Genomic DNA, 71,356 nt, shown 5'->3' with positions numbered 1-71,356 from the left:
AGTAGAAATTATTAAGCTCAAGGATGGGTTGGATAGCCGAATCATGGGATTGAAATGTTGGGAAATTGGCTATTGAAACTTCCTTTCCTCGTCTCGGAGATGATTCCTTCTCTATCTCTAGGATTTTTTTATGAAGACTAGTGTAAGAAGGATGTCCATGAATGAAGACATACCTTCCTTTACTAACAGATAAAGAATGAAAAACTCTACCAAAGGTTATATGATTAAGACCAATGTGAAAATATCGAGGAAAAACATGGTCTTGTAGGGCTAGGTTTAAACCAGAATTCATAGAAAGATTAACAAATTCCCTAGGTGTAGCTAAAAGTTCATTATCTTCTTGATTAAAAGATAGGACCTCAGCTATAGAAAAGGGTTGGTTTTGACCTATTGCAATCAACTCCGGACACAAATCATAATTAGGGGCAAAGAAAGGACTTGTTGACTCCCATGGTCTATGGCTGGTCTCTGAAGGTGCAAAAAATTCAATAATAGGTGTGAAATTTGAGTTATCCATAAAGATGGAAAAAATAAAAAGATAAAAGAATAAAAGTATAAAAGTATAATACAAGATAATAGCAAGACTCAAAGTTATCTCAGCAAACCGTCTTTCTCCCCGGCAACGGCGCCAGAAATGCTTGTTGATATTTGGTAACGCAATGAGGAAATGATCCGCAAGCGCACGGATATTAGTGAGCATTTCACCCGGGAGGTTATCCAGAGTATCGTATTTATATTTTTACCACTGGGAGAAAGGGTGCATCTGACTAACCAAATCTATTGCTACTACCCTTTAGGCTACAAAGAATGTTTCTCGATGTGAGTGATGTATAGAGAAGACTGCAACCGTAGTCTCGTTCTAACCTTGGTAAGGATGATCTACTGTTCTATTGGGGAAGCTTATGGAATCTAGACACCACAAAGGATGTTCGACCCGCACCTATAAACCCTACCCGTCCTGCTAACAAGATGTGGGCTGCAAAGGTAACTCGGAAATGTCACGTTCCTCGCTACTAGCACGGTCCAGCTAGTCAGGGGATATCTATGACTACCCTAGCCCAAACACCGCGTTTACGCTAGCAATGATTACTCTAAACTCAATCGAAAGAGATTAAAGTAAACTCATAAACCAAAGAACAATAAAACAAGAACTTACTAGAATTAGAAGTCGAATTACTGAAGAATCCTAGGAGCAAGCTTTGGGTTAGGAGAACTTGATCCCGCAGGTACAACCTCAGAGTAGATACCGACAGGCCGGGCTTCCTCCGATCTACACCTCCACTCTATCTCTCTCAATCTAGTAGAAACTAGAAGATCTAATTCTACTCACATTGGATGCTAAGCCTAAAAGAAATTTTATTTAGAGGAGAGGTATTCCTTCGAGGGCTCCTCTCAACTCTATGATGAACTCGTGTCCACAGGGGCTTGGTCCTTTAGGTCGGTGGAGCTTGGTCCCTGAAAAGAGTTATGATTGGAGTCCAGGTCAGGGCGGGCGCCCAAGGGGGGAGGGCGGGCGCCCTGCCCTTGGGCCCGTTCGGCCTCCCGTTCGTTCCCGTGGCTTCTGGAGTCTTCTAGATGATAGAAAATTACGCGGCACGTTAATATCTCTATGTAAACCCGACGTGTGGGCCTTTCTTCCGTATTTCCTGATAACCCCCTGTAGAAATAGACAAACACCAAAACTCGTGGAATTCTGTCAGATAAAACCCTAAGTGTGGCTGTTGGTTGCATTTGGATCCTTTTCTTTATTTATTTGATGATTATATTTGGTACTTAAGGACCATCAACAGCGCCCAACGGGTGGAAAGGCAAACCGCCGCGACCCTTCCTTCCCCTGTGAGATAAGGTACGCACCTGTCACGTTAAAAACCTTGAGAGATCGCAGGCTGGCCCGCCGAACGGGTTCGACAGTCGATCTCGAGTACCAGAGTCAGGGATGCCCAGCGAGTGGTCGAAAAACGAGGCCTACCTTGAGAACTCACTGGGGATGTCCAAGGCGAGGACAGGACGGTCGAGAGGAATCCCCACGAAGGGAGGCAGCGAGCCGCTGGACTCTATCGAATGAGACCGGTAACCCCGACCACGTTGACCCCGCTTTATGAGAATGCCTCCGGGCTACAGCTGACCCCCTCGAACGGGGCACAGGTTCTCACTTGGATTACCCGATAAGAGCTCGACCTGGGGTAGGTGACTCTCGCTCCACCAGGAGTACGTCACAACCCCGACGCGAAACTAACCGATCGAAGCCTCAAGCCACTCTTTCATTAGAAAAGGCAACATAACCCTCAAAGGAGTCAAAGACTCCTCCAAGGGCTCGGGGGCTACCCCCGTGGGGGTCGCTCGCGTGACCCCACGAAAACTCGACTGATGAAAGAACCTCTACTCGAGCGCAAGCGCTAAAATAGAGGCTCGGGGGCTACTGTCAAGGGTATCAATAATGGGGGGCCCCAATCGAGGCACATAACGAGAAGACCCACATGTGAATCGAGGCCCCTGACTCGACGCCCCCCGTTCTCACGCGTGACTGCCAAAATACGATGTCAACCATACCCTCAAACACGGAAACAGGGTCATACGAATCGACCAAGACTCAACTGGACGGCGACCGTCAAATACGGAACTGGCTCGTACGAATCAACATGCCTCGAGTCTAAGGACGCCGCCCGCCGCCTGACGCGGGTACGGAAACCAGGGCATTTAATGCGCCTGCCGCGTTCTCACCTAACCCGACACTCACGGGAAGCGTGATAGGGAGCAAGCACCCTTCCAATCGCCCCTTTTGGCAGCCTTGTCCACCGGATGAGCCAGAGTATGGCAGAGCGCAGCGAGATGGTCGGCACGTCTTGTCACGACCCCCCTCGAGACGCCCAAACTCAACGCTCCTATCAGTAGGGCTTTGCGCGGCATCGGACCCTCGAGCGAACGAGTTCCTTCCCAAAGAAGGGTCAGGCGGTGAAAGACAGCGGCTCAACCACTCTGACGCGACAGTGGCCACAACGTACAGGCGTGCCCACGGTTAAGCCAATCCAAGATGGCGCGCAGGAGCTGGATTCAGAGGCACGTGTAATCATCACTCAAGTACTGTGAAACAAGACGGCTCGAGACCACGCCGGTACGGAAGCCTCGAGTAGGTCAGCGCGCCACGCCCCTATCGACCCCTACTCTATCACCTACGCCATGTAACCTAGGTCTCCCCTTGGAACTATAAAAGGGGAGACGCAGGAAATGATAGGGGACATGAGACAAACGTAGAAGAACAACCACACCCCATCTCCATCCATCCACACAAATACTGACTTGTATTCGCCCCTGTACAAGCACTTAGGTGCAAGATAATAGAAACATCTCCCCCCGCTGGACGTAGGGCCTTCTCTTGCCCGAACCAGGATAAGTCTTTGTGTCTTTCTTGCATCACCATCTGGGAAAGGGAACACGCACACAAATTTCACTCGTTGGTGTGACCCCCCGTGGGTAGAACACTGACACCTACCAGCGTCCAAGATGCTGCATGATGGCCGCAAGCCCCCGAGTGGATCTTCCAAAGGAGATCCATGCCCTCTTTGTGGGTGATGCACCACATGAGGATGCCTGAGGGGTTGTGTTTGTACATCTCCTTGTTGATAAGGATAAAAGTCTTGGCGCGGCGAGCCAGTCGCTATGCCTCGGTGGGGTCCGAGGGGAGTGTCCCGTCGATAAGATGCTGAAGATACTGGAAGCACCAGTCCAGCTGATCGTCGGGCATAGGCTCCTCCTGCTCGACATCCATGGCCTTAGGCTCGGGAGCCATAGAGGCTTTGGATCTAGAGACAGGGTCAGCCAGATCATGGCCCATACCCTTGTATTCTTTGTAGTCGATTGAGGGCTTGTGGAGGTCACTGACAAAGACGTCCGAGGGGACCATGGCCCGCTCACATGCCATCTTTGCGAGTGCATCAGCGGCTTCATTATACTTTCTCAGCACATGGTTGAGTTCAAGGCCATCGAAGTTCTCTTCTAGGCGTCGAACCGCCTCCCAGTATGCCTCCATCTTGGGGTCGTGACAATTTGACTCTTTCATGACCTAGTTAATGACGAGTCTTGAGTGCCTTAGACATCAAGTTTTTTTATTCCTAGCTCAACCGTGATGTGGAGGCCGTTGACGAGGGCTTCGTATTCCGCCACATTGTTTGAGGCCAAGAAGTGAAGTCGGGTGGCGTATCGCATCCTTACTCCGAGGGGTGAGATAAATACGAGGCTTGCGCCGGCCCTGGTCTTCATCATAGACCCATCAAAGTATAAGGTCCAGCACTCTGACTGGATCTGGGGTGGAGGAAGCTAGGTTCCCGTCCACTCAGCCACAAAATCGGCCAGGATCTGAGATTTTATGGCCTTCCAAGGCTCGTAGGTGATACCATCACCCATGAGTTTCACAGCCCATTTCACGATTCTGCCATTGGCTTCCCAGATTTGGATCACCTCTCCCAAGGGGAAGATGAGACCATGGAGACTGGGTGAGACTCGAAGTAATGGCGGAGCTTGCGTCGGTCCAGGACTACTACATAGAGTAACTTTTGGATTTGTGGGTATCGGGTCTTAGTGTCGGAGAGTATCTCGCTAACAAAGTATACCGGCCTCTAGACCGACAGGGCATGCCCTTCCTCCTTCCTCTCGACCACGATAGCTGCGCTGGCCACCTGGTCGGTGGCTACGACATAAAGAAGCAACGGTTCCCCTGCGGCGGGGGGTACTAGGATGGGGGGGTTGGTGAGCAATACCTTGAGCTTGTCAAGCGCCTCCTGGGCCTCGGTGGTCCAGGAGAAGTGCTTGGATTTTTTGAGGAGCCTATATAGAGGCAGCCCTTTCTCTCCAAGGTGAGAGATGAATCGGCTGAGGGACGCAAGGCATCCCATAACCCTCTGCCCCTCGATCCCTCGCTTAGAGACAATGAATCCGAGGAGCATGCCTCGGGGAACTTTGAAAATGCATTTCTCCGGGTTCAGTTTGATTCCTTTGACTCTAAGGCATTGGAAAGTTTTGTCTAGGTCAGCTACATGGCCGCTAACTTTCCTAGATTTGACCATGATGTCATCTATGTATGGCTCTATGGTTCTGCCTATGAGGTCTCCAAAAACCTGGAGTATACACTGCTAGTATGTAGCCCCCGTGTTTTAAGGCCGAGCGGAATGGTTACGTAGCAAAACATCCCAAAGAGGGTTATGAAAGAGCTTTCTAACTGGTCGGATTCTTTCATCTTAATTTTGTGATAACCAGAGTATGCATCAAGAAAAGATAAGGTTTAACATCCCATAGTAGAGTCAACTATTTGATCGATACAAGGTAATGGAAAAGGGTTCTTAGGACATGATTTATTCAAACTGATATAATCTACACACATCCTCCATTACCCATTTTTCTTCTTGACTAGTATAGGGTTGGCTAACCACTCAAGGTGAAATACCTCCTTGATGAACCCAGCCGCCAACAGCTTCTGGATCTCCTCCTTGATGGCTCGGCGCTTCTCCTCATCGAATCGGTGCTGGCGTTGCTTCACAGACTTGGAGCCGGCTCGGATGTCCAAGGAGTGCTTGGTAACTTTCCTCGGTATGCCAGGCATGTCCGAGGGACTCCACGCAAACACGTCAGTGTTTGCACGGAGAAAGTCGACGAGAACCACTTCCTATTTGGGGTCGAGGCTGGAACTGATCCTCAATACCTTGCCCTTTGAGGCCTCGGGGTTGAGGAAGATGAGCTTGGTCTCCTCTGCCGGCTCAAAGCTCCCGACATGGCGCTTGGGGTCGGCACCTCCTAACCGAGATTGTCGAGGTTGGCGATCAGGGACACCATCTCGACTATGCCCTAGCCTGCTCAATGCACTCGATGTCGCACTGGTAGGCATGCTGGCTCGTCGTGCTGACGGTGATGACGCCGTTGGGTCCCGACATCTTGAGCTTGAGGTAGGTGTAGTTGGGGACGGCCATGAACTTGGCGTAACATGGCGTTCCTAGGATTACGTGGTAGGTTCTAGGGAACCCGACCACATCGAAAGTGAGGACCTCCCATCTGAAGTTGTCGGGGTCCCGAAGCAAAAGGGCAGATCGATCTACCCATGGGGGTAGGCTCGATGCCTAGGTACCACTCCTAGAATGGTAAAGCATCGGCCCTCAGCTGAGATTTGCTGATCCCCATAAGGCTGAGGGTCTCACCGTAGAGGATGTTGAGGCCGCTGCCTCTGTCCATCAGTACCTTGGTGAGGCGTGTCTCGACGATGATGGGGTCGATGATAAGCGGATAGCTCCTGAGATTCAGGATTCGATCTGGGTGGTCGCTGTGATCGAAGGTGATGGCGTTCTCCAACCACTTGAGGTAGGCCGGCGCAGCCGTGTTAACCGCGTAGACTTCCTAGAGCTTGCGCTTCCTCTAGCTCATGGTGAGTCGGGCCGCACACCCTCCAAAGATCAAGAAACAATTCTTGACCTTGGGGAAACCGTCCCCTTTGTCATCGTCGTCCTTGTCCTTTGGTGGCTCCTCCGCATTCTCCTTGGGAGGAGCGTCGGAGTAGAAACGACCTAGGACAGTGCACTCCTCTAGGGTGTGCTTGGTGGGACCCCTATGATAGGGGCATGGCTTCTTCAACATCTCATCAAAGAGACCAGGTCCGGCAGGAGGTTGCTTAGCGTTCTTGCAACCTGCCGCAGAGACGAGGTTATCATCATGCCGGCCCTGCTTCCCTTTGTGACCGGCCCAGAGAAGTCGGCACCAGCCCATGCACCCTCATATGAGGTAACCTCCTTAGGATAGGAGGATGTTGGTGGGGTGGCGATGAGGTCAAGGGTAGACCTCAGATGGTGGCCCGAGAGATCCGCATACACACTTAATGAAGTGCTTGCGGAGGAGGCGTATGTCGCGACCGTGTTCTTAAGCCCGTAAGGGAGCGTGAAAGGCATAGTCGCGGGCCTTTCCACCATCACCTCAGGCTCTGAGGGCGATGAGGGAAGGAGCTGTGAAGTCGAAGCCCCCGGGTCCTCCTTTTGAGGAGGCAGCGGAGGCGGTGCCCTGCCCATCGGCTGAGGTGGGACAGGGGGTCGTGCTGTCCCCCTGCCAGGCCAAGGGGCAGAGCTTGCAACTCTGTGAGGCTTTCCCCTGGCTCATCGTGGGCCAGAAGCATGGGCAATTTGATGAGAGACATGCGGGGGGAGGGCCTGGATGTCTTGGCCCTAGAAACGGGGTCAGGGATCCTAGACCTCTGTCGCCCACGCCGGGCTCCCCCGCATGATGTCCCAAACGTCTCCCGTTCACTGGCAGGGGCGGGAGAGGCTTAGGACGCGGCTCAGTGTCATCACGAGGCGGGAGGAGGACCATGTCGTAGCCGGAGCCGAGAGACATGAACTCCAAACTCCCAAACCTCATGATGGTGCCGAGGTGAAGCGGGCGAAAATCGTCCGCCATTTGGGTTTTCCTAGAGGAAAAGGTGTCACACGCAGAAGGCCCCTACATGGCGCGCCAACTGTTGGTGTCTGGACTCGGGGTCTAGGCACTAATGAGTAATGAGTCTGCGTGCCCCTGAACCTAGATGGTGACGCAAGAAGGACACAAAAGATTTATACTAGTTCAAGCTAAAGATGCCCTACATCCAGTGAGGGGGTAGGGACCTGTATTATCTTGCACCTGAGAGTGCGTGTAGTAGGGGTGTACAAGCTAGCTGCGAGAGAGGGAAGTAGTCCTAGGTCTCGGCTTGGTGGGTGTTTGTGTCAGTGTGTTGTTGGCTAAGTTGAACCTGAGTTGGGGATTGTCTGGCCGCGTCTCTCTATGGGGTGCCCTGCCTCCCCTTTTATAGCCACAAAGGGAGGCAAGGTTTTACATGTGTAAATATTGCTTTTTACTCTTGATGTGCTGAAGAATTATGGCGTCGGGGCTGTTGACATTGGTCACCACGTCCTTGTGGTAGTGGCAGCGGTGTGGTCATCCCTGTTGGTCATGTTACCGAGCCCTATTTGGATCGTGACGATCTCCTCCGAGGCCCCATGCTCCGTCCTTCTCCTGAGAACAGTAATTGCCTGAGTATGGTAGCAGTGGGGTGAGTTAACATTTCCCATTCCTTCTCCTGTCGCGCCGTACCCACAGTGACATGGGTAAGGTGTTACAAGAGTTGTAAGAATAGCGGGCGTCATCTCCTACCACGGTATGGGAGGAAGTATGGCCCGTGTCGCGTCAACGGTATGGTCATCGTGCGTGGGAAGCTTGGCACCGAGGCTGGGGCTCGGGCGTGGTGTCGATTGCGCTCGAGGCCAGGGCTCGAGTGAGTCGCTACTGGCGCTCGAGGCTGGGGCTCCGGTGAGTCATTGATTGCGCTCGAGGCCGGGGCTCGGGCGAGTCATTGATTTCGCTCAAGGCGGGGCTCAGGCGAGTCGTTACTGGCGCTCGAGGTCGGGGCTCGGGCGAGTCGTGTGTTTGATGTATTGATCTGAGAATCCCTGTTGGTGTGAGGGAAGGTAGGTCTTCTTTTGCCACTTTTTCCCCTTAGTCCGGGTATCCTGTTTTATGGTACCCGACAATTGGATAAGTGGCTTGCAACCCATATAGAGCTAGAGCAAAATTGCTTTACGTCATTTGTTATACTAATCTTTTGCTCTAGTATTTTGTAGAGATTTTAAATAGGTTATTCACCCCCTTCTAACCATGTTAGGACCTTTTATATCCCTTTAGAGTATATAAGGAGGTCTAGAGGTCCCCTAGTAGACTTGTCATTATTGACACCTCAATCAATACAATACATCGGAACACAGGACGTAGGTATTACGCCTAGACGACGGTCAAACCTGTATAAATCTTGTGTCTCGGTGTTTGTGTTACCATCTAGTTTGTGTCTCGCGCACCTCCACCGATTAATCTACTACTATGGGCATATCCCTCGGTAGACGGACGATCAACTTTCATCGATAATCATCAAAAATTGATAAACACTGCTCAGCTTGTAATATGATTGAAAATGATTCGCACTTATTTTCCCACTACAACTTTGCAAGGGCGATTTGGTTCTCTGCTTCACCACCACTTATAACTTCTCAACTTCCACATGAACAGGATGAAGTCTAGGGCATTTTGTCAATAATTATTGATAGAAACACATCTAATAAGGAATTTCAAAGAATTATGACAACTCTATGGTACATTTAGAACACGAGGAATGATGCTCGTTTCAACAATAAAAGATGGTCTATTCTAGAAAACAACGACATTGGAACACAAATTGGAGGATATGTCAAGACCTAAACCATCTTATGCAGGAGCACAAGACATGACAAGAGATCTAACGGTTAGCACATGTCCTCCTTAAGGACAAACATATATTCCAACACCTCCTTTTTTCACGTCATCATTCCAACACTCCTACAAGGTGCCTGATGTTACACGGACGAAACAATTGCTCTAGATCAGCCAAGCCAACTGATGAGAAAAACTGAAATCAAAGTTTTCATCTTGGAACCTAGGAGAAAACTAATGATTCAGATCAAAGCGACAACAATGACTAACTCAGTCATTATGGTTGAGGCAGAAGCCATTTCTCTTGCAAGAACCATATTATCAAAGTTGCAAATTGAAGATATCTTCTTCCCGACGAATAACCAATAGATGATTCATTTCTATAATGGACCATATCACTCTGACCCCCCAATAGGATATCAAACCGGATGAAATCCCCCCATAGGACATCAAACCACACACACAAAAGTTACTAAATGAAGTGTCAATGAATTGGAAGGTGGCAAAAATAGAAAGAAGACTCAATATTGCAGGTCATCCTCTACCCACTCAGTCTTTCAAATCAACTACTGTTAGCTCCAATCAAATAGACATTGCATGTTCAAATATTGATCATGTACCTAGCTGTCGTACTAGAAAGGCACTACCTCGTGTAATTTGAGAACCTTGTACTCCTCTTATAGCCTCGTGTTGCTAATAATTTCTCATGCCTTTTATCGAAAAAAATTAGCCAGCCCTCACCAAACAAAGTGACAAAAAAACAAAAAATCACCTAAATCGCCGTTCGTATCAAACAAGCCGTCATTTTATCAACTAGTCACCGGCGTCCACGATTGGCACATAAGTGGAGACTACCAACCGCGGGTTCTATCATCGCATCAATGGCCAACAGTGCAGCGTGTCTCTCGCCGCACCGTGCCCCATTGTGCCGTCTTCACCTCATAACCACGAAAAAAAGAAAAAAAACTCACAGGTCATCTCGCTCAACGGCCAGAGAGTCGAGAACTGGAGATAGATAAAAAAGAAAAGAAAAGAGAAGTAGTAGTAGTAATAATAATAATAATAATAATAATAATAATAATAATAATAATAATAATAATAATAATAATAATAATAATAATAATAATAATAATAATAATAATAATAATAAATTCCAAAATCCAAACCTTTCTCCTACCAAAATCGCAGTCCATTGAAGCCTACCGGCGTCCCTGTCGAATGTCTCCTAGAGCCGACCTCCACCGCGCTCTCGTCGAGTCGATGAGGTGATTGCCTCACAAGGGGTAAGCCGCCCGCCAAATTTACGGTTTCGATTTGCGAGCTAATTTTGGTCTTGGAGAACGATTTCCCTATTTTGATTGATGATTTGGATTGTTCTTTCTAGATATCCGATTCGGTGGTGGCGTGCTGTGGTGCGGTTTTGTTGCGGAAGATAGGTGTGATTTTCCTTCTGGCGGGCGGCAGCTCCGGAGGTGAAGATGATCCGTCTTCAGACGTACGCGGCGTTCAGCCTGCTGGCGACGGCGTCGGCGGTGTACTACGCCTTCAGCAGCCGGGAGCAGTTCTACCCGGCCATGGTCTACCTCTCCACCTCCAAGATCTGCTTCGTTCTGCTCCTCAACACGGGCCTCGTCGCCATGTGCGTCGCCTGGCAGCTCGTCAAGCGCCTCTTCCTGGGCTCGCTCCGGGAGGCCGAGGTCGAGCGCCTCAACGAGCAGGCCTGGCGGGAGGTCGTTGAGATCCTCTTCGCAGTCACCATCTTCCGGCAGGATTTCTCGGTCTCTTTCCTCGCCATGGTCGCCGCGCTGCTCCTTATTAAGGCACTGCACTGGCTGGCCCAGAAGAGGGTCGAGTACATCGAGACAACACCTTCAGTGCCCTTGCTCTCACACATCAGAATCGTCTCCTTCATGGCGTTTCTCCTCATTGTCGACTGCCTCTTCCTGTCAAACTCGCTCAGGTCACTCATACAGAAGTGGGAGGCATCGGTTGCCATCTTCTTCTCCTTCGAGTAAGCTCGATTTTTAAGTTTACACAGCACTGAATTGTCTTTTTGGTTGCATTGTGCTGCCGCAAATGCTTGAAATGTATTTGTGCTGTTTCTGTCTTCACCTTGTCACTACTACGTATATCAATGTGACACACTACAACAATTTTTTCCTCTTTCACAACATTAGAGTAGGGTAGAGTAGGGGTAGGGATTAATTAATATGATCAAACACTGTGAAATGACAATTCCCAAGATAATGGACAAATATTTGCAAATAGGAGATGCACATGTTAGGTATATGAGGATCTTTTATAGTTGCGTTGTATGAACCCTACCACAAAGGTCTTTATAAATGCATCCTCTTTACATTTGTTTACTGTCCTTTGCACTAGCCTTACCCTGAACCCTATGAACAATATCAGATTCACACTTATTGGTTTTGTTTATTCAATATATCTTAGTTTTACTAGGTGATACCCGTGCATTGCTGTGTGAATTTGTAAGAAGAAACATGATTTTTTTATGTTTGCTAGAATAGGTTATTACACTATAGTTAGCAGATACAATGTACAACAGAATACTGAATACAGTAAGAATAAACTAGGTTTCTGAAAATTATTGAAGGGCCGAAACAAAACAAAATAGCCATTAGCTGAGAAGGCAAAGGAAGCACTGAAAAGCAATGATAACACAAGAGATACGTGTTATCTACAGGAGTACCGTTAGAAATGTTCATCCATGTAAACCATAAAATCTCTATGGATAAAAAAATGCTATCCATTTCCTTTGCAATGGCATGGTCCATCTGTACTTCTATCAAACATGGTAAAGAAATGTATAAATTTCTTTCAAACTGACCCTTCAGTAACCAACATGCATCTCTTATTCAGCCTAGCAAGTCCATCCAGTTAGGTGGGGTTAGAAGAACAAATACAATTATGTTCAAAAAAGAAGAACAAATACAATGCGTAGTGGTGAGAAAAACGGTTAAACTGGTCATTACAAAGAAACAAATTGGTCGCACAACAATGCAAAGCAGCCGATTTTAGAAAAATTGATGAAAAAGTAATAGTGTCATTGCATAGAGGGAGGGAGAGTGAGAGGGATAGCCTCTCGTAGTCTGGTCTGGTGGAATGTGTCTTCTCTTTCTTTTTGGCCATTAAATAGTAGCCAGGATTGAGAACTGAAGAGGGTAGATATAAATTAGTTAGCAGAACTCATCAAGTTACTAAGAAGAATATCGGTGATTGTCGAGGGTATCAGAGAGGGGTACCCTAACCGATACACATAATGATTACCCGTACGCAGGTCGAGGCCCTCAACTCGACGCTCCAATCAGTCCCACGCACAGTCACCAACGACCGCAGCCTCGAAGACGGAAAGGGCGTCGAGCGAATCAATCAGGGCTCGAGCGCCAGCCAACGTCGAATACGGAAACAGGCTCGAGCGAACCAAGAGGCGTCGAGCGCAAGGACGCCGCCCGCCGCCTGACGCGCGCACGGGAGCCAGAGCGTTTAATGCGCCTGTCGCGTTCTCACCTAACACGCCAGTCACGGGAAGCGTGATAGGGAACAGACATCCGTCCCGTCATCCTTTTTGCCGCCTTCCCCACCGGACGACCCAGAGCGTGCCAGGACCCGGAAAGCAGGTATGGGACGTCTAATCAGGGCCCCCTCGACACACCCAAGGTCAACGTTTTGGACAACAAGGCGTTGCACGGCGTTTGACCCTCGACCAGACATGTTCCCTTCTGGGGGAAGGGTTGGGCGTCGACTGACAACACCGTAACCACTCCGCCGGATCTGCCGCTATACCGTACAGGCGTACAACCGGAGAACCAGCCCAAGACGGCGCGCAGAGCGGGACACAGGGGCACGCGTAATCATCATCAAGCTACCAAGGCGGGACGGCTCGAGACTACGCCGATACGGAGGCCTCGAGTAGGTCCGCGCGCCATACCCCTATCGACCCCTACTCTGATACCTACACTTGTACCCTGGTCTTCTCCTTGGAACTATAAAAGGGGAAGCTCGGGAGCGAACACGAGACATCATCTACGCAACACTACACTCATACGCAGTAGAACTTCCATACTCCATACCACGCTTGTATTCACCCCTGTACAAGCACTTAGGTGCAAAATAATACAAACTCTCTCCCTTTCGCTGGACGTAGGGCCTTCTCTTGCCCGAACCAGGATAAATCCTTGTGTCTTTTTGCATCACCATCTGGGAAAGGGAAACACGCATACAAATTCACTTGTTGGTGTGACCTCCCGTGGGGAAAACACCGACAGTTGGCGCGCCAGGTAGGGGTCCTGCGTGTTTTTTCACCGATTTCCCATTCTTTTCCAGATGGCCACTCCTTCACCGATTCCGCGCTCCACGGTGATTTGGTTTGGGAGTCTTGAGTTTATGTCTACTGGCTCCGGCTATGACATGATCTTACTCTCGATCAAAGGACCAGGAGGAGCCCGCATTGCGCCAACACGGTTGAGGGCCCCAAGACGCCCTCGCCACCATGCCTCTCCATCCGAGAAGAGGCGCGGACAACGCCACCATCGCCCATCCGCCTCGTCACGACCGACAGTTCGTGCCAGGCGGGAGACGGCACAGGAGCCGACAGCCCCGTGCGCCGAATCCGTGGGCACGACGGCCCAACGCCACGAGGATCGTACGACGACAGGAGGTGACACGCCCCGCGCACTCTCCCCCACCACTAGGCTACTTCCACATGGGCTATTCGCCTCGAGAAGAGCCTTGCCGGTTCGGTTTGGACAACGCTGCAGCGTCGCTCGCCAGGGCGATCTGTCCAAACGCCCAGACGTACGTGGAAAGACCAATGGTCCTCCCACGCGGCCCTGGAGCACAGCGACCAACGTCTGAGCTACCAGACTTCTCCCAGGTACGAGGCCTCCGCCGCTTAGGACCTGGGCGGTACACGATTACCTCCCTCCGACAGCGGCTGCTGGAGGAAGGACGCGGATGTTTCTACGCCGCCGAACCGGACTCCGGCTCGGAATCCGACAGCCACGACCCTACTAGGGAGTGTTTCCATATCGACGGAGCAGTGGAAACCACCGACGAGACACAAGACGCCGTTGCAGGCGGGCGAGCCCCTGCAGCGAGGGAAGACCCCAGGACGCCTGGGAAGGACGGTCAGGTCGACCCCCCTCCACAAGAAGACAGAGCCGCGCAAATTGCGCAGCTGCGAGAACTCAAGGCCAAGCTTGACGAGGATCGTGAGCGCCTTGTCTTGCTCGAGCAGATCCTGGAGCAGGATTTGCCTTACCCGCCTGGCGGAAGTGTCCGCAGAAGGGCTCGAGAGGTGCACCAACAAATTGTCGGAGACGCAGAACCTGAGCAGCCTGTCAGCCGTTTCCCTCGAGCAGGCCAGAACGTTGTGGCGGCAACAATGCTGCTGCGGAACATGCCAGAGCCATCGAACTCCCAAGCTCGACGCATCCGGGACGAGGTGCAAACTCTGCTCCAGGTGGCGGCAGTTCAGCAAGCCGAAAGCTCAGCTTCTCGACGAAGAGGGGCTGCCACTGAAAAGCGCGATGAGCCAGCCCAAAACGAACAAGAGGTATCGGTCCATCAGCAGCCACCCCCCCGAGGGAAAAAGACCACGCTCGTTCTCCCCGTCGACAATCAGCGTCGACACGACGTACGACGTGACATTGAAGAGAATCGACGCCACGTGACATTGAAGAGAATCGACGCCGTCGGTACGGGGACGCGGAAGAGCGCGGTTACAGCGCACACCGCGGTGGGAGGTACGACAGTGATGAGGATCGGATGGCCCCAGAGCCCCCGGGTCCATGGGTATTCAGCAGAGCAATCCGCAGCACGCCGCTGCCCAGTCCGTTCAGACCCCCGACCAGCATCGCAAAATACAACGGAGAGACAAAACCAGAGCTGTGGTTGGCAGACTTCAGGTTGGCTTGTCAATTGGGAGGCGCTCGAGGCGACGATCGAGCCATCATTAGACAACTGCCGCTTTTCCTCTCTGACACCGCTCGTAGATGGCTCGAAGAGCTCCCAGCCGATCAGATCCATGACTGGGTCGACTTGGTCAGGGTTTTCCAGGGTAACTTCAAAGGGACCTACATACGGCCTGGGAACTCCTGGGACCTCAGCAAGTGCAAGCAGAAGTCAGGAGAAACTCTTCGGGAGTACGCTCGACGCTTCTCAAAACAACGCACCGAGCTGCCGCATATCCCTGACCACGACGTCATCCTGGCATTCGTCTCTGGTACCACCAGTCGAGACTTGGTACGGAATTAGGACGGAATCGACCTCAGACAGTCGACGAGCTGATGGACGTGGTGGCCAACTACGCGGCAGGGAAAGAAGCAGTCGGCGCTTTCTTCAGCGGTGAAGGAAGGAAGGGCAAGCTGCCCGCCGACGACGACGAGGGCCCCAGTCGAGGGTCCAAGAAGAACAACAAGAAGAAGAAGACGCGACCGTTCCAACGGGAGGACCTCGACGACGATCTCGTTGCTGCCATGGAACGCAAAAAGCCTCGAGGCCCCCCAGATGGGGGCATCTTCGATAAGATGCTAGAAGAGCCATGCCCTTACCATAAGGGGGGAGCCAACCACAAGCTCAAGGACTGTCGTATGCTGAGAAAGCATTTCGACGGTCTGTGGATCAGGAAGGACGCGCGCGATGACCCAAAGAAAGAGAAGGGCGGGGAAAAGGAGGACGACAAGGACGACGGTGGTTTCCATGCCGTCCACGACTGCTACATGATCTACGGTGGGCCCTCGACGCAATTGACCGCAAGGCAACGCAAGAGGGAACGGCGTGAGGTCTTCGCGGCGAGGATGGCGGTGCCCCGGTACCTCAGCTGGTCGAGCACCCCCATCACCTTTGATCGAGAGGACCACCCCGACAAAGTAGTTGCCCCTGGCGTCTACCCGCTCGTCGTCGACTCTATCATCATCAACACCCGGCTCTCAAAGGTACTGATGGACGGTGGCAGCAGCCTTAACATCATCTAACTCGAGACCCTCGACCTCCTCGGCATCAGCAGGGCGCAGCTCTAACCAAGCGTCGGCGGCTTCCACGGCGTCGTACCAGGAAAGAAGGCGCTGCCGGTTGGTCGAATCGATCTACCGGTCTGTTTTGGCACGGCGGCCAACTTCAGAAAGGAGACCCTCACCTTTGAGGTGGTGGGGTTCCGGGGCACGTACCACGCCATCATCGGACGACCGGGTTACGCCAAATTCATGGCTATCCCCAACTACACCTACCTGAAGATGAAGATGCCCGGCCCCAAGGGCGTCATCACCGTCAGCTCCTCCTTCGAGCACGCGTACGAGTGCGACATTGAATGCGTCGAGTATGGGGAAGCACTTGAGAGTTCCACCGAGCTCGTTTCAAAGCTCGAGGCCCTGGCCGCCGAGGCCCCAGAGCCCAAGCGCCACGCAGGCAGCTTCGAGCCGGCGGAAGGAACCAAGAAGATCTCGCTCGACCCCAGCAGCTCCGACGGCAAGGCGTTGACGATCAGCGTCGACCTCGACCCCAAATAGGAAGCTGTGCTCGTCGACTTTCTCCGTGCAAACGCCAATATGTTTGCATGGAGTCCCTCGGATATGCCTGGCATACCGAGGGAAGTCGCCGAGCACTCCTTGGAAATTCGAGCCGGTTCCAAGCCAATGAAGCAACGGTTGCGCCGATTCGACGAGGAGAAGCGCAAGATCATTGGCGAGGAGATCCAGAAGCTTTTGACGGCCGGATTCATCAAGGAGGTTCACCATCCCGACTGGTTAGCAAATCCTGTACTAGTTAAGAAAAAGAATGAGAAAATGAGGATGTGTGTCGACTATACAAGTTTAAATAAAGCATGTCCGAAAGTTCCTTTTCCATTACCTCGTATCGATCAAATTGTTGACTCAACTGCGGGATGTGAAACCCTTTCTTTCCTTGATGCATATTCTGGTTACCATCAAATAAAAATGAAAGAGTTCGACCAGCTCGCGACATCTTTCATTACACCTTTTGGGATGTATTGTTATGTGACCATGCCGTTCGGGCTTCGAAACGCGGGGCCACATACCAGCGCTGCATGCTCCACGTGTTTGGCAAGCACATAGGGTCGACAGTCGAGGCCTATGTCGACGACATTGTCGTCAAGTCGAAGCGGCGGGGAGACCTGATCCAGGACCTCGAAATCGCTTTCAGCTGTTTACGCGCCAACCAGATTAAGCTCAACCCCGAGAAATGCGTTTTTGGCGTACCTCGAGGCATGCTCCTGGGTTATATCGTTTCCCAGCGCGGCATCGAGGCCAACCCTGAGAAAGTCTCGGCCATCACGAGAATGGGGCCGATCCGAGACGTCAAGGGCGTGCAAAGAGTCACGGGATGCCTGGCAGCGCTGAGTCGCTTCATCTCGAGGTTGGGAGAAAAAGCGCTGCCACTATATCAACTTTTGAAGAAAGTCGAGCGCTTCTCTTGGACTCCAGAGGCCGAGGAAGCGCTCGATAACTTGAAGAAAACGTTGACCTCAGCACCAGTTCTGGTCCCACCTCAACCTGCAGAACCGCTGCTCCTTTATGTTGCCTCGACGTCCCAGGTCGTCAGTGCAGCTGTGGTGGTCGAGAGGCAGGAGGAGGGGCATGCATTGCCTGTCCAGAGGCCTGTCTATTTCGTCAGCGAGGTACTCTCGGAAACCAAAGCGCGTTACCCACAGATCCAGAAGCTGATCTACGCCGTAATCATCGCCCGACGCAAGCTGCAACACTACTTCCTCGGCCACCCTATCACGGTGGTCTCGTCTTTCCCTTTGGGCGAGATCATCCAAAGTCGGGAGGCCACGGGGAGAATTGCCAAGTGGTCAGTCGAACTCATGAGTGAGACTCTCACTTACGCGCCCCGCAAGGCTATCAAATCACAGGCCTTGGTGGACTTCGTCGCAGAATGGACAGATTCCCAGCTCCCCCCAACTCAGGTCCAAGCAGAGCTGTGGACGATGTATTTTGACGGGTCACTCATGAAGACAGGAGCTGGGGCGGGCTTGCTATTCATCTCGCCCCTGGGCGTTCATATGAGGTACGTCATCAGGATACATTTTGCCGCATCCAACAATGTTACAGAATACGAGGCCCTCGTCAACGGTCTAAAGATCGCCATCGAGCTGGGGGTCCGACGCCTCGATGTCCGAGGCGACTCCTAGCTTGTCATCGACCAAGTGATGAAGACCTCGAGCTGCCACGATCCGAAAATGGAGGCGTACTTCAAAGAGGTCCGTCGACTCGAGGACAAGTTCCACGGCCTCGAGCTCGTCCACATCGCCCGACGCTACAACGAGGCGGCCGACGAACTCGCCAAGATCGCGTCGACTCGAGGCACGGTAGCACCTGATGCATTCTCAAGAGATCTACATGAGCCGTCCGTCGACTTAGGCTCGGGGGCTGGTATCGAAACCACCCCTACCCAGCAGACCGACGCCGTCGAAGCGCTACTCATGGCAGCTGAGGTAACGGAGGTGGAACAGCAGCCCAGTCGACCGTTCGACTGGCGCACACCGTTCCTCGACTGCCTAAGTCGCTGCGAGCTACCAGAAGACCGAACCGAGGCCCGCCGTATTGCCCGACGAGCCAAGTCGTATGTAATCTATGGCGAGAACAATGAGCTATATCGACGAAGCCCGACGGGAGTCTTGCAGCGTTGCATCACCATAGAAGAAGGCCGAAAGCTCCTCGAGGACCTACACTCGGGGGCTTGTGGCCACCATGCTGCTCCTCGGACCCTCGTGGGGAACGCCTTCCGACAAGGCTTCTACTGGCCAACGGCCGTAGCTGACGCCATCGAGCTCGTACGCTCATGCCATGGGTGCCAATTCTACGCCAAAAAGACACACCAACCTGCCCACGCTCTCCAGATGATCCCTATCACATGGCCGTTTGCGGTATGGGGGCTCGACCTAGTAGGACCCCTACAAAAGGCAAAAGGGGGGTACACCCACTTGTTGGTGGCCATCGACAAATTCTCTAAATGGATCGAGGCTCGATCCATCACCAACATCCGCTCCGAGCAGGCCGTCCTTTTCTTCACCGACATCATCCACCGGTTTGGGATTCCCAACGTCATCATCACCGACAACGGCACTCAGTTCACCGGCAAAAAGTTCTTGGACTTCTGCGATCAGCATCACATCCGTGTGAACTGGTCCGGGGTAGCCCACCCTCGAACCAACGGCTAGGTCGAGCGTGCCAACGGCATGATTTTGCAAGGGCTCAAACCGAGGATCTACAATCGCTTGAAGAAGTTCAGCAAGAAGTGGGTCGAGGAGCTTTCCTCGGTCCTATGGAGCCTAAGGACTACGCCAAGCAGGGCCACAAAATACACCCCATTCTTCATGGTCTATGGCTCTGAGGCCGTGCTCCCGACAGACCTCGAGTATGGGTCCCCTCGACTCAAAGCATACAACGAGCAATCAAATAAGGAGACTCAAGAAAACGCGGTCGACCAACTCGAAGAAGCTCGAGACATGGCCCTCCTTAACTCCGCCAGATACCAGCAGAAGCTCCGACGCTACCACGACAAGCACGTGCGCAAGAGAGACCTGAACGTGGGCGACCTCGTCCTACGACGGCGGCAAAGCAATCAAGGACGCCACAAGTTGACTCCACCTTGGGAAGGCCCATACGTGGTGGCCGAGGTCTTGAAGCCAGGAACATATAAGCTCGCGGATGAAAAGGGGGCGATCTTCACCAACGCGTGGAACATTGAACAGCTACGTCGATTCTACCCCTAAAATTTCAAAGCTTTATGTTCCCACGTACATTCTGTACCAAAGTTTTGTAAATGAATGCATGAATAAATAAAGTCTTTCCCTCGAGCATCTTACTTTTTCACGAGTCAAAACCTCGACGATTAGAAGGGGGTACCGACTATGATCTATCATAGTCGATACCCCCTCGGGGGCTAGCAGGGGGACGACCCCCCCTAGGTGTCGAAAAAACCAAATAACCTTTTCGTTCCCATCAGTAATCTCGTACGGTTGAGTAGTAAAGGTACCTCGAGCCCCTTAAGCGCCGAGAAACGACGAGCCTGAGATCTCCTACGCCCCCGGGCTACGGAAACTCTACTCGCCCCTTCACCCTTAAGGCAATCGAGACCACCTTAAACAAAAGACCGAGCGGGAAAAAACGAACATAGGCGCAAGAAGAAGTAAAGGAGCCTCGAGCGGAAAGACAGATAAACTTTCGTCAACCACTTAAAAGACGTCATACTGCTTAAAGATAGAGTAGCAAAGTACTGTACAAAGGGGCCTAGGCACCCAGAGCAGGCTCGCAGGCCTTAGTCCGCATCACGGTCCTCACCGCCCTCGCCTGCGCCCGAGCTAGTCTCAGGAGGCAATACCTCTGGCTCGAACAGCCTAGCTAACCTCTCTCCAGGAACCTCTGCGTCGTCAATCAAGGCGTGGAGCCTCTCTTCATTCTCCGCGTCGGTCTTGGAGATGTCGGTGACGAAGCCGTGGGACACCACCTCCATGTCGTAGGAGAAGCCTGAGCAGACAACGGCCATTGCCCGCTTCACCCCGATGTGGAGAGCGTCCCGCATCCGATCCCTCAGCGTCGCGCCTAAGTAGCACAGCTGATCGACCAGCGCGTCGCCTCGAGCTTCCTCCTTCGACTCGTCCACGGGCTCGACCTCCCAAGAGGTCGAGAGATCGCTTATCGCCGTCCGCAGTCGACGGTTCAAAGCAACCTCCCCCTCGAGCTGGGCTTTGGCATTGCGGGCCTCGACTTGGGCGGCCATGAGCTCGTCTTTAAGCCCTGTGAACGCCAACGCAAAAAGCTTTAGATAAAACCAAGCACATCTCGAAAAGAAAACCCGACAAGAGAAACGTACCGCGGACACTCTCCTCCAGAGCTGTGTTCTCGCCAACTAATTTGGTGTTGGCCCTCCCGATCTCTCTGTTAGAGCGTGCCAGCTCAGTGTTGGCAACACGCAGATCTTCGATCGCCTTGCCAGCCTGAGCAATGGCTCCATTCTTCTCCAGCAGCTCTCCCTTCAGACGATCGAAGTCGTCGGAGAGGCTGCGGGATCGAGCCCGCTCCGCCTCGAGGTCTTCGAGGGCCTTCTTCTTGGCTTCTTCCGCGGCGCTCCTGGCGATCTCGCCGTTCACATGCTCCACCTTCATCCTCCGAAAGGATTCTCGAAGGGAGTCCAGGTCAGTCTTGAGGAGACCCTTCTCCTTGTCCAAATCAGCAACGACGTTCTTGTAGGACAGAGCCTCCTCCCGGGCTTTGGACGCAGCCTCCTCGACCGTCAGAGCCTGCTCCCTCAGCAGCACGGCCTCTTCCACAGCCTTCCTTGAGGACTCTCGAGCCTCGACCAGAGCAGCCTCCCTCTCCTTCTTCTCCTCCTCGAGCGCCAAGAGCTCTTTATAAGCCTTGAGGAGCTTCTCCTGCGATTCCAGGAGTTGATCCTTGAGGAGGGGGAGCTGCTCCCAGCCGCCTCTCGTGGCGTGGATGAAGCTCGACTTAATGCGGGAGGTCTGTTTCAGGTCCTACAAGCCGGTGGTCGAGCAGTTAGAACACAAAACCAAAAGTTCTATAAGAATTAAGGATCGAAAGACACTTACAAAGTAGGCTGGCCCGAGCCCATTATTGACGACGTCCGAGAGAAGCCCCACCACGTGCTTCATCCAGAGGCGGAGCTTCTCGACGTGCTCCCACTTCTCAGCCTCCTTCCGATCGTCCAGGAAGATGTTGGGCTCGGACGGATCGGTGGAAGCCCGGATGCGGATCCGATCGGGGCACCAGTTCTCCATCTCCTGGTCGGCCCGCGCCTTGACGCCACGGATGAGATCCTCGACGGTCTCGAGGGACCCCCCATGGCGCAGGAACAAGTCGACGAGGGAAGGGAACCGCCCGTCATCGTCCACTGTCTTCCAGGTACCCGTCTCGCTGCCTCCACCTCCGCCCGACGTTCCAGCCTCGTCCTCCTCAGCGGGAATACGGTCCTCCCACGCCCGACGCTCCCGGAGAAATCCTGGGGCGATTCCGTCCATGCCGTAGATCGTCCTCCTGATCTCGGACTCAGGGTCGACGGGGGTGTGCATCATGCAGGCGAGCGCTACCACGCCGTCCGCCTGCCCCGACTCTGCTGGAATCGCGGCAGGCGCCCCTGGACGGAGCCACGCTGGGGTTGGAGGGCCAAAAACCGGCAGACCCTCTTCCTGGTCTCCGGGCTCTTGCGGCGCTGGTGGTACTGGTTGGGGCGGACTGTGAGGAGGAGGCTCGAGCGGTTCCTCCAACGGCTGGCCTCCTTGCTACTGCTGCTTCCCGAGCTCCTGCGACTCTTGTTGGCGGTCTTGCTCCTGCAGCTGCCGCCGCGTCTCCTGCTCGCGCTTCTCCTTTTCTTTCTTCTTCTGCTCCTCGATGGAGCGAAGCCCGGCAGGCCAGGGCGTCCGCCTCGCGACGAGAGAAGTCTGGGCCTCCTTGTCCATAGGGTGGGCATCCCTCGAGGTCCCGTCGCCGCCAGACCCATCACTAATGGTAATGGGATCCCCCTCGATCCCCGATCGGGGAGGCTTGAGGGCTCCCTCCTGCCCTTGGGGCCGAGGCGCCTCGGTTTGTTTTGGCGACGACGGGGCAGGCTCGCCCGCCAGGGGACGCGGTGGGGCGCTCTCGGTGCCGATCGGCAATTGAGGGTCGGAGGAGCCTGTGAAACAAAAAACAAAGGCCAGTCACAATGATGACCAACGTAAGAACAACACAAGTCCCATGAATAAGCTACTGACCTGGCTCCTTGGAGGTTGATCCCACCTTAAGCCTCTTCGCCATCGAAGGCTGGGCTTGCTCAAGCGTCCGCTTCAACCTGAAGAGGGAAAAACGAGCGTAAAGAAGACCGTCACACGAGAAAACGCAAAGAACCAGGAGAATAAGAATAACAACGTCGAAGAACTTACCCCACAGGGAGAACGGCTCGCCTACCGGTGCCTCGACTGGAGGCCTCGAGGACCGGACATCGATTCGCCCCTGACAGAACAAAGGCAAGCTTAAAAAAGGGGTCGAAGGAAATCCAGAATTGAAGCCATGTACGAGAAAAGAGCGTACCAGGTCGATCGAGCCCGCATCGGGCCTCATGGGGAAGCCGTTAACGTGCTTCTGCTTGAAATCGCCGGCAATGGCCGCCCTGACCCGGGCCGCGACCTCGTCGTCCGCCTGTGCCTCGTTAGACATCCGGCACGCCTCGAGGTCCCGGGGCGAGACGCCAGGGCCCATCTCGTCCATCCTCAGCGGCCGGGACATCAATGGGAGAACTCTCCGATGATGAACGACCGAGAGGACAAGAGCGGCGGTCAGACCTTCCATACGCAGCTTCCTCAAGGCGTCGAGGAGGGGGTCGAGTCGCGACTGATGAACTTGGACGACGCCGTACGTCCAGTTCTCCGGGCGCTCCGTGATCAGGCAACCGGTGTAGGCGGGAAGGAGATCGTCGTCATTGCTCAGGTAGAACCACTGGGAGTCCCATCCAGCGTGGTTCGTCGACAATTCCACCGGGATGTACTCGCGTGGCCTCGCCGTCTTCCCCGTCTTCAGCACGAGGTTGAGGCACCCCGCCCGCACGGACTTCCTCACGCCGGTGGTTCCAGTGGGGGCGTTGAAGAGCTCGCCCCTGTAGAGGTGGAGCCACAGCTCCCAGTGGGGCATCATCCCCAAATAGCCCTCACACACCGCGGCGAAAACCGCCGCGACGGTGATGGCGTTAGGGGAGAAGTGCTGGAGCTCCACCCCGTAATGGTGGCAGAGCGCCCGCATGAAGCGGCTGGGGGGAGCGCCCAGGCCATGGCAGTGGAACTTGGCGAACGAAACCACATAGCCCTTGGGCGGCCTGGGCTCCCTGTGGTCCGCTGGCGGCGCGATCCACTCCGGCGACGAAAGCGATGTGCGATGGCGCAGGAGCCCTTCCTTCTCAAGCTCCAGCAATCGGCGTTCCGTCATCGACGACGGACGCCACTCGTCGGCGGCAATAAGTCTCAGGCATCTTGGACGGAAGGACGGCGGATTCGCTACTGCTCGAGGGCGCGCGCGCGTGTGAGATGGCAGGAGACCTAAGACGGCGAAATGGCTAAGGCAAGGAAGAAGGCAGAAGGCGGAAGGGAGAACGGCGGCAATGCCACAGGACATTTATAGGCAGCGACCCACCAACGGACAGATCCGATAAACGAGGTAACTTCCCCCATAAATACGCCACCTAACGGGCCTTTTCCTCCTCACAGACGGGACACTCCGAATTCTGCGCCAACACAGTGCCGCAACGGCTCCCGCCTGAAAAGACGCGCCCAACGGGCAGAAAGGCGAACCGCCACGGCCTCTTCCTTCCCTTGTAAGCCAAGGTACGCACCCACGAAAGCCTCGAGAGGTTGCAGGCTGACCCGCCGAAAGGGTTCGACAGCCGATCTCGAGCACCAGAGTCAGGGATGCCCAGCGAGTGGTCGAAAATCGAGGCCCGCCTCGAGGACTCGTTGGGGATGTCCAAGGTAGGGTCGAGACAGTCGAGAGGAATCCCCCCGACGGGAGGCATCGAGCCACTGGACTCTATCGAACGAGCCCAGCATCCCCGACCACGTCGACCCCGCTTTATGAGAACGCTTCCGGGCTACAGCTGACCCCCTCGAAAGGAGCACAGGTTCTCACTTGGATTACCCGTTAGGAACTCAATCTGGGGTGGATGACACTCGCTCTATCGAGAGTACGTCGAAACCCCCGCGCAAAGCGTGCCAATCAGAACCTTCCACCACCGGTGTCGACAGCGTTTCTGAGAATTAGGCAATATAACCCTCGAAGGAGTCAAAAAACTCCTCCGAGGGCTCGGGGGCTACCCCCGCGGGGTCGCTCGCGCGCCCCCACAGAAATCCGACCGCAAAATAAAGCCTCCACTCGAGCGCCAGCGCTCAAATGGAGACTCGGGGGCTACTGTCGAGGGTATCAGAGAGGGGTACCCTAACCGATACACATAATGAGATTACCCGTACGCAGGTCGAGGCCCTCAACTCGACGCTCCAATCAGTCCCACGCACAGTCACCAACGACCGCAGCCTCGAAGACGGAAAGGGCGTCGAGCGAATCAATCAGGGTTCGAGCGCCAGCCAACGTCGAATACGGAAACAGGCTCGAGCGAACCAAGAGGCGTCGAGCGCAAGGACGCCGCCCGCCGCCTGACGCGCGCACGGGAGCCAGAGCGTTTAATGCGCCTGTCGCGTTCTCACCTAACACGCCAGTCACGGGAAGCGTGATAGGGAACAGGCATCCGTCCCGTCATCCTTTTTGCAGCCTTCCCCCCCCCGGACGACCCAGAGCGTGCCAGGACCCGGAAAGCAGGTATGGGACGTCTAATCAGGGCCCCCTCGACACATCCAAGGTCAACGCTTTGGACAACAAGGCGTTGCACGGCGTCTGACCCTCGACCAGACATGTTCCCTTCCGGGGGAAGGGTTGGGCGTCGACTGACAACACCGTAACCACTCCGCCGGATCTGCCGCTATACCGTACAGGCGTACAACAGGAGAACCAGCCCAAGACGGCGCGCAGAGCGGGACACAGGGGCACGCGTAATCATCATCAAGCTACCAAGACGGGACGGCTCGAGACTACGCCGGTACGGAGGCCTCGAGTAGGTCTGCGCGCCATACCCCTATCGACCCCTACTCTGATACCTACACTTGTACCCTGGTCTTCTCCTTGGAACTATAAAAGGGGAAGCCCGGGAGCGAACACGAGACATCATCTACGCAACACTACACTCATACGCAGTAGAACTTCCATACTCCATACCACGCTTGTATTCACCCCTGTACAAGCACTTAAGTGCAAAATAATACAAACTCTCTCCCCCTCGTTGGACGTAGGGCCTTCTCTTGCCCGAACCAAGATAAATCCTTGTGTCTTTTTGCATCACCATCTGGGAAAGGGAAACACACATACAAATTCACTTGTTGGTGTGACCCCCCGTGGGGAAAACACCGACAGTGATGAACCAAGGTCTATGCAAGGGAGAATCAAAGGGCAAATATATGGTGTGTGTGCATCAGTGAATTTGGTAGTTAAGTTGGAACTGGAACGAGGAGCAAAAATTGGTGCTGATGCCCAATGTGAATGTGTTTTGAGAAGAAATAATTGATGGAACATTGATACCAGCTAAATTATTTTGTGGCCAAGGACAGCAGGAACTGAGAAAACGGATGTAGCATAGCATTGAGAAGCTAAGAAGACCAAACAGCCAACTGTTTCTTTCACATTGGGGTAAGTGGCAAATGAAACAGGCAGCAATTTGTCGCTTTTCACTCCTAGAAGAGATATAAGGGGTAGTAAATGGGTAAAAGTGAGGATACAAGAGAACATGAAGGGGGGGGGGGGGGGGGGTATTCCTGACAAACTGACGAACATGATCAAACTGGCACTTGCTATCAGACAGCCTTAGTTTTACAGGTGATATGGCACAACGTGGGAGTAGAGAAATAACATAACATTTATTGACTTTAGTTGGTTCCATCTTTATAAGATATATAGATAGATACATTGATTACCTCCACTGCCTCAAGCTTCTAATCTGTTCACATATGTTCTGACTGCTCTATTACAAAATGTTAGTCTAGCAACTTGTGCAGTTGTCTGTTTAGGTTTGAGCAATAGTTTTAACTGATAACACTGCAAAGTATTAGCTCCATTTAGTATGAAACTCCAGCTATAGAATTTCTTCTTGCGTCTTGTTTCTGATTGTTCTGAAGCAAGGGGCATACCTTCCAGGCAAGGTAACAACCCTATTGGCTAATCTAATGATGACTTGAAGATGTGCTTCTGTTCTGATTTCTAACTGCCTGGCAATTATTTTTTTTATGTATTAAGTGAAGATTCAAGGTACTCGTAGTAGTTACTAAATACAAATCATGTTTCAGGTATATGATACTAGCAACATCGACAGTATCAACATTTGTGAAGTATGTATTCTATGTCAGTGACATGCTAATGGAAGGTCAATGGGAGAGGAAGGCAGTGTATACATTTTACTTGGAGCTGATCAGTGACCTTGTGCACTTGTCACTATACATGCTCTTCTTCATAGCTATCTTCCTGTAAGTTCTATGGTACTATTCCTTTGAAACAATAGTGTAAACTATGGTTGATGATCCATTATACTGATATCAGGAACTATGGTGTCCCACTTCACTTGATTCGTGAGCTATATGAGACCTTCCGCAACTTCAGAATTCGCATTGCAGATTATGTACGCTACAGAAAGATCACTTCCAACATGAATGAACGCTTTCCAGATGCTACAGCAGAAGAACTCAATGCGTGAGTTTTATATTGTTCCATTCACACTAGCTTGTTGGCTCCACTGTAAAAATTCTTTTGATTTACATTTTATTGTTGTATTCAGGAGTGATGCTACATGTATTATTTGCCGTGAGGAGATGACTACAGCAAAGAAGCTGCTTTGTGGGCATCTGTTCCATGTGCATTGCTTAAGGTCTTGGCTAGAGCGCCAACACACTTGCCCTACGTGCAGAGCTCCAATTATTCCCCCAGACAGTGGACGTTCTGCATCAGCACGACAACATGGAGGTCAACCTGGTGTTCAGCCTGGTGAGATTCATTTTATTGCTTTGTTCTTTTTTCTTTGTCACATAATCTGATTTCAGTCCAACATATCAGTGAGTACTGTACTAGGTAGTAAGTTCTACTTGTGATTTGTGATTTCGTCTGAGAAAGCAGCTGCAGGTACTGACACTCCAGCCTCAGAAGCTGCGCAAGGTGACAATATGAGCAGGCGCCAAGCAAAACTCGAAGCTGCTGCTGCAGCTGCTTCTTTATATGGAAGATCTCTTGTTTATCCTCCAGCAAACACCCTAAATAGGTAATTTTTCTTGAGCAGTCTATACATAAAGCTTTTCATGATTTTGCTAGCATATCTTCTCTAAATGGGTGGCTGACGACGCTTGTCTACTTTTATGTACTTTGTAATCACTGAATGTAATCTAATTGTTACAGTATTGAATTGATAGCATTGTAGGGGGGGGTGCTTTGTTCTTTCATAAAGAGTACTAATGAGTATGCCATATTCAATCATCAGGTCAGGTCCTCAGTCTACATCAAGTACACCACAATCCGAAGCTAGTAACTCCAATCAATCACAGAAAGACCAAGAACTCCAGATCCAAAACTCAAGTGATGGTTTAGCACCTTCGCCTTTTAGCGCACATGGTGCCATTGGTTCAGGACCAAGCACCAGCAATCTTGAAAATTCACTGCAGAAGGCACAGGAAAACTTTATAAAGAGCCAGATAGAGGTAAGAAAGAATCAAAGAATCTTGATTCCTAAAGTACTCAGCTTACATCTTCTACATTACTTTGTGTTGCGAGCAAGAAGCGATGCATACGAACTATGGTAAGCTAGATAGGTGAACATTGACAGCTCATGTTGCAATATCGTAGAAGTTTCTGTTGCGAGCTCATCTTTAGTTGCAATCATGAAAACCTGCATGCTCTGCAATCTCCATCTCCACGTCTAATGGGTTTATATGGTAGTTTGCATGATTGGCACAAAGATGAGTTAGTTCCATTTATGTTTTTGTCATGTTTTTAGTACTTTCAGCCTATGTCAACGTAAGCCACCGCTAATCCGCTATTGATATGTAACAGTCTGCTTGTCATGAGGTTATGGTGTTGGCTGTGTTTTCAGGTCATTCAATTAATTGGCCTGATTGGTCCCCTGCCTCCAATTAGGTCCACTGTCCTGATTCGATTGACTAGCTTTCTGATGGCATGTGGGCGGCCCTATGCACGTGGGCGCAGGTAGAGCTTTTTGGGCTGCCAATTTCGCCCATTAGGGTCAGGCCTATACATGTGCCCATGGGAGGTGCCAGATACATGTGTCTCCTTGAGCCCTGGGCCGCCAGCCCGCCACACTGCTGTCCGCTTTCCCTTCCGCTGCTGTCGCTGGGTCCCTTCCTTCCTCAAACTGTTACCGGCACCCGCCCCTACCTCTGGCAGGCGCCCTTCAAGCACCACGGGTACTCTCGTCCCTCAACCACTGTGGCAGCCAGGCACTGCCAGATTCTACCTGATAGTGACCTGGTCCCTTCTTCCTTCCTGAAGATGATGAGCTCCTGTCCTCCAATCCTCCATTTTGCTGCGTCTGCTCTGTTTTGATTTGTGATCTGTGACCCTGTCTTGCTCTGGCTCTGCTGCTGCTCCTTTGCCTCTTGCTTTATTGCTCCTGTAGCTCTACTGGCCATCAAATTTCACAAGAATCTGCTGCTCTAGTGCTTTTTTTACTCTCTTGCTTTATGCTATATACCATATAGCATGTTGGTCCTGGTATATACAGGACAACTATAGACAGGTTAACAAGGATCGACTAATTGTCAGATCGGTGCCTTCGTGACTACTGACTAGGATGTTTAGACAATTTAAAACATCAGGTGCCCTATGCAAATAAACCATCTAGTTACCATTTGATTCCAACAAAACAGTATGTTGCATGCAAATATCTTTTCTAGCAGTTTTAACAATCTTGGTTTCAGTAAAACATATATTCCAATCTCCTTGCTCTAGAGCCAGCCAATGTGTGAGTTCCTCTCTAGTGGTCTTAGGTCAAGTTTGAATTTTGAGAGAGGTACAATATTAGATGTAAAAGGGTGTGTGTGTAGGTGTGTGGTTGTATGGGGTTTGTAAACCCACTCCTTTATTGTTCTTAATATAAATGATACGCAACTCTCCTGTGTGTTCGAGAAAAAAAAACAATCTTGGTTCGCATCAATGATCTGCAGTTTACTCTAGGCTGCAAGTTCATGAGCTTTGAATTCATGCTCAAGTTGTCAATGCTTCTCTGCTACAGCCGACTCAGTAATTACATCGTACCAGCCTGTTGTTGAATTCATGCATGCATGGTTGTTATTACTTTCACTTTATTATACAGTCACGTGCTTTACATAATTTGTTGATATTGGGTGTCTGTGGGGCCTTGTGTGTTTTGTGTGTTGTTTGGGCTCTTGTCCCTCTTTTTTCATCTTCTTAATATAATGATGCGCAGCTCTCCTGCGTTTTCGAGAAAAAAAATATTGATATTATCAATCTATATCCGAAAGAACTCAAAAGCTATAGCTCTTCATCCCAGATGTTACAAATCCAACTTCAAATGATTCGGCGCGGTGCTGCTGTGTCGGTGACTAACAGTGGGAATGACGAGCACAAAAGGAATGACTGAAGCTGTAAATAGGCAGGCGGAAATGAGGACAGAATTAAACGACAAGAATTGGTAAATACCTAGGGGGCAACTGTTACATGATGCCTCGTTGCCCAGATTTTGTACTTTCATGTTTCTGCACTCTTACTGATAATGTTTCTTTTCTCTTTGTAATACCGCTGATAGATAGAGGCTGTCGTGTTGTAACAATGGTTAGTTTCACAGTAATTATGAGATTAAACAAAATCCATCTGCCGATAAATAGAATGGAGCTTTTTGATCCGTGATATAAGATGTTTGTGTTGTTTTTTATGCCACTGGAATGATTTACTGGGCGTATGGTACCTACAATTTGGTTGGTTCTTATCTGTTGACGGGGGACTTGAAGTGGAATTTTAGGAGATTAGCAAGGGTTTGGGTTAAGGATTGGAGGGACTCGGGCTGTGTTACCACTGCTGATGCACAGCATGAAGATACAAGGCGCAGCATGAGGACAACAAGGCCCAACCCGCGCTGCGTCGGCAAGGAATGGTCCAAGTAAAGGAGGCCCAACTCATCTCGACAAGATTGCTTAGACTAATGTAACGATTACGTTTTCTAGTATTCGTTTGCGTATTCGACAGCCTGCCTGCGTGCGGCATATATTGCTGGACATCCAGCCAGATGGGAACTTAGCTGGTAACAGAACAAATCAACTCTATGAACTAATCCTTCGTCGCTACCTTTCCCTTCTCCAAGTCTTCTTCTCCAATCCTCTTCCTACCTACCTGCTCTGCTGTTCACAATTGGTATCAGGCTACCGATCCTCGGATCCCGGTGAGTATCCTTACCCCATCGATCGAATTGGCAACGGATCCGGTTGGTCTAACGCCGGCGACATCAGTGAGCTGCTGGTGGCGCTGGTGATTCCGTAATTCCCTTCCAGCCGATTTGATTTGTGGAGATATCCAGATCCTGGATTCGTACAACCCACCTCACCCCCACTACACCAGATTCCAACGTCGTCTAGGAGCCATGAATCCCGAGATGCAACTCTTGCTCGACGAGGCCACTCGTCGTTTCGATGAGCGCTTCTCCGCGCACGAATCGAAGGTCGACCAGCGCTTCAACGATGCCCAAGTTTCCTGGAACCGCAAGTTCGACTCCGTCTTCATCGCTCAAGAGGGCCGCGTCGCCGATCTGGAAAAGGCCGCTGAGGCGTTCTCCGAGTGGCGTCCCGTCATCGACCATGCCGTTGACGTCCTCAAGACGGAAGTGAAGAAGGTCTCCCAGTACTGGGAACGCGCCGTCGCTGACCACACCGACAAATCCACCGGCGTACTTCCTTCCCTTTCGTCGGCATCTCCTATCGGCGGCGTCGCGGCTCCACCGGCTACTGCGCCTTCTCCTGTTGGCGCACCAGCCACATTGCCCAGCGGGCACCGCGTCAACTTGACTCCACGGGCGGATGGATTTGGGTGGGTTACCACCCAGATACCTCCCCCGGCCAATGGTATGAATCACCATCCCAATCCGCCTCCCCTCACTTTTCCAGTGCCATATCGTTCCCCATCATCTCCGCCGCATTCTGGTTCGGGTCTCCACAGTGGCACCGGCCGAATGCCGAAATTAGATTTTCCATATTTTGATGGTGACAATCCTAAACATTGGATCACACTCTGTGAAGACTATTTTGATCTCTATGGTGTCGAGTCTTATCGCTGGATTAGGATTGCTCGTATGCATTTGCAGGGGGCTGCTAAGCGTTGGTACCCATCAGTTGAGTCCCAAGTTAAACATTGCTCATGGAGTGAATTTTGTCAGTTAGTACTAGATCGATTTGGGCGTGAGCAACATGAGATCCTTCTCCGCCAATTATTCACTACACCAACACGGTTCCGTTGATGACTACACCACAGAGTTTGTGGCCATCATGGACCAATTGCTTGCTTATGATAAATCTCATGGTCCCCTGTACTTTGCCATGAAGTATATAGATGGGTTACGTGCTGACATTCGAGCTGTTGTTTTGCTTCAACGCCCTAGCGATGTCGATACTGCCGTTCTTCTCGCTCGTTTGCAGGAGGAAGTGGCTGATCCTACCAAGCCCAAGGCAATGGCGAGGTTATCTGCTCCCACATATAGCAAACCTGCACTGAAGCCGGGTTATCCTATTCCGCCACCACCAGAACGCTTTGCAATGCAGAAGCAAGAAGATCGCAAGAACATGGCCCCTCCAGTGCAGCGCCAGGTACCTGATAAATGGTCTGCACTCAAAACTTATCGTCGAGCTCGGGGTCTCTGTGATCGATGTGGCGAGAAATGGTCCCGTGGCCATCGTTGCCCAGATTCTGTTCAACTCCATGTGCTAAAGGAAGTATTGGATTTATTTCAGTTGGAGTCTGATGCTATATCTGAGCAGGGTGCAGATGAGGTTTCTTCACAATTATGTCTCACTTTATCTGTGGCTGCGGTGTCAGGCGTTTCATCTCCACGCACAATGCGTCTCCATGGCTATATTCAAAAGCTTCCTGTTCAAGTGTTGGTCGATTCAGGCAGTTCACATACCTTTATCAGTCCTCAATTGGCTTCAAAATTGCACGGAGTAACACTTATGCCAGATCCTATGACTGTTCGAGTGGCTAATGGTAATACCCTGCATTGCACGACACATATTCCTGCAGCTATTTGGTTTCTGGACTCAGTACAGTTTCAGTCAGACTTGAAGGTCCTCCCTCTGTCAACATATGATATGATTTTGGGCCTCGATTGGCTAGAAAAATACAGTCCTATGAAGGTGCATTGGGGTCAGCAATGGATCTCTTTTGCTTACCAAGGATCAACCGTCCTAATTCAAGGTTCTGACGCTGCAGTTTTGCCTCCAGACACTGTTATTGAGTTGTGTCAGGTAACATCAGTTGTTTCTGAGGTGCAACGATTTCCAGCTGATATACAAGCACTCTTGGATCAATATGCTGATTTGTTTGAGATTCCAACCTCCCTGCCGCCACGACGGCAGTGTGATCATTCTATACCATTGGTGGAAGGGGCTGCTCCAGTGCAAATTCGGCCTTATCGTTATACCCCAGCGCTGAAATTAGAGATTGAAAAGCAGATACAAGAGATGCTTGACAGTGGATTTATCCAGAAAAGCTCTAGTCCGTTTGCATCTTCAGTACTTTTAGTGCGGAAAAAGGACAATACCTGGAGGTTTTGTGTCGACTACCGTTACTTGAATGCCATTACACTGAAGGCCAAGTATCCGGTACCTGTCATCGATGAGCTTCTTGATGAATTAGCAAAGTCGAAGTGGTTTTCCAAACTTGACCTTAGAGCTGGTTTCCACCAGATCCGTATGAAGGAGGGTGAAGAATACAAAACTGCGTTTCAGACGCATTGTGGTCATTATGAGTTTTGTTGGCATGAACTGGATTGCAAACATGGGATTGAACTGCCAGAGGGCAGCTTGGCCAAGAGAGGCCGCTTGGATTGTATTGAATTGCAAAACCAGAACCACACAATACAAGGGTGAGGGGGCTGCTGCATATATAGCCTAGAGGGCAGACAGCACCCCAACATACCCTGACAGCTTCTAACAGACTAGAGATGCTGTCCACCAGCAACTTGGTTGCCAAGGCACCATATTCAACTTGGCTGCCAAGGAACCTATTAGGTAATTAAAACAATTACAACAAAGTAAATTACAGCAAAGTAAAGATAACTAGGCTAACACTAGGCTAACCCTGTCAATTCTCCCCCTTAGCCTTGTGTGTCTTGGGGATGATCTGCCTCAAGCCAATTCTTCCCCTCATCTCCTGGAATTTTGCCTTGCCCAGAGACTTGGTCAGAATGTCAGCGAGCTGATCAGTAGTAGACACATGCTCAGCTTTGATGGTTCCATCTTCCAGGCAGCTTCTAAGAAAATGATACTTAATCCTGATATGCTTGCTCTTCTCATGGAAGACTGGATTCTTGGCCAGAGCAAGTGCTGATTTGCTGTCCATCTTTAGTTCCACCACCTCGACACCTCTGCCAATGAGCTCAGCCAGCAGCCGTGACAGCCACAGTGCTTGAGTAGCAGCAGTGGAAGCAGCAATGTATTCAGCTTCACAGCTTGAGAGAGCCACCACCTTCTGCTTGATGGAATGCCAGCTGACCAGGCAGCTGCCGAGGAAGAAGAGTGATCCACTCGTACTTTTGCTCGTATCAACGTCGCCGGCAAGATCACTGTCGGTGTAGCCGATGAAGCGAGTGCCGCCTGGAGCCTTGGTGTAGTGGAGGCCGAAATCAAGTGTACCAGCGAGATAGCGCAGGATTCGCTTGACTGCCCCTTGATGCTCAACTGTCGGCCGCTCCATGAACCGACTCACATAGCCGACGGCGTAGGCCAGATCAGGGCGAGTGTGCACCAGGTAGCGCAGGCTTCCAATGAGGCGCCGATAGTGAGTGGGGTCGACCTAAGCAGCTGTGCTGTTCTTGCTCAGTCGAAGGCGCTCCTCCATCGGAGTGTTGGCAGGATTGCAGCCATCCATGCCCCCCAACTCAAGAATCATCTTGGCATAGTGAGTTTGCCTCAGAGTGATCCCGGTGGCATCCTGGTGCACCTCGACGCCGAGGTAGAAGCTGAGTGCGCCGAGGTCGCTCATGTCGAAGGTCTTCTTCATTTGAGCCTTGAACGCCTCTACTTCACCTTCTTCGGCGCCGGTGATGATCAGATCGTCGACGTAGACGCCGACAAGCAGGACAGTGCGCCCACTGCCCCGCCTGTACATCGCCGCTTCGTGGGCGCTCTGCTGGAAGCCCATGGCCTTCAAGGTGCCGTCCAGCTTTGCGTTCCATGCGCGCGGAGCTTGCCGCAGGCCGTAGAGAGCCTTGTGCAGCCTGTAGACCTTCCCTTCTTCTCCGGCGACGGTGTAGCCTTGCGGCTGCTTCACATACACCTCCTCCTTGAGGTCGCCATTAAGGAAGGCGGACTTGACGTCCATATGGTGGACACGCCACCCTTCTTGAGCCGCCAGCGCGAGGAGGACCCGAACAGACTCCATGCGTGCCATTGGAGCAAACGCATCGTCGAAGTCGATCCCTTCTTGCTGGACGAAGCCGCGCGCCACGAGCCTGGCCTTGTGCTTGATCACCGCGCCCAGCTCGTTCTTCTTGAGCTTGAACACCCACTTCAGAGAAATGCGGCGATGACCGGCAGGAAGATTGACCAGCTCCCAGGTGGAGTTCTGTTCCACCGACGCAAGCTCCTGCTCCATTGCCGCTCACCAGGCAGGGTCTTCCTTGGCCTCGGCGTAGCTGGCCGGTTCTCCGGCGTGCGTCAGGTGGAGCTCGGCGAAGAGGCGCGGGGGAAGCTCTGGTGTAGGTGCGTCGCCCAAGATGTTGCCCACCATGCGATATCGCAGTGGCTCATCATCGTCGTGGAAGGCGTCGAGGCGGTCCTCATCTTCTTCAAGCGGAGTGACAAACTCCACGCGGCCACCGTCCTCAGCTGGACCTGATGATGCCGTTGGTGTTGAAGGTGAAGCAGAGCCCGACGATGGTGGCGCAGGGGAAGCAGGGCGCGGTGGCGCCGTTGGTGATGGCGACGGTGTCCGGGCAGAGGGCCCAATTGGAGTTGGCTCTCTCTGCTCGAACTCTCCCGGAGCTTGACTTGCCGACGAGGAATCTTCAGGAGCCCCTCCTTGATCTCTTGGCGTCCAGAGCTCGACGGTGAACTCGCTCCCTGCTGCTGCTGAGCATCCTGCGCCCGGAGTGGACCAATCCCAGCCGCGACCTTCATCAAAGACCACGTCACGGCTTACCTTGACCCGCTGTGTGGCCGGATCAAGGATCCGGTAAGCTTTTGCCCCTTCTGCGTAGCCGATGAAGACGCCCGGCTTCTCGCGGTCGTCGAGCTTGCGCAACTGGCCCAAGTCCTTGACGTAGGCGACGCAGCCGAAGACCTTGAGATGGCTCACCGACGGCGCGCGCCCGTGCCAGGCCTCGTACGGGGTCTTGCCCAGCAAGCTCTTGGTCGGCGATCGGTTGAGCAGATGTACCGCCGTCACGACCGCTTCTCCCCAGTACTTGGCCGGCAGCCTCCTCTGCTTCAGCAGCGCACGGGCGGTGGCAACCACAGTCTGATTGCGGCGCTCAACCACTCCGTTCTGCTGCGGCGAGTGAGGTGCGCTGAAGTGGCGTCGAACACCTTCGCCGGCGCAGTAGTCCGCGAACTCGGCGACGGTGAACTCCCAGCCGTTGTCGGTGCGCAGAGCCTTCAGCGCGTGTCCGCTCTCCTTCTCTGCTTCCGCCTTGATCATCTTCACAGCGTCTGCTGCAGCATCCTTGGTGGAGAGGAGGGCGACCCACATGAAGCGCGAAGCATCATCAACCATCAGGAGGAAGTACCGGCGCCTGCCAGGAGTTGCTGGCGTCACCGGGCCGCACAGATCGGCGTGGACGAGCTCCAGTGGGTCCTCGGCGCGGTACTGGGCCTTCTGTGGGAACGGCCGCCGGCGCTGCTTGGTGACGATGCACGTGTCGCAGACCTGCTCTGCATGCTTGATGAGAGGGAGCCCGCGCGCCATGGAGTGCTGGCCGAGCTGGTGCAGAGCCTCGAAGTTGAGGTGGCCGAACCGCTCGTGCCAAAGCCAGTCGGTGTCGTCCTTCCTTGCGGCGAGGCAGACCGGCTGCGCGGCGTCGAGGTGGAGGACGTAGAGGCGGCTGGGTCCGCGGTTCACCTTGACCAAAAGACGCCCGCGTGGATCCCAGATGCGCAGCACGCCATGGTTGATCTCCACCTTGGACCCTCCTTCATCCAGCTGGCCCAGGCTCATGATGGAGTTGTGCAGCGCCGGGATGAAGTAGACGCCCTGCAGCACGCGATGCTCACCATTCTTCGCCTGGAACACAATGGAGCCGACGCCTTGAATCTCCACCCTTGATGCGTCGCCAAACCGCACCGTCCCGCGCACCGATGTGTCGAGGTCGGAGAACAGCTCGCGACGTCCGGTCATGTGGTGGGTGGCGCCGCTGTCGAGGTACCAGCCGTTGAGCATATCTTCGCCGCCGTTGTTGAGGAACGCGCGTGCTCTGGGCTCGCTGATGTCGACGTCGGCCTTGGAGCAGAAACCGCGGTCCGCGTCCAGCTCGATGAAGCCGTGGGCGAGGAAGAGGGCCGCGTCGCCGTCATCGGCCTGCGCGACGTGGGCTGCTCCGCCACGCTCGCGCCGAGGCTCGGGGCAGTCCTTTGCCCAGTGACCAGGGCGACGGCAGTTGAGGCAGAGGTCGTCGCGGTTGGCCTTGTGGTCGCCGCCGGCGCCTCCTGCCTTCGCGCCTTGCCCGCCACCATCACGTTCTCCTCCCTTGGCGGACTTGCCCTTCTGCTTCCTTCCGCCACGCGGCCGTCGACGTGCTTCGCCACTGGAGGAGCCCGCGCCACCCGCGTCCTTCTTCTTCTTCTGGCGCGCCAGCCACTGCTCCTCTGTGAGCATAAGCTTGCCGCCGACGGACGCGGGCTCGTGCACAGGATCGTCGTCGAGGTCGTCCACCGTCTTCAACCTCCCGATGACTTCCTCGATGGTGAGGTCCTGGAAGTCGAGCAGAGTCTCGATGGCGATCTTGAGCTGCGCGTACTTCCTGGGCGTAGCACGAAGAAGCTTCTCCACCGCTCGCTCCTCGTCCATGTTCCTCTCGCCGTGGAGGATCATCTGCTGCTTCAGCGTGGCGAGGCGGAGAGCGAAGTCCTCGATGTGCTCCCCTGGCTGGAAGGAGAGGTTCTCCCACTCCTTGCGAAGTCGTTGTAGCGTGGCGCGGCGGACGCGGTCGACGCCGATGCGCGCTGCGGCGATGGAGTCCCAGGCGTCCTTGGCGGTGAGCTTGTCCGCGAGCGACACCTGCATCTCCTGTGGAACTCCCGCGATGATGGCCTCCAGCGTGCGCCGATCGTCGTGGTACGGGAGATCGCCATACTCGACGGCGTCCCAGAGCTGGCGGGCCTGCATCTTGAGTCGCATGAGCGTGCTCCACTCATGGTAGTTCGACTTCGTCAGCATCGGCCATGGAGTCCCCGCGCCGCCGTCCTTGTACACCGTTTGGACCACCGGAGATCCGCGACGGCCTCCGCGTCCTCGACGGCGAGCGGGCGACGGAGATTGAGCCCGGCGATGCCGCTCAGGGCTCCGCGACGGGCTCCCGCGGCGCGGATCAGGGCTCCTCCGCCCGTACACACGCGGCTCCCGGTCCACCTCCGCACGGAGAGCCGCGGCCGTGGCGGCCGCCTCCTGAGCTGCTGCTGCTGCCTCTCGCGCCGCCTGTGCTGCCTGCGCGGCTGCGGAGTCTGCCGCTGCCAAGCGCCTGGCGCGATCGCCTCCTGGGTTCACCACGGCGCCAGCCTCTGGGTAGGCGCCCGCGGCGGCGGCGGCTGCGGCTTGTGCTGCTCTGGCTCTCTGGCTTGAGGTAGACATGGCCCCTAGGATCTCTAAACCTTGCTCTTGATACCAATTGTTGGCATGAACTGGATTGCAAACATGGGATTGAACTGCCAGAGGGCAGCTTGGCCAAGAGAGGCCGCTTGGATTGTATTGAATTGCAAAACCAGAACCACACAATACAAGGGTGAGGGGGCTGCTGCATATATAGCCTAGAGGGCAGACAACACCCCAACATACCCTGACAGCTTCTAACAGACTAGAGATGCTGTCCACCAGCAACTTGGTTGCCAAGGCACCATATTCAACTTGGCTGCCAAGGAACCTATTAGATAATTAAAACAATTACAGCAAAGTAAATTACAGCAAAGTAAAGATAACTAGGCTAACACTAGGCTAACCCTGTCACGTTTCGCGTCATGGCCTTCGGGTTAACCGGAGCACCTGGATCATTCCAAGAAGCTATGAACTGTACTTTAGCTCCTTGTCTTCGCAAATTTGTGCTTGTGTTCTTCGATGATATCCTCATTTACAGTCAGTCATACGAGCAACACTTAGAACACTTGCGCATAGTTTTTGCTCTACTCAGTAAAGATCAATGGAAGATCAAGCTCAGTAAATGTTCCTTTGCTCAAGAACAGATAGCTTATCTAGGCCATGACATTAGTGCCTCTGGTGTGAGTACAGATCCTGAAAAGATCTCAGCTATCGTTACTTGGCCGATTCCTGTTAATCAGAAGGAACTCCGAAGCTTTCTTGGTTTGGCCGGCTATTATAGAAAGTTTGTCAGGAACTTTGGTGTAATCTCTAAGCCCTTGACTGAACTTTTGAAGAAACATACTGTTTTCGTGTGGACATCCATACACACTTCATCTTTTGAAGCTCTGAAGAAAGCCCTATCAGAAGCTCCAGTGCTTGCCTTGCCTGATTTTAGCAAACCATTTGCTATAGAGACTGACGCTTCTGGAACAGGTATTGGTGCTGTTTTGCTGCAATCCGGCCACCCCTTGGCATACATAAGCAAGGCATTGGGTCCAAGAACTCGTGGTCTATCAGCTTATGAAAAAGAATATTTAGCCATTTTGCTTGCTATCCAACAGTGGCGTACATATCTTCAGCACTCAGAGTTTTCCATTTATACTGATCAACGTAGCTTGACACAATTATCTGAGCAACGACTACATACCCAATGGCAGCAAAAATTGTATACAAACCTTTTGGGATTGCAATACAAGATCATTTACAAGAAAGGCACAGACAATAGGGTGGCAGACGCATTGTCAAGAAAGCCAGCCAATCAACCCTATTGTGCAGCAGTATCAGTTGTGCAACCCAACTGGATTCAGCTAGTTGTTCAAGGCTATCAGCATGACCCTGCTACTTTGTCCATCATTGCCAAGTTGTCTATTGATTCCTCAGCAGTACGCCACTTCACCTTGGCTGATGGAGTGCTACGGTATAAGAACCGATATGGATTGGTGCCAATGGTTCTCTACAACAACAATTGTTGTCTGCTTGTCACTCCAGTGCCCTTGGTGGCCATTCTGGTATTCCTTCTACATATATTCGAATGAAAAAGCTATTTGCATGGACTGGTATGAAGGCTGCAGTCACTTCCTTTGTGCGTGCTTGCCTGGTATGTCAACAGGCCAAGTCTGATCGTGCTCGTCTACCTGGCTTACTTCAGCCGTTACCTGTTCCAACCACTGCCTGGCACACTATATCGATGGATTTCATCGAAGGATTGCCTACTTCAGGTAATGCCAATTGCATTCTGGTGATTGTGGATTCCTTTACAAAATATGGTCATTTCCTACCGCTTCATCACCCATATACTGCAAGTTCAGTCACCAAGGTTTTTCTGTCAAACATTTACTGTCAGCATGGCTTGCCATCAGCAATTGTTTCTGACCGTGACCGGGTCTTTACTTCAAAATTTTGGCAAGAGCTTTTTCGTCTGGCCGATGTGCAACTCTGTATGAGTACCAGTTACCATCCACAGTCTAACGGTCAAACCGAACGTCTCAATCAGACATTGGAGACATTCCTTAGGTGCTTTGTACACGCTTGCCCATCCAAATGGAGCAATTGGTTACCCCTTGCAGCTTATTGGTATAACACTTGTACTCACTCGGCGCTCGGTCGAAGCCCCTTTGAAGCTTTGTATGGTTACAGTCCGAGGCATTTTGGGGTGACTGCTGCTGATGCTATGCCAACACCTGCTCTTTCACAATGGATGACTAAACGTCAAGATATGGATGAACTAATCAAGCAACACTTGTCTCGTTCTAAGCTCCGTATGAAGAAGCAGGCAGACAAACATCGTTCTGAAAGGGTATTCTCAGTTGGAGACACTGTGTTTCTGAAGTTACAACCTTACGTCCAAGCATCATTAGCACCTCGCCTCAATCAAAAGTTGGCCTTCAAATATTTTGGACCCTTCCGCATTCTTGAACGTGTTGGTGCCGTGGCCTACAAGTTGGAGCTTCCGCCATCCACATCAATCCACCCGGTATTTCACGTATCCCAGTTAAAGGGTGCTGTTCTGGACTCTTCCCAAGTAATTCATACTGTTCCTAATGATCTGTCTAGTCCAAGAGTTCCTCAGTGTTTTCTTCAGCGTCGCCTTATCACTCGGGGTGTGACTGCTGTTCACCAAGTATTGGTGCATTGGTCCGGATGGCCTGAGGCACTCGCAACTTGGGAAGATGTGGATTACATGAAGCAGGTGTTCCCTTATGCACCCGCTTGGGGGCAAGTGGTGACTCAAGAAGGGGAGAATGTTACCACTGCTGATGCACAGCATGAAGATACAAGGCGCAGCATGAGGACAACAAGGCCCAACCCGCGCTGCGTCGGCAAGGAATGGTCCAAGTAAAGGAGGCCCAACTCATCTCGACAAGATTGCTTAGACTAATGTAACGATTACGTTTTCTAGTATTCTTTTGCGTATTCGACAGCCTGCCTGCGTGCGGCATATATTGCTGGGACATCCAGCCAGATGGGAACTTAGCTGGTAACACAACAAATCAACTCTATGAACTAATCCTTCGTCGCTACCTTTCCCTTCTCCAAGTCTTCTTCTCCAATCCTCTTCCTACCTACCTGCTCTGCTGTTCACAGGCTGTTTTATGATTTGGGAAAGACAAATAAATAGTGAATCCTTAACGGCGCCCTCAACAGTATAAGATAGTTATTAGCGCTAAAGATAACTTCAATAATATTAGGTTTTAGCATGTAGCTTATAATATGAATATCATATGTTTTTAGAGAGCGTATATGAGACTAGTTTTTGATTAGGAGATAGTTTTTCTTTCTCTTTGTTTAGTTTTTCTTTCTCTTTGTTTAAATAAAGTATATAATAATATGTTGAGTTAGCTTATAAGTCACTGTTGCAGATGGTGTCCTGACTCCTGAGAGTAGATAAGGTCACCAGCTCAGGTGAGTATGCTGAACGGAATCCGTCCATGCAGGCCCACCAAGTGCGCCTCCCATGAAGCTAACCAGTCAGGCAGTCACCAAACCAACCAGTTCTTCTAGAAGAAAAGCAACCGCCCCCACCCATCCCGATCGCACCTAGCGTCGCCGTCTAGTGCCGTGCGCAATCATCTTCAGCGACGTCCCACCCTTGTTTTTTACAATTTGGCCCTTTTTTGAAAAAAGTTCACAATTGGACCCCTGAAAAACTTAAATGCAGAAATGGACCCAAGGGGTCGGTGCATCATGGCGCCGAGGTTTCACGTCTCGGCGCCATGGATCACGGCGCCGAGGTCCTGGACTGCCTTCTCACGTGGATCTGACGTGGCAGGGAGCTCGGCGCCACAGATCACGGCGCCGAGCTCGGCGCCACAGATCTCGGCGCCGAGCTCGGCGCCGTAGATCCTGGCGTCGACCCCTTGAATACCACCAGGCCGCGGCTCGCGTTCCTCTGTTCGCGAGGCAGTCTTCCTCGCCGCCGCCGCGCTCCCTGCTCGCCGCCGCCGCCGCCTGCTCGCCGCGCTCCCCTTCCATCCCCCGCTCGCCGCGTGCCCCGCCCGTCCCCATACTCGGCGCGCGTGCCCCGGCCCGGCCCCCGGTGCTGCTCCCTCCGGCCGCGCCGCGCAGGGCGCCCTCGGGTCCGCGCCTTGGCCCCGGCCTTCCCACCCGCCGCCGGCTTCGTCGTCGAGGGAGCAGGGAGCCGCCTTCGCCGGCGTTTGGCGGTCACGGGGCAGGGAGCAGGGGGCTTTCCCTCTTCCGGCGGTCACGAGCCTGAGGCCCCTCTGCCCTGCGTCCGTCCGCTGCAGCGGCGGGATGTAAGTTTTTTTTTGAAATTAGTTATTCTAGTTTACATAATAATTGAGTTACTAATTTATTTAGAATACTTAGTAAACTGAAATAGCAAGTTTAGGTAGTTTTGTTAGAAGCCTAAATTTTGTTAGTTAGCAATTAGTAATTTATTTAGTTAGCTAGTTTAGGATTTTATTTAGTTAGAAGCCAAAATATCGAACCTAATTTAGCAGAATTCACATTGGTTTCTCTGTTTCCTAATTTATCGTAGTTTAACTATTTAATCTAATTTAGGTAATGTAGTTATTAATTGTTTTAATTTCTTTACTAAATTGAGATATATAAGTCTATTAGTTGTATATTAGCAAATATATCTATATATTAGCAATCCCAAATCCAAGTACATGAAGAATAATATACCCTAGTTAGTTAGTAAATTTAGTTATATAGTAGTACTCGTGTTAGTTAGTTACATACATTGTTAGGTGTTTTATATGTATTAGTTATATGCCTAGTAACATGGTTATTTTGTATATCAATTAGATGGACAATTTAGTAACTCTATATCATGGAGGAAGTGTGGAGAAAGATCAGTTTGGCAATGTTGATTTTGTTGGAATGCAAACGGTCCCTTTGATGTTTGATGAGTGGCCCTTGTTTTCTGAATTGATGGGTAGTGCTCGTGATGAGCTTAAATGTAATTCGAATGAAGAAGAAATCTTAGTTGAGGGGGTCATTCACCATGGCGGGTCAGGGACAATTTTTAGGCGGTTGGTCCCAATTGTATCCGAGGTTCAATGGGACAAATATGTCAAAACTGTCATGAAGAGTGAGTTTAAATGTTTGGATTTGGTTGTGCGCAACTTGTCCAAGGAGCCAGGCCCTCTAGTGGATTCTCCTCTTAATTGGCAACCACCCATTGGCCCTCTAGTGGACAATCCGGCACCCTCAGCTTCTCTGATACCCATTCAGAACGTGGGTGTGGAAGATGTGGTTGTCGTTCCTGATGCTCAATCCGGTCCCAATGAGGTTGGCTGTGTACATACCCCTATGACCCAGACAATTCCATGTAAGTGGCGTAGTTGCATTATTCATTTTGTTAGCATTTCTTCGTTCGATTTAGTTGTCTCAATTGTATGCATATTTGTGGTTTTGTTGTAGGTGACAATCCAAGTAATGATTGTTGTCATCCTGTGCCTCCAACATTTAATGTTGACGCAGCTTTTATAGCATCTAATAGTTTGGATGTTAATATTGAGGATGATGAGGAGCCCTATGGCACAGCTAGAGCTGTTGATTCCGATGATGACCGGCCAGTTGCACCTTTAAGTGAACAAGAAATGGAGCTTATCAGACGTTTTTGTCCTGATCGTGATCCACTAGTTCACGAGTTTAGTGACCTCAGTCATTCTCAAAATGCTTATGCAGAGGGAAGAGATGATGAGCTGCTGGAGGCTCCTGAGCCTGGTGAGAGTGTGCAAATTCAGAAGGGCATGATCTTTAATGATTTGCCCAGCTTAAGAAGGTGGTTGCAACAATATTCTGTAATACGTAAAAGACCCTTCAAGGTGATGCACTCCCATGTTGAGCGCCGCTACACGGTTGTGTGTGAGATGTCAGATTGCAACTGGAGGGTCTGTGCTCGTAAACAAAAGGCCACCGGGAAGTTTAAGATCACAAAAATTGTAGGTCCACACACTTGTGCCCAGACTGACCTTCAACAGAAGCATCGACAGTTGACCTCTACACTTATTGCTAGTACGTTATGCACAACTTTAAAGGGTCAGCCCAACTTGAAGGTCAGAACAATTATGGACATGGCTCAGAAGATATTTAAATATGACATAAAGTATGGTAAAGCATGGAGGGCAAAGCAAAGGGCCTGGAAGATGATATATGGGGACTGGGAGGAGGGGTACGAGCAGCTGCCAGCAATGTTCAATGCAATGAAAGCAGCTAATCCAGGCATGCATTACGAGTACATTCCGAAGCCTAATGAATGGAGGAATGGGAGGCAGATATTCTTTCGTGCATTCTGGTGTTTTCCACAGTGTGTCCAGGCCTTTAGGCACTGCCGTCCAGTGTTATCAATTGATGGTACTTTTCTGCTTGGCAAGTACATGGGCACTCTTTTGGTAGCCATTTCCTGTGACGCTGACAACGCATTGGTTCCTTTGGCTTTTGCTTTGGTGGAGAGAGAGAACAAAGACAGCTGGGGTTGGTTCATGCGCCTTGTTCGGATACATGTCATTGGCCCACATAGGGAGGTTGGTGTCATATCTGATAGGCACCAGGGCATACTCAGTGCCGTACAGGAGCAGATTCCTGGTTATGCACCTTTGCACCATCGTTGGTGTACTAGACACCTTGCAGAGAATTTACTTCGGAAAGATGGTACGAAGGACAACTTTCCTCTATTCGAGGAGGTTGCTCGAATGCTTGAGGTGCCGTTTTTTGAGGAGAAGTTGGAGCAGTTAAAAACCGCAACAAATGCAGAAGGTAGGCAGTGGCTGCTAGGTTTGATGAGGGAACCTGAGAAATGGACAAGAGCCCATGATAATGGTGGATGGAGGTACGAGTTTCAGACTAGCAACATGGCAGAGTCATTTAATAGTGTGCTCAAGGGTATACGTGCCATGCCAGTCAATGCCATTGTATCTTTTACCTTTTATAGACTAGTGGCCTGGTTCAACGATAGACATGCTCAAGCATTGCAATTACAGAGTAATAATATAAAATGGGCACCTAGAGCTAAGAAGCACCTTGACAAGGCAAAGGAAAGGGCTAGAACACATGACATAGAGTGTTTTGACCATGCCACTGGCAAGTACCAGGTCACTGAAAGGGGTGGTACAACGTCAGATGGTGAGATCCGACCATCAAGGAGTTATATTGTTGTCCTGACTGATTTTTCATGTGGATGTGGGAGACCAAGACAGTACCACTCTCCTTGTTCTCACTATATTGCAGCAGCTAGGCATCGCAACTTTGACTACGAGACCAAGATACCATGGGAGTTGAGTGTTGATAGCCTTGTGCTAACTTGGTCGCCCCGTTTTGAGCCTTTCCTAGATGAGGGGCAGTGGCTAGAATACATTGGCCCAAGGTACATTGCAGATCCAGGTGCTCGCTGGAACAAACGTGGAACCAGAAAGCGTACGAGGCATAAGATGGTCATGGACCAGATTTCAGGTAGAACGAGGCGAGGGAGAGCAACCCCGTTTGTTACTGACCCCGAGCAAAATCAATGTGGCAAATGTGGTAGACTTGGACACAACTCGCGTACTTGCCATTGGCCGCTAAGTCAGGTGCACTTAATATTCTATGTACTTTAGTTGTTAAATACTTTCATATGCAACTTACTTTTTGGCAGACATACATGTTCTAGTGCTCCTTTGTTTAATATAATGACATTGTAATGTATTATTTTTTTCTGCTTAATTACTAACTAATGGATCAAATTTGTTTATAGGATGGAGCAGTTCCACCTCCTGGATCCATACTACGAGGTGAAGCACCGAGGACGACTCACTGCCGAGGGGGAGGTACTTACTTTGATCTTTGCTTTTCATTTATTATTAATTTGTGTACTTATGCATTAAATAACTTGATTGTATGGTTGCAGGAACTACCCCCGCTTCGACCTCGAACGCATGACAAGTTCGAGGAGATGCGGTATGACGACAGGTACACACCTCTGCTGCAGAGGGCTGGCCTGGATGTCATATCGTATCAGGTTCGTCGTGGGGGCGATCACAGCTTTGGTTGACAGGTGCACCATTTATCTATAGTAATCGTATGTTTTTTTGAACAAACTTTATCTATCTTTCTGAAAACCCTAACAACAATGTTCTTTAAATTGTAGGTGGAGGCCAGAAACTCATAGTTTCCACCTACCTTGTGGAGAGATGACTGTTACACTCCAGGACACTCAGAAGATCCTGGGTTTGAGTGTTAGAGGTCGTCCAGTTATCGGACGCTGCAGGCCCGATGGTTGGAGGGCCAGAGTTGAGGCCTTCCTTGGAAGACCACTTCCTCCGGAGGCACCGACGCAGCGCACCACTGGGGTACCAATTGCTTGGCTTAGGCAGAGCTTTGGTAATTGTCCGGCACATGCGGACCAGGAGACAGTTGCCTACTACTGTAGAGCTTGGATCTTGCACCTATTTGGGTGTGTTCTTTTCCCTGACGCGATAGGGGACACTGCATCGTGGATGTACCTCCCGTGCCTCACTGACTGGGACACCACAGGTACTTTTCCCTTACACAGTTATTATTAATTTGTTTCTTATGTTTACGTATGCATTGATTAAATTGATTGCAACGGTTTCAGGTACTTACAGCTGGGCTTCGGGAGTGCTGGCTTACCTATACCGTAGCCTTTGTGAGGCGTGTCGTCGGACCGCAAGTAGTTCTTCCGTTGGTGGTTGTGTTTACCTACTGCAGCTTTGGATGTGGGCTCGTCTTCCAGTTGGACGGCCCATAGTTGACGCTCCTCGGGAATGGTTTGCAGTGGGCAACCCTCGTCACCGTCCGACGTTTGCCCATCTTTGGGACCAGGCGAAAGTCGCCTTCAGCAGGACTTCACGTGCGTACGTACAGTATGCCAATGAGCTCGACACGCTTAGGCCCTCCATGGTGAGTAAAATGCAGTAGTTCTTGTTTATTGTATGCTCGATAGTTTGTCTAACTTGCCATATACATGTCTTATGTTTGCAGGTTAATTGGGAGCCGTACACGGCGAATGATGCGCTGCATCTTGGAGTAAGCAGCATGTATAGCGAGGATGAAGACTTGTACTTGATGATCTGTCCTCTGATTTGCTTCTATGCTGTTGAGTGGCACCTTCCAAATCGAGTAGCCCGCCAATTTGGCTTGTGCCAGCAATGGCCTGTCCCTCCATTTGATACTTCCGTGGAGCTGCACAAGTAAGTTATTTTGGTAATTTATTCCATGCATTTGATAGATATGTTGACTGCAATTTATTCAAAGTTCAATATTTATTCAAATTTCAATACCTTAAATGTTGCTGAAAATTACATGATTGCTGAAATTTATTTGCTACTTGGTCCAATATAAATCCTTGCTGAAATTTATTACCCCCTATATGCATGTTGGTACTTTTTACATGCTTGCTGAAATTTATATAAATGTTGCTGAAATTTACATGCTTAGTGCCTATCCATGCTTGCTGAAATTTATAAATGTGATATTGCAGATCCATGCTTGCTGAAATTTATATCCTTAGTCTTTTCTATCATATTTGAAGTGTGCTACTACAACCTACTTGCTGAAATTTATTTCATACCTACTATATTCATGTTGCTAGTTCAATATTTTAACCCCGTACTGAGTTTTAGAATCAATGTTGTTAAATCTGTGTTATTATTTTCATCTTTAATATTTAATTTTAGGATTGATCGTCAGAAGCAAAAGAAGACATTTGAGTTTGAAACGTTGCATCGTCAGTACATAGAGGTGTGGGACCAGTTTCATGACAACCTCTACGAAAATGAGCAACCACATACCAACTACAATTTTCGTGCATACCTTACTTGGTACCTAGGTGTTACACGAACAAGGTTGAAAATTCAGTGGACCCAAGCAGATTATGCGTACCTTGAATCATCTGAGGATGAGGACACTTCCTATGACCTAGCAGCACGACAAGGGACACTTATCGAGGCAGCACCTGTCTTGGACCGAGTGGTACATGTCCTTTCCACTATACAATTGTACGATTGTTGTCCTTTCCACTTTATAAATTGCACCTATATAAACTATTACATGTCTTATCTTATAGGGCAACGCAATAAAGCAATCTGTACTTGACATCGAACGGTTTCCAAGAACAGGTGTGGACGAGCACACACTAAACAACTTTCTTGGAGTAAGTACTTGACATCGAATTTATCTAAGAACAAGTATTACGACCCTCATTTATCATATATCTAACAATATGAATTTTAATGTTTGCATAATAGAGACTAGCACGTAGGCTTAGGCGTGCTGCAGCTCGGTGCGGTTGCGGTACTAGTGCTGCGATGAATGTGCATGTGCCACAGGAACGACAATGCAACACACCTGTTGTGCATGGTACATCTTCTTTGGGAGGTATAATTTTATTAAATTTGTTGTTTAATTGAACTAAGCAATTTTCATGGTATGAGATAATGAATTAAGTGCACACATAATTTGAACAATGTTTATAGGATCTGGAGGACAGAGCTCGTCTCGGCCAACTATGGACACTTTTCAAAGCGATGATGATGAGGACGAAGAGGGGGTGGCCGAGGAGCGTGACTATGACGAGCTTGGGTTATCTCAGCTTCCTGATGCTCCTTCTACTCAGCCTACGCAGGTTGCAAGAAGGCGACGTCGTTCGCCTTGTAGGTACACTCCAGGCACCGATGCTCTTGGCCACAAGGGTAAGGGTAAGACTAGGAGGCAGTGAGGATGACTTCTGTGCTAACACCATGGTAGCAGCTTAGAATTGATGGCATAACTTCTGTTATTTTGCATGTATCGACACTGTGAACTTTGTGGACTATTTGTACTATATGGGACTGTATGGTCTCTGTGGACTATCTGAACTATCATTCCTGATGGCGTATGTGCTTGTGTTGTGATATTTGGATGAATCAATGTTTGTATTGTACTGTGATGTCTATTTATAACTGTGGATGTACCATAAATAGGGGAAACTCTTGCAAATTTTTTCCATGAATTATTCAATGTAGTGCACATATTCTGTGGTCCATTCCTATTGGTTTTCGCAGTGTAGGCTTTTCAGAAACAGTGAACCAATATGGCTTTTCATTGAATCATCACATCCGAAACAGTGAACGAATCTAGCCTTTTCAGATGACAATCCAAATAGACTTTTCAGTTTTCAACTAGGCTTTTCAGTAATAGAATCTAGGCTTTTCAGGTGCATTTATTATATACTACAACGGCTACCAACTATTGGGTTCCTATATATATACGCAGTGGTGAGAGCGTTGCTACTCACTTGAGATTGTTCAGTTCAAGTAAAAATGTCTGGAGGGTCGTCTAGAGGGAAGGAAAAGGGAAAGGCGGCGATGAAGGGTAATCCCTTTCTTTGGGAGGGTCCTCTTGGTCCTAAAGACTTTGAGGAAGCAATTTATGATAGGTTCCCCCTTGAGAGCAAACATGATTTTACTAAAGAGGCACCACTGAGGGCATATGATGACCGAAAAGAAGAGTGGCCAAAATGTATGCATGGTGAGGATTGTTTGGTGCAGATGTACACAGAGGGGATAGATGGAGGCCGTCGTTTCTTCAAATGTCCACGAGCATGGGTAAGTCATATTACTAATTCAACCTTCAATAAGATACTCTCTTGTGCTAAAGCTACATACTTATTGCAGTCATCCTTGTCAAAAGAGAACTGTGGCTTCACCAGATGGGTCGATCCTAGACCTATTCATCCCCATGCAGAGTACATCTACTACCTGCAGGACCGTATCTTTGATTTAGAAACGGAAGTTAGCTGTGGTTACAAGGACGACGAAGAGGACGACAACAGCAATGCTACTGGCTCCCAAAACACAATATGCAATGATCCATACTGCACATGCCCTAATCACAAGAACAAGGGCCCTCCTTCACCACCACCCCCACCACCACCAACAACAACGGGAGGATACTATGGAGAAGGGGCAACACAGTTTGCTATGTGGCCACACTACTAGGTAGAACTGAACTAATTCACATGCCACATCCATATGTTTGTTGTTTGGTTTAATCACCTAAGGCATGTTAGGGTTAGTCGAAAGAACTATGTACCTTTGTGTGGTATATGTTCTCACATGCCATTCCCTGTGCTTGTTAATTGCTTGAATTACCTAAGGCATGTTAGGTTTAGTCTCGGACCTCTGCACCCTTGTTTGGTGCATGTTTTGACATGCCATTCAATGTGATGTGTGCTACTAGTTATGCAATATACTAGTTCGTTAACTTCTATTTCAACTAATTATCCTCATTTCATTGCCTATGCAATACTCAAATAAAAATATTGTCTACTAATAATGAAACCAAATTAAAATTGCTAAAGTGCATTACATAACAACAAATTGAAAAGTCCAACACAAAACAATATTGTCCATGAACCAAACAAAGAACAAGAAGGTAATGTAACTACTGAGTGCAACGAGGCCACTTTCCCTTCCTCTGGGCATCTGGATTCTCATCAATAGCTGCCTTCGCTCGGCGCACACGCTCAAGCTTCTTTTCCCTCTCCTCCCGAGCTGCAGCAACACGTCTTCTTTCCTCCTCTTCCTTGTGCTCCCTCTTTTGAGCCTCCTCTCTACGTCTCTTCTCTAATATCTCTGCACGCTCTGCATCCCACTCCTTTAGGCCTTGTAGAAGCCGCTTGTCGGACTCCTTAACCTCAGTGTCGATCCACTGCTCAAAATCACACAATGGTGGAGGGGTCTGCAACAAATATATTTGTTCAAAAATTTAAATCATGCTTCGTAGGACACAAATTAATAAGTTCACAATAGAAAAAATAACTTACAATAAAGTTACTGCGGCGTTGTTTTGGCGTAGGCTCCCAGGCAAAATTCGAACACATCCAATACCTCTGCCGATAGGTTTCCTCGTCTTCCGAAATTTCTACCTTGCAAGGATCACCACAAAAGCACATAGGTACTGCAACACCGCTAGGAAGCGGCTTGTGGATGTACGGACTACCGGTCGTCCGGCCATAGCTACAGTTCAAATAATTCAATTCTAAGAAGTCATAGCAAATAACGATTGAACCGAAAACTACAATTTACCAAATGATAAATAATAACGAATGAAATTTATCGAAACATGTCGAAAGGTTACCTTGGTTTGCTACTTTTTCCACGACGTGGCATTCTACGATTGCATAAGAAAAATATTAATCATCCATTCAAAAAACTATAAATGGTTTATCTAAGTCTACAACATACGTGTAATATAGGTCAAATCAATGAGTCAAAAACTAATATGTGAAAGAGTATACCTGGCTCTTCAAGATCTATGGAACAAATCAAACTTTTGATGGTGCAAATATTGAATCCAAATTCGTGCTCGGTTTTTGGAGAGAAAGAGCCGAGAGGGGAGATGAAAATATGAACTGCGTCCACGGGTAGCGAAGGGTGTCGGCCGATTTGTAGCAGGGAGCTCGGCGCCGAGATCTGTGGCGCCGAGCTCGGCGCCGTGATCTGTGGCGCCGAGCTCCCTGCCACGTCAGATCCACGTGAGAAGGCAGTCCAGGACCTCGGCGCCGTGATCCATGGCGCCGAGACGTGAAACCTCGGCGCCATGATGCATGGCGCCGACCCCTTGGGTCTATTTCTGCATTTAAGTTTTCCAGGGGTCCAATTGTAAACTTTTTTTTAAAAAAGAGCCAAATTGTAAAAAATTGGGACGTCCCACCTCCACTTTTGAGAGGCAGCAGATGGGCCCGGGTCACCCCCTGGTAAACCCAATCCACATCGTCTAGACTGTCGCTCACTGGGGCTCAAGTCGTCAATCCACAGCTCAGACGGAGCTGTGGCGGAGGCAAGGAGCAGTGGGACCAGGCCTGTTGTCTCATTTGGGAAAGACAAAAATAATGAAGCCTCAACGGGATCCTCAAACGGTGCAAGATACTACTCCCTCCGTCTTCATTAGTGTTAGTACTTTTTTTATACAATTCTAATCAAAGTTTGAAAGGTTTGACTTCTCGAGATATGAAATACAATTCTTTTGTGAACAGAGGGAGTAGACTACAAGAGCAACTCCAGCAGCATCAGCCAAATCAGGGCTCCTCTTTTCTGATTTGGGTGCTCCTACTTTTGTTGGCCAAAATTTTACTTTTACTCCAGCAGCAACCCCAAACAAAATCCCCAAAATCCATATCGGTAGATAATAACATGAGGGATTCACTCATCATTGGGCACGGGGAGGAGCACATGGCCAAGGCATCGAGGCTGCGACCGCAGGAGGAGAGAGGGAGCACGCAATAGTCGGTGGGAAGCCGCCGCTGCCGGTGGAGGCTGCGAGTGACGGGGCGGGGAGGGAACTGAGTGGTGACCGGATTCGCTCCTCCGGTGGCCGCGCGGGGAGGGCGCCACTGGAGCTTGCTGCCACATGTGGAAATAGAGAGATCGCTCCCATGAACTCGCGCTTGTGATTATAGCTGGGGTGGCCATGCTCGCTATGAGTAGGGGAACAACCATGGTTCCGTACAACGCGAGGAGGAAAATGACTGGATGATGGCTAGGGGGTGAGCCCCGGTCTGGAGGGCGCCTATGTAAATTTTTGGGCCTCGGTAAAGGATGGGAACACACTTTTGTATGTTCTTAAAGTGTGTATGAGACTAGTTCTCGATTATGAGAGTAAATTTTCTTTATTTTTATTAAAGCATAAAATAATATATTTAGAGCTTTTGTTAGCTTAATAATAAAAGGCTACTTTTCTTAGACGTTGATGCTCACATATACAAGCACACACTCGTTTGGAGAAGCTCATAGTATTTTGATCTTTCTAGAGAAGTAAAAGCTGCTAGAAGCTTCCAAACAAAGCTTATAAATTACCGTTGAAGGGCTCCGAGAGTAGATAAGGTCATCAACTAAGGTGAACATGGGTATGGTCACTTTCTTGGAAGTCCTCGCGTGGAGTCCGCGGTGAACCGAACCCGTCCATGCTGGCTCGCCTGAAGGTTACCTGGGCACGAAATACCCAGAATCAAACAGAAAATATCGAGAACTAAACTAAAAGTAGCGAAATCGAATTTTTTGGTATCTTATTTTGTTCCTAATTTTAAGAAACCGAATTCATCGAGGTAAATTTGATACTATACCTTAGGGAACCAAATTTACCGAAACGTGATAAGTTTGAGTGTAGTTACATTATTAATAGCGCTATTTTAGTCTATTATATTATATATTATACATATATTATATAATTTTGTGGACTTGTATATGTATGTATTTGACACTATTATTCTCTATGAAATTATTTTCAAATTATGTTAAAATTATCTTTCAGTATTACATGTCTATGGATCAGTTTGGTATTTTTCGGTAAATATCGAAACCGAACCGAAAGTACTGAAACCGAATTAATTTTCTCGGTACCAATTTTTGAAAGAAACCGATCGGTATCTATTTTTAAAGAAACCAAATTTCTATGGGAACCGAAGTACCAAATGCCCAGGGTAACCTTAAGGTGCGCCTCCTCCGAAGCGGACACAGAAGTTTACCAATCAGGCAATGACCAAGCTAGGGCCTTTAGTTTCTAAAATTTTTTAAGATTCTTCATCAAATTGAATTTTTGATGCATGTATAGAGCATTGAATATAGATAAAAAATAATTAATTGTATAGTTTAAGTGTAATTTACAAGATAAATATTTTGAGTCTAGTTAACTTATAGTTAGATAATAATTATCAAATACAAATGAATGTGCTATAATAGCCAAATCTAAAAAATTTTCCCAAACTAATTCTTCTAGAAGAAAGCAACGCCCCATCCTCGACTATAATTCTTCTAGAAGAAAGCAACGCCGCATCCCGCGACGGCACCTTTGATGGCTAGCTTCTAGTACCGCGCGCACTCATCTTCTGCAGGTGGGCCCGGGCCTCCCACTTATAAACCCAATCCACCTCGTCCAAATCGTCACTCGCCAAAGTCGTGATTCCACATCTCAGGCAGAGCCAACAGCATCTTCCTTCTTCCCTAGAGCACCAGCAATAAGCGTTGCAGGCAAAGGAGCGGTGGGCAGCCGGCGGTCTCTCATGGCGGGAGCGGTGCCCCTGGCCACGGCGCCGGCACTCGCGGCGGCGGGGAGCCTGTACGAGGCGCTGCGGGTAGGCCGCGCCGCGACGCAGGTGGAGATCAAGGTCGCCTACCGCGCCATGGCCAAGCGCCTCCACCCCGACACCTCCCGCTCGTCCCGAACTGCGGCGGCGTTCCTGGAGATCCAGCGCGCCTACGAGACGCTGTCGAACCCGGACGCCCGAGCGCACTACGACCGCTCGCTCGGCCCGCGGCCGGGCGCCGGCGGCGGCATGCGGGTGCGTCGGTGGGAAACGGACCAGTGCTGGTAGTGGTAGTGGTAGTCTGCTCCCGTAGTGTAGTCGCGTTGCGTCCTTGGCGCTACCAAGCGCCCTGCGTCTGTAAATTTTGTGTGCAGGTCGGAGGGCCCTGTTGCCACGCGCTTAGCAGTAGGGCCCACATGTTGGTGCCATAATTTTTGTATGTAAATAACAGTAAGCTAATGGTCATATAAGTACACTTATCTTTATAAGCACACTCAGACATAATATCTTATCAGCATCTCCGTAAAAACTAAGATTGAACTCAACATCGTTAAATCCTAAAGTAAATCAAGAAAAAATACGAGCACCTCTGTGTTCAACCTAAAAAATAAATCCAAAAAAGTACAATCACACATGTCAAGTTAATTACTTAAAATTAAACCAGGTGGATAGAACCCAAATGAACTACACTCAGTTTAAAATAATATAATCATGTTAACAATATCAGGCTTAATACACTACAAACACACGAAAACCACAGGTTGCAAATTTTTTTCGCACAATAGGTGATCACACTCAAGTGCACACTACAAAGATAATAAAAGAAAGTCCATCTAACCCCCCTCAAAATCATTGGCTATGTATGATTTGTCTCCTAGATTTTTAAAAACTCCTTTAACTCTTGAAACCTCATGTTAATTAGTCGCCCTATGTAGTGCCATATTAACCATCCTATGTGCATATCAGCAATGAGGGAAATAAATTAGACATTCGCGGTAATCTTCTTCACTTCCACGGTTCTGCACATCATGCTTCTCCAATCCTTCCATTATTTGGCCTCCGTTGCGTAGTGGAGTGCCTCACTACTTCCAATATGAACAGGGAGATGAGATGATGGGGATTAAAATAAACTTCGATCTTTGGTTATTGATCTTGCTGACATTTCAGCTTCTTTTCTCTTTTCAGGATCTATCTGCAAGAGAAACATCTAAGCTCTTGGACCTGAATATGTAATAGGATGAACGAATGGCCTCCAAGGATATCTTTGCTTTAGAATAAAACAACTAGCACTAGTTAATTAACAATGAGTGGCACTATCCTATGCTTTAGAATAAAACAACTAGCACTAGTTAATTAACAATGAGTGGCACTATCCTATCTAGCCCGGATCCAGCTAGTTCTATTGATCATGTCCCCTTTCCAACAATTGCATCTTGTCTTGGGGCTTCATTTTTGGAAGGTCAATTAGACTTAAACAACGTATAGCAATATTTTTTCCCAAAAATTACCCAAATACATTTTTAGAATAAATATGTACTTAAAAATACTAAATTTTATTTAACATTAGAACATTTATAGAAAATTTTGTTTTAACTCAGAAAAATATGAAACCAATTTCATTTTTTCCTAATTGTACTCTACCTTTTTTTATTCCTTGCTTAGAATTATTTGAATCTTATGGTCTTCTAAAATTTAAAATTTGGCTAAATATAAAATGGAGGATGCAGAGCAAAACAAATGTTGCCTGCTGCAGCGTGAATCACCACGTAATCCTTCTATGCAAACTAAAAAACATTTTCTCAATAGCAATATCTTGCTTAATCATGTATCATGTGATTTGACTTTATAACAGCATTGTCTTCTTTAGGGGACATCATGACAATGATGTGGACTTAATTATCAGTGACAGTCGGCTTGCAACTTCTCAAGCTCCCGAACTGACGTGTGCAACTTGGGCGACAACATTGTGGCCACTTGTCACCATCATAGGTCTGCGCACACACCGAGGGCAAATGATTGAGCAAGAAGGTAGTTTGGACAAGCTCAAAATGTCGAACTTCATTCATTTCATATAATCTTGCTCTACAAAATCTTCTATATATATATATATATATGTTTTACAAAGTCTAAGTGATCTCTATAAACGATAGTCTAAATTACCTCGTTGAAATAGCGTGACGTTAACATTATGCCACATCAACACCAAAGCAAATCATGTTAGCAAAAACCAACTTACATAGAGATGTAAACTGAATGTTTTCAAGAGTTGAGAGTCTAAGAATCTGGTTTTCTATTAACGGAGGCAAATCAGACTACAATGGTCGGATGTACTTTTTCAGACAGATAAACAGAACACACAAGAAATGCCACGCTTTCACAAACAGGCCAGAGGATGTGTTACACACTACCAAGAGCCCAAGACGATGAACCTACACTCCGGAACTCAATGTAGGCATGAAAATAGAGGTAATACATAACATATAAATATGCCAAAACAGATCTATGTATCCAACATCCAAGTTATGAACCCAGATAAACTCAAACGAATAGGCTCTCAAGACCATGTCGCACATGACCAATTTACACCAGACATCTTCCCCCCATGTTAACTACAGTACTATCCTTCTATCGGATACAATGTATCACTCCTTTAGTCCTTTTCTTTTGGTCTCATTTGTGATGCAAAATTTTCTATGTACAAATATGCAATACCCTGAGTGTCACTTGTGGCCCATCAACACCGAAGTGATTACATGTAGGATTAAGCGGATGTTCGTTGTGTCCGATGTATTGGTTGTTGGCATTGACTGCTGGTGCACAAGGGCACCATAGACTTGATCAAATATTGGCCTTACATGCATAGCGATCATTGGATCTGTTGGTTGTATTGCCACAGCAACATTTGTCATCCATTGAAGCTTCCTAGTGGTATCGTTGGCAAATGTCACATGCTAGCTGCTGGAAAAGGGCTAGGAGGACACCTTGGTTCAGAGGGATGGGAACCATTCCACATAATGTTTGCAAATCAACCTGAAATAAACGTGTAAATATGCACATAATATTTATATAAAAATAAGATGCCAAATTATGCACATAATATGACTTCTTTCTGTAATGCGTGAAGCATGTTCCACTAACTATTAATTGAAAGTTTAACCGACGATAACATGACTTCTAAATTTTCGCAAAAGATTCAGTTGAGCCTAAGTTTTTTTTGCTCAGTGTTAGAGTATATGAGTATTAGGTCCATGAGGCCCTTGTGTTTGACACTATACTCCTAACCCTCTAGGGTCAGCCCAGTTATGGAAAAACATAAGTTTAGCATGGTATCAGCTTAGGGTTTCCTTCCCTTCCTGTCCCTGCCAACTCCAGCCGCCGCCCACCTCTGGCCGGCGTGCCGCCGGCAGCCATGGCAAGCCGGCCTGATCCTCCTCCTCCTCCTCCTCCCTTCTACTTCAACCACTTCCCTCCTCTCCCCACCTCCTCTTGGGCGCAAATCGCGCGTCACCCGCCGCCCAGGCCCGTTTCCAGCGACACTGCTGCCCTGGCCGCCCGCGCGGCTGCTGCTCTAGCGGCGCGCGCAGGGCCGGCGGGAGCCGCGGAGGCCGCGGCGCGCGCAGAGGCCGCGACGCGCGTGGAAGCTGCGGCGCGCGCAGAGGCTGCGGCACGCGTGGAGGCTGCAGCGCGCGCGGATGCGGCGTCGCGTGGCGCACGGGTGGATGCGGCCGCGGGAGCAGAGGACCGCGCCGATCCGGCGGCCACTACAAGAATCATGTGATTTTTTGACTTTCTATTTATGTCACTACATATGAAAATAATGTCACAACATAAGAGTTATGACAATTAGTTGACAAAAAACTATATGTCAAAAAATCACTGTCATAAATGGATCATGTCACATTTGTATATTCTTTGTCATAAGGTATAACATTGGTTATTTGTCATAATATCTGAGACCTCTCCACCACACATATTGAGAAGATGTGTCACTGATGTGAAGATAGCTGTGACACGTATGGAGAAGACGCGTCACTGATGTCGCATCCTTAGTGACACCTATAGCCAAAACGCGTCACTGATAACAATTTGCAAAAACAAAAAAAAAATCTAGATGCACCGTGTACATTTCTGAATCTCATGTTTCACAATATGGTACATTTCATAACAGTACACAAATATTTCACACTTCACAATACAAGCTCTTGTGATCATAATACATGACAATGTTAAATTGTAAGTGATTACATAGAGTATCCACCAAATCTATGAAGTAACGGTTGCTTTATAGAATAAATGGCCATACATATATACCTCCTAGCTACCTCCTTCCTCTTAGCTCAATGTAGGCCAACTGCTCCCAGGCTAAACGGATCAGCGCGACTAGCAAGGATGGCGACGACAACGGATCCTACCGGAGCTCCCGTGGCCCCCAGCTGCGAGCTCTCGATTTAGCCCGAGCGGTGGAGGAAGGTGGAGGCGGCACGAAGGGAGTGCCCCCAACGAGCGCGGCGTGGAGGTAGGAGGCGTGCCCACAAGGCCCCGACGAGCGCGGCGGCGGGGGCATGAGATTGGTAGCGAGCAGCGTTGTGCGGCTGCTGGTGTGTGGGTGAAGGGGATGAAGGGATAGGGTTTTGGCTACTGTATGTATGACGGGTGGGCCACGAAAATTGCTTTGCGGCTGAGTGGGCTGGGCCAACCGCACTAAAATGAAATTGGGCTATAACGACTGATTGTTTGACTCTTAAGGCCTTGTTTAGTTTCAAAAAAATTCAAGATCCCCCATCACATGAATTTTGCGGCACATGCATGGAGCATTAAATATAGATGAAAACAAAAACTAATTACACAGTTTGTCTATAAATCACGAGATGAATTTTTTGAGTTTAGTTAGTCCATGATTGGATAATATTTGTCAAATAAAAACGAAAGTGTTATAGTACCCAAAACCCATAATTTTGGGACCTGAACAAGGCCTAATATATGTTTTTAGCGACCGATGATCTGAGGAAACAACTAAATATATGTACCGACCTATCCACAGTTGCTTCAAATAAAAATAGGACCGATGATCGGTTACAACTTTATACCGACCAATAGTTGGACGTTAATATTACGTTTTAGCGACCATTGTCCGACGCTAATTGTTGGCTGTGGTATAGTGTTAGTTGCGTCACTAAAATACTTATTAGTGACACGTTTTAGTTCTGAGTCACTATTGAGGTGTCTCCTTTGTGTTGTTTTGGCATAGTGGATGGCATGTATGGAATTAGAATAGTTCTATGACATTTATTATGACATCCAACTTTTTTATGTCATTAGGTCAAAATGCCTATTACAGATGCCATAATCTAGATGATATAATGACATCACGGTCTATTGTCATACTAAATATGTCAAAAAATCATGCATTTCTTGTAGTGGGCCATGGATGCAGAGGCCGTCGCGGACGCGCCTTCGCAGGTCGTCGGTCTCCATGGACGCCTCACCGACCACCTGGGCATGGCAGACGCCACCACAACCGCCGCCTACACCCGGGGAGCAGCCGCTGCCATTGCTACTGGCCTCGGCATGCCCCTGGACGGGACTGCTTTGCCCGGGATGCTGCTGAAAGGGTCGAGATGGCGGACTAGAGGAGGGGTGAATAGTCCTTTCTAAAATTTATTACGCCGGCTAACCGAAAACAAATGCGGAATTAACACTATCGGTCTAGCCAAGACTACACCCCTCTATCTAAGTTCTCTAGCACCTTGAAAAGATCCTAAACAAGCAAGCAAGGTGCTACCTTAGCAAGAGCTCACCTAACCAATTCTAGGAGCAAGGTCACTGTTGGGTATTCTTAACATCATTACCAAAAGTAGACTTTCTCTAAATCTAGTAACGGTGCCAAAAATGCCAAACCTATCCCTCACACCACTTAAGCCAAGTTGTCATCCCTAGCATGACATGAGAGACGCGGTATTGAAATATGCAATTGCTCTTCTAAATAAATAATGAATGGGATCTGCAAGCGCACAGATTAATACCGATGCAGCATTTTAACCGGGAAGTATTCCAGGTATCGTTATTTATATTTTTACCACTGGGAAGGGATTAGAAATCATCACTAATGATTACAGAATAGAATATGAGATTGAGCATCTATCATTGCATGTATAATTGAGAACATTATATCTAACTCTTCATACAGGGATAAGTGTCACATAAAAGATATATGAAATAATAATAGTGACAAAGATAATTAATCTGATCTAGCCACATAATAAATATGATAAGCACCTCAATTAGATACTCTAGAAAGTCATTAGCATGGTATTAGAACGAACTACAAGAATATTCCCTAAGTTATTCTCAACTATATAGTCTAGCATTATCATAATTAGTGCAAGCATACTTAGCAATCATTGCGAGACAAGACTACGCCCATGCATAGTGATATTAGCAAGGAATATGAGAAACATAGCAATTACTCCCCTGTAATAATGTTGCTCTGCCAGCCCAATACACGAGAGGGGGACTATATAAGAATCAATGAAGCTGTCACTATCACAAACCACCCCACGATCTGGCATATTGGGTACAATCGCAGATAAATACGGTATAAGCACCACGCCTACACAATATCTATCATTTACCCATGGATCCGATGGATAAACGCTATACGATCCTAAGCATGTATATAGATCGAATCTAACTATGCCAAGTACATAACTATGATAAACTAAGAACAATATAATCTTGAATATAAGCAAGTAGAGCAAAGTCATAAGCAATATATTGAAGTAGAACAAAGTCATATTCATAATATTGAAGAACAAAGATAATTAGAAAGCAATTAGAAGCACAATTAGAGAATAACCAAGAATCCTCTTGACAGATCCGGAAACCAATCGAAGATTGACTCCTTCTAGTTCTAATCCTATGTAGCTATGCTAATCTAGATATCTAATTGATGTGGTGGCTCTAATCTTGATTAGAGGCTTCTTCTCCCTTGATGGAACAATGAATTAGGGTTGAGAGGCTCCCTCCTCCAGGGGCCAGGGGGTCTGGTTTTATAGTCCCTTCAAGTGAATATGGGCCCTTGGATCAAACCGACATAGATTGTATGGTTTAGATTCATCCTTTAGGTCGGTGGAGATCTCCCACAAAGCAGAGTCCTGATTGGACTCAGGAGGTGGGCGGGCGCCCTGACCAACTGGGCGGCCGCCCAGGGTCTGGCCCCGTTTTGCCTCCAGTTCGGTCTCGTGGCTTCTGGAGTCTTCTAGATGTAAGATAATTGCGCAGCACGTTAATGTCTTTACGTAATCCCGACATGTGGGCCTTTCTTCCATATTTCCTGATAACCCTCTGCAGAAATAGACAAACACCAAAACTCGTGGAATTCTGTCAGATAAAACCCTAAGTCTAGATCTTGATTTCATTTGGATCCTTTTCTTTATTTATTTGATAATTAAATTTGATACTTAAGGACCGTCAACAAACTCCCCCAAGCTTACCTCTTGCTCGTCCCTGAGCAAGGATAGACTCAGCTATGGATCATAATTTGCTGCAATATTTTTTTTTAAAAAAAAATTTGACGGTACACATGCTTTTAAATAAGATCTCATCTCTGAGTTAGAGTAAACTGTCAAGACTTAAAACTTACTTACTTTACCTTCACCATGGGACTTGTAACTGTCACTTCTGTCTTGAGTGGTTAAAAGATAGAACAGTCTAGCCAAGTGCCATGTCTCTGATTCTTGATCAGCTATAACTCTGGGGTTTTTGCAGATTTTCAAATAAAACTCAGAAATTCCTTGTATGATTCTCTCAGGTCTCTCTTTTGTGGTATTTTTGGATCCTTACCAAGGCAGTGATGGTATATGCCTTCTCTCAAGATATGTAGTATTTGTGGTATAAGGCATAGTGACATTGCCTTCTCTCTCACCCTACTCTAATAAGGCTTTAATATCTGGAGCTCATAGGTGGGAGATAAAGTATACATACTTATAAGACATTTATTGCATAGTCAAACCATGGATCTAAAGAAACAAATCAATAAGCCAAATCAAGATGTGCATGTGTGGCGAATGAATGGTGTATGGGGATGATGGTGATAACAATGGTGGAAACAATGGTGGTGGAAGTCTAATTCTACCTTTGCTCTTTTGAGGAGATACATACCTTCCTTGCTTTTTGAAACTTTATGAGGAGAATGAGATGCTCTTCTTTTTCTTTTCTCTCAGGTGGGTATCTTGCACCCCTAATTCTACTGTCGGACACTTGTCCATTTTTACCTCTCGTCTCACTCTTTTTCTTTTCTTTCGAGGTTCCGAGCACTTGCTCCTTTTTATTTCCTCGTATTATTATTATTATTATTTTTTTATTTTCTTCTCTTTTTCTTTTTTTTAGAGCACTCATCTCTTGAGATAATATAGCAAGTGGTAGTAACAAGATAACTTGAGCATTTATTTCACAAGGGAAAAATGGAAATATTTTTGGTTATTCTCTCCCGGATTAGGAGCAGAATATTTTTGGGTGATTCTGGAGATGGAAATGGATGGATATATGTGGATGGTACTTCCGGAGTAGAAGTAGCATATATGAGTGAACGTGCAAGTGAAATCTTGATTTAACCACATGACAAGCTCCTAAGGGTCTACACAGCTTGACCACACTCAATGCTCATAAGCAGTAAATAGTAAATGTGTGGCTCAAAGTCTAGCAAGCATGTATATATGGCTGTGGTAGGAATTTAAACTCTCATCATACAGGAACTCATCATGCAACATTTTAAAGATAAAATTCTCCAGAATTCTAGCATCTCTAGGAACAGATAAACAGCAGCTCAACCTTCCCATATCGTATCCGTTAACAACTTAGACTTCAGATCAAGTTTTCATCCCACAAGTTTAGGTTTAGAGCAAGCTTTAAATTATAACAGTTATGTCTAAACTTGAGAGAGAACTTAAAATGTGCAAATTAGGCAGAGCAACTATTTATCATATCCATGCTTAAGTTTTATTTAGATACAGATTAGCATAGCCACTTATTTATTTATTAAACACACTAAGCAAAAGACATATATAAATAAGCACAAAATCTTTATTTGGTTTTCCATAGTTATGTATATTTATATTCTAAAATAATATTAGTATAAAGATAGATAGAAATACTTATCGAGATAATTGGGGGTGCTCTCCCCCAAGCTGAATTTTGACGTAATTTCTCTTGATGTAGCTAGCAGGTGGCAGAGGTGTATTTGAAAGTCAGCAGCATTCTGACAGCGATTAGAATGTCCTCCGTCTGCTAGTCTTCTTGATTCTTAAATTCTGTGGAGCATCAAATAGACAACAAAGCTTGTGGAACTGATTAAGTGTTAGCATAAATATCTAGCATTTATTATCTTGAGACTCCTTAATAAATATTACTCCCTGTTTTTATATTTTTATTTTATAAAGCAGAAAAATATTTATTTTATTTTTATGCCACCACAGTGAATGTACTTATAGATTTTATGCCACTCGTCTACTCACATGGGGCTTACTGTTTTTCACATTTTTATTTTCTTTTTAGGATAGCACGAACATAATTAACTAAGTAAACTTTTTTAAATAATTGAAATAATTGAAAGGGAAAGGATAACTACCAAGTTTACCTCTTGGCAAGGCGTTCGGTGTTTTTAAGTCCTCCGAACAGGACTCTCCATTTTCTTAATCGTCCTGAGGTTCGTTCGGTACTTCCGGCAGTGCCTCCTCTTCTTGTATAGTTATCTTCATTTTTCCATACCTGACTTGGTGCTACGGTCTCCTCTGGATAATTCTATTTAAACTCCACGTCTTCTGACCTTACAACTTCTCCTTCATAGTCTGCCCATCCGTCCTTGATGATCTGCCTCCTCTGGTTGCGGTTGCGTCTCTTTCTGACCTGCTTGGATTCTTCAATGATATAGTTAGGGTCAGTAAAATAACGGCGTACCTTCTCTGAGGGGAAGTGCATATGGACTTCTCCGGTTCCAATGTAGATAATTGCTTTAACGGTGCTGAGGAACGGTCTTCCAAGGATGATGGGTGGATCATACTCGTCTTCTCTCATGTCAACAACTTGAAAGTCTGTGTAGACAAGGTGATCGTCTATTTTGACTGGGACATCAGATACTATTCCTTGAACTTCTCAAAATGTCTGATCTACCATCTGGAGCTGAATGTATGTTGGTCTTAGTGGCATGGTCCCGAACAAGAGCCGATAGGTGACTGCGGCCATTATGTTGACGCCTGATCCGGTGTCGCAAATCGTCTTGTAGAAGTTGTATCCATTTATGGAGCAGTAAATGCTTGGCATTCCTGGGTCGTCCTTCTTGGTCAAAAACGGTGACTTAAGTTGGTGATCTTGGCCTCCATGGACTACAGTGACCATCTTAGCTGACTCGGTCCACACTTGCTTGTTCCTGTTCCTCCTGTTGGTCCTCTTCCTTGATTCACGTCTGGATTGATCTTGAATTTGTGTAGTCTTGTTCTTGAAGAAAAATGTCTCCTTCTTCCCTTTGACGTAGAAACTGATCTTGGCAGCACTAGCGTAGATGATAGCTCCCGTGGTGTTCAAAAATGGCCTTCCTAGGATGATAGGTGCTCTCTCATCATTTCCGGTCTCTACCACTACGAAGTCTGCTAGGGCATATAAGGTACCAACTCGGACACAAAGGTTCCTCACTATTCCTTTTGGAAAAGTTATCGTCTGATCGGCAAATTGCAAACACATGGTTGTCTCTAATAAAGGATATGTAAAGAATTTCTCATAGAGTACCCTGGGTATAATGTTGACGCTAGAGCCAAAGTCACAGAGTGCTTTTGGGAAGTCCACCATGCCGATGGAGATCGGGATGACGGGGCGTCCTGGATCGCCTCTCTTGACCGGCAGACGGTCAGTAGAAAATTCAGTGACGGGGTTACTCCAATTACCTGCATCAAACACGTCTACAAGATTTGCAGATTCTAATCCTTCCGGTTGTGATGGTATACCGGGGTTAGTAGTAGGAACAGCAGCAGCTATTTGATTTAACTGAGATTCAATCATTTTATTAAAGCTAATTTGATTCTTGATGGCAGTAGAGAAATTATCCATTCTATTATTTATATTTTCTAGCATTTTATCATTTGATGCCAATTTCTTAGATAGGTTATCCATTAGCTTTCCTTGATTAGACACTAACTCTCTCAAAGGTGGAAAATTATTATTATTGTTGTAAGAATTGTTACCTTGATAATTACCTGAGTAGTTAGGCCTCTGTTGATTCCAACCTTGATTTTGTTGAGGACGGTTGTAGTAGTAGTAGTAGTAGTTGTTGTTGTTGATGTAGTTCACATCCTCAAGCATCTCAGGGCAGTGGTTGCCTGAGTGTCCAGTGTCTCCACACTCCTCACAAGTCATGTGAGAGTCGTAGATGTGCATAACTTCTTTCTTGTCTCCAGCTCTATCGTCGAGCTTCTTCATGAGCAGGTCTAGCTTTGCAGACAGCATGTCTACCTCCTTCAGCTGATGCATACCTCCACCTCTCTTGCGTGTCTGGGTCCTCTCTTCATTCCAGCTTTGGTTGGACGCCATCTTCTCCACAAGAGCTGTGGCTTGTGGTATAGTAAGTGATAAGAATGCTCCTCCAGCTGCAACATCCATGGTCTCTCGGGCACTGTTGCTGAGCCCATGATAGAACGTCTGCATCAATAGCCAACTCTCCATTCCATGATGGGGACATTCTAGGATGTAGTCTTGAAAGCGCTCCCATGCTTCTGGAACAGATTCATCATTTTGTTGCTGAAAACTTGTAATCTTCCCACGGAGAGCATTGGTCTTGCCCATGGGAAAGAACTTAGCCAGGAAGTTTGTTGAGCAGAGTGCCTACGTAGTATTCTTCTCCTTCGTAGCGTAGAACCACTGCTTCGCTCTTCCTAACAGTGAGAATGGGAAGAGGCGAAGTAGTATAGCGTCTTTGGAAACTCCTGCTATGGTGAATGTGTTGCAAATCTCCAGGAAGTGTTGTAAATGAGCACTAGCATCTTCGTGTGCCTTCCCACAGAACTGGTTGGATTGCACCATGTTGATAAGTCCAGGCTTGAGCTCAAAGTTGCCATCGATCTCTACAGCAGGTCCAGTGCGGATGTTGTCCGTAGTGGGAGCTGAGAACTCGCGGATTGATTTGTTCGCCATGGCTTCGAACTCTGAAGACAAGTTCCGGTGATCTTCTTGATTGGATGAAGCTTCTTGCTGAAGTGTTGATGATTTCTTTAGCTTGGCTCTCGTCTTCTTGAATAATGCTTCAGGATCGTCAACAAAATTTCCTGGAAGATGTCTTCTATTCATACATTCCCCTGCATAAGATAAAATAGAAAAATATCGGGGTAAAACTGTATGAGAGAATAGATAAGCTCAATCATATTAGTGATGCGAATGATAACTCAAAATCTTTTATTCCATTCCTGATTAGTAATCAACCTTCCCCGGCAACGGCGCCAAAAATGCTTGTTGGGTATTCTTAACATCATTACCAAAAGTAGACTTTCTCTAAATCTAGTAACGGTGCCAAAAATGCCAAACCTATCCCTCACACCACTTAAGCCAAGTTGTCATCCCCAGCATGACATGAGATACGCGGTATTGAAATATGAAATTGCACTTCTAAATAAATAATGAATGGGATCTGCAAGCGCACAGATTAATACCGATGCAGCATTTTAACCGAGAAGTATTCCAGGTATCGTTATTTATATTTTTACCACTGGGAAGGGATTAGAAATCATCACTAATGATTATAGAATAGAATATGAGATTGAGCATCTATCATTGCATGTATAATTGAGAACATTATATCTAACTCTTCATACAGGGATAAGTGTCACATAAAAGATATATGAAATAATAATAGTGACAAAGATAATTAATCTGATCTAGCCACATAATAAATATGATAAGCACCTCAATTAGATACTCTAGAAAGTCATTAGCATGGTATTAGAACGAACTACAAGAATATTCCCTAAGTTATTCTCAACTATATAGTCTAGCATTATCATAATTAGTGCAAGCATACTTAGCAATCATTGCGAGACAAGACTACGCCCATGCATAGTGATATTAGCAAGGAATATGAGAAACATAGCAATCACTCCCCTGTAATAATGTTGCTCTGCCAGCCCAATACACGAGAGGGGGACTATATAAGAATCAATGAAGCTGTCACTATCACGAACCACCCCACGATCTGGCATATTGGGTACAATCGCAGATAAATATGGTATAAGCACCACGCCTACACAATATCTATCATTTACCCATGTATCCGATGGATAAACGCTATACGATCCTAAGCATGTATATAGATCGAATCTAACTAAGCCAAGTACATAACTATGATAAACTAAGAACAATATAATCTTGAATATAAGCAAGTAGAGCAAAGTCATAAGCAATATATTGAAGTAGAACAAAGTCATATTCATAATATTGAAGAACAAAGATAATTAGAAAGCAATTAGAAGCACAATTAGAGAATTACCAAGAATCCTCTTGACAGATCCGGAAACCAATCGAAGATTGACTCCTTCTAGTTCTAATCCTATGTAGCTATGCTAATCTAGATATCTAATTGATGTGGTGGCTCTAATCTTGATCAGAGGCTTCTTCTCCCTTGATGGAACAATGAATTAGGGTTGAGAGGCTCCCTCCTCTAGGGGCTAGGGGGTCTGGTTTTATAGTCCCTTCAAGTGAATATGGGCCCTTGGATCAAACCGACATAGATTGTATGGTTTAGATTCATCCTTTAGGTCGGTGGAGATCTCCCGCAAAGCAGAGTCCTGATTGGACTCAGGAGGTGGGCGGGCGCCCTGACCAACTGGGCGGCCGCCCGGGGTGTGGCCCTGTTTCGCCTCCGCTTCGGTCTCGTGGCTTCTGGAGTCTTCTAGATGTAAGATAATTGCGCAGCACGTTAATATCTTTACGTAATCCCGACATGTGGGTCTTTCTTCCATATTTCCTGATAACCCCCTGCAGAAATAGACAAACACCAAAACTCATGGAATTCTGTCAGATAAAACCCTAAGTCTAGATCTTGATTTCATTTGGATCCTTTTCTTTATTTATTTGATAATTAAATTTGATACTTAAGGACCGTCAACAGTCACACAAACCTATGCAACTAGTACTTTGCAAACCGGGGGAGCTCCTACACAAACTAGTAAGCAAAAGCACAAAGCTCCTAAGCTCACTAGCAAGCTCAATAACAAGGCAACTAATGCCAAATTAGAGAGCGCAAGTTACTTTGCTACCCAAACTAAGCAATGTGACTAACAAGGTTACACAAACCAAATTAGTCACGCAAGGGAACTACTTCTAGCTACACAAGCAAGAAGGTAACTAGCAAGCTACACAAGCTAACTAATTACAAGAGCAACTACACAAGCACAAGTATATGAAAGTAAGAACAAGCTTGTGTTAGGGACTTGCAAACCAACGGGAAGAACAATGTTGACACGATGATTTTCTCCCGAGGTTTACTTGGTTGCCACCAAACTACGTCCCCGTTGAGACAAGCTCCAAGGTTGCCGCCGGTCCTCTTACTAGTGGTGACCCGCAAGTCACACTCTCCCACGTGGAGTGCATACCATAAGCTCTAGCACTTGACCTGGCCGGACCAACTTGTCGCTCTTCACGTCTCGCTCAACTAGAGTTGCTCTTCGCGGTCCCCGCGGGGTGAGAACCGTACCCCTCACAATCTCTTCTCCGGAGCACCGCACAATCTCCTTGCGTGCTTCGACGGAGTCACAAGCCACCAAGCCGTCTAGGAGGTGGCAACCTCCAAGTGTAACAAGCACCACCGGCTTGCAACACGAACACCTAGTGCCACTCGATGCAATCTCTCAATGCAACGCACTAGAATCGCTCACTCACAAAATCGGATGAACACTATCAAGTATATGTGAGTTAGAGGCTTCACTAGCACTCCCCAAGCATGGACACTAAGTCCCAAGGGTACACAGCACCAGCCAAGGCCGGCCACCACTTCTATTTATAGCCCCAAGGGCTAAACTAGCCGTTGCCCCTTCACTGGGCAAAAGACGAGGGCACCGAACGCTCATAGGGAGCCACCGGACGCTCAACACCCAGCGTCCGGTGCTCAGCTGACCGCCACGTGTCACTAGCCGTTTGAAGTCGACTGTTGCCGCCAATGGCTACTGCGCACGCGCGCCTGCACAACACCACCGGACGCTCTTCTGCGTCACACCGGACGCGTCCGGTTGTTGGGTGTTTTAAATGCAAACAGAAAAATCCACAAGCGCACGGATACCGATGTAGCTTTCACCCGGGAGTATTCCAGAGTATCGATTTTCCACAGGGAACGTGAGTGTACTAATTAAGATTCAAGGTCGCCCAAGGATAACTATATAATTATTTTTTGTGGGAAGAGAGGAAGTTTCCTGAGAGTTCTCTAGTTGATCTAAGAATCAAGATTTACTTCAAGATTATATATTTCGGGACATCAGAACACTAACCACAGAAAGAGATGAGAAGGGGGCTAGGAAGCTCTGACTACGGTCCTACAAACACCGATCCAAACGAGGTGGAATACGTCGACCGTTAGGGCTGTCACTACCCTAGGGCTACCACAACAATCCACAGGATTGGGTGAAATTCCATGTAATTGCAAGACTAAACACCACGTCTAATCTATTAATTACTACTCTAGCGTTATAAAGACTAGAGCACTTGATGCAAGCGGGAATCCAATAAATAACTTGAATGTAAATAAAAGTAATTAAAGAACTCAGGAATTATGAATTGAAGAACCTGGAGAACGATGAAGAACGAACCAGTTGCTGCAAATGTACAATGTTGAGGAAGATCCGACAGATCCGGCTCCTCCTCCTCTGCTCTCCTCTTCTCTCTCCCTATTTTCTAGATTACAACTAGAACTAACTAGAACTAGAACTAGAAGAACTAGAACTAGAACTAGATGAACTAGAACTAGAACTAGATGAACTAGAGGTAGAACTAGATGAACTAGAGGGATCCTCTCTACTTGGATGAAGAATTGAAACCCTAACTTTGATTCTGTAGAAGAGGTATGCTCTCCAGGGGCCAGGGGGCCTTGCTTATATAGTCTTTTCAGATGAATCTGGGCCGTCGGATCAAACTGACATTTATTGAATGGTTATCCTTGATCCTTTAGGTCGGTGGAGCATGTTCCACGAAACGGGTCCGAATTGGACACCTTAGCAGGGCGGGCGCCCTGCCTCTGAGCCCGATCGCCTTCCCGTTTGTTCCCGTGGCTTCTGGAGTCTTCTAGATGATAGAAAATTGCACGGCACGTTAATATCCCTATGTAAACCCGACGTGTGGGCCTTTCTTCCATATTTCCTGATAACCCCCTGCAGAAATAGACAAACAACAAAACTCGTTGAATTCTGTCAGATAAAACCCTAAGTCTGGGTGTTGG

General features: G+C 48.6%; 3 protein-coding genes across 6 annotated transcripts; 2 read left to right on the top strand and 1 right to left on the bottom strand.

Annotated features, from left to right (window-relative positions):
* On the top strand, positions 10,368-30,733 carry LOC8076437 (ERAD-associated E3 ubiquitin-protein ligase HRD1). Of its 4 annotated transcripts, none has more exons than XM_021449245.1 (8): positions 10,368-10,523; positions 10,625-11,251; positions 27,149-27,325; positions 27,399-27,548; positions 27,634-27,839; positions 27,990-28,110; positions 28,327-28,543; positions 30,373-30,733. In XM_021449245.1, the coding sequence occupies exons 2-8, from the start codon at positions 10,719-10,721 to the stop codon at positions 30,460-30,462; spliced, it is 1,494 nt and encodes a 497-aa protein (XP_021304920.1). In that variant the 5' UTR covers positions 10,368-10,523; positions 10,625-10,718; the 3' UTR covers positions 30,463-30,733. The 4 variants fall into 4 exon arrangements, with proteins under 4 accessions (XP_021304920.1, XP_021304919.1, XP_002438282.1 ...); XM_021449244.1 differs by having other exon boundaries at positions 27,975-28,110; XM_002438237.2 differs by having other exon boundaries at positions 27,969-28,110.
* LOC110430926 (serine/threonine-protein phosphatase 7 long form homolog) lies at positions 46,779-49,778 on the top strand. Its single transcript, XM_021449154.1, has 8 exons — positions 46,779-46,869; positions 46,963-47,348; positions 47,431-47,735; positions 47,817-48,025; positions 48,512-48,806; positions 48,901-48,987; positions 49,082-49,211; positions 49,310-49,778. The coding sequence occupies exons 1-8, from the start codon at positions 46,817-46,819 to the stop codon at positions 49,549-49,551; spliced, it is 1,707 nt and encodes a 568-aa protein (XP_021304829.1). The 5' UTR covers positions 46,779-46,816; the 3' UTR covers positions 49,552-49,778.
* LOC110431378 (leucine-rich repeat-containing protein 59-like) lies at positions 51,076-51,769 on the bottom strand. The gene is made up of 2 exons (XM_021450455.1): positions 51,640-51,769; positions 51,076-51,554 (listed from the first exon to the last, which is right to left on the bottom strand). The coding sequence occupies exons 1-2, from the start codon at positions 51,766-51,768 to the stop codon at positions 51,258-51,260; spliced, it is 426 nt and encodes a 141-aa protein (XP_021306130.1). The 5' UTR covers position 51,769; the 3' UTR covers positions 51,076-51,257.

Source organism: Sorghum bicolor, chromosome 10 (assembly GCF_000003195.3).
Source record: "Sorghum bicolor cultivar BTx623 chromosome 10, Sorghum_bicolor_NCBIv3, whole genome shotgun sequence".
Taxonomy (NCBI): domain Eukaryota; kingdom Viridiplantae; phylum Streptophyta; class Magnoliopsida; order Poales; family Poaceae; genus Sorghum; species Sorghum bicolor.
The sequence above is the reverse complement of the archived record's forward strand: the minus strand, read 5'-3'. Positions and strand labels throughout refer to the sequence as shown.

Excerpts from the sequence above, each read along its gene's own strand:
- LOC8076437 (XM_002438237.2), top strand. The coding sequence starts at position 10,719 with ATGATCCGTCTTCAGACGTACGCGGCGTTCAGCCTGCTGGCGACGGCG. Across the intron at positions 27,326-27,398 it reads TTCTTCATAGCTATCTTCCT|GAACTATGGTGTCCCACTTC; the intron begins GTAAGTTCTATG and ends TACTGATATCAG. Across the intron at positions 28,544-30,372 it reads TTATAAAGAGCCAGATAGAG|ATGTTACAAATCCAACTTCA; the intron begins GTAAGAAAGAAT and ends TCTTCATCCCAG.
- LOC110430926 (XM_021449154.1), top strand. The coding sequence starts at position 46,817 with ATGTCATATCGTATCAGGTTCGTCGTGGGGGCGATCACAGCTTTGGTT. Across the intron at positions 48,807-48,900 it reads CACCTGTCTTGGACCGAGTG|GGCAACGCAATAAAGCAATC; the intron begins GTACATGTCCTT and ends CTTATCTTATAG. Across the intron at positions 48,988-49,081 it reads CACTAAACAACTTTCTTGGA|AGACTAGCACGTAGGCTTAG; the intron begins GTAAGTACTTGA and ends TTTGCATAATAG.
- LOC110431378 (XM_021450455.1), bottom strand. The coding sequence starts at position 51,768 with ATGTGCTTTTGTGGTGATCCTTGCAAGGTAGAAATTTCGGAAGACGAG. Across the intron at positions 51,555-51,639 it reads AACGCCGCAGTAACTTTATT|ACCCCTCCACCATTGTGTGA; the intron begins GTAAGTTATTTT and ends TATTTGTTGCAG.